The following is a 72,089-nucleotide window of genomic DNA, read 5'->3' on the forward strand; positions in this document are numbered from 1 at the left end:
AGCAATAACACCAACATAAACGCTTCTTTCCCGGGCATGCATGCAAAGGTACGTGAGCCACCAAATTCCATCAATTGATGAAACCGGAGATCTTGGATCTGTGGGCCACTCTAGAGCCATCAAGAGGTGGTCTGGATGCCCTCATCCCTGGGAGGGTTGTTGTTGTTGTTGTTGTTGTTATTGTTGTTGTCCTCGGATGATGGCCGGTTATCCGAATCAGTCTTATACAAGGTTATATGATGCAAGACATGAATGCTATCAGCCATACCAAGGCCATGCGATGCGAGGCCTATGTAGCCAAATGTTATATGCGAGATGCAAAACAAGCATGCCAGTCCTCATCAAGTACACATATCAGTACAGTTCCTCTCTAGATATCACCAGGGTCTAACACACTCCACACAGACTGCCTCCTCCCTAGCTGCACAGCCGATCAAGTGGAATAGACCTCACTATCCGCCTGACCAGTAATCTGCCAATACCTACCCGGCTCGTCGATAGCGGACTCATTTCTGAGCTGGTCAAACTCAGCCTAGCTTATAGCCCCTTCACTTGGGCGGATACAGTGGGAGACGCGGCCTACTGGTATTCGGCACTCGGACGCTAATGTATCCACTCGGTCTAGACGTTGGAGCATTTCCTGGTACCAAAAAAGTATTAAAATTTTCACCCAAGGACATCCTAAGTGCCCACAATCCTAGATCCAATATTTCCAATATCCGATATGACCATCCACGATGTACCTGTGGAGGCCACGACCCTGATGTCGCTAGGGCGTGCAGTGATCACGACACACAATGCGAAATGCATGAGTCACACCATTAGTCATGCAGCAATCCTGCGCATACCGCGCGATCATGTGGGGCACTCCGTCTTATAAGGAGTCCCGTAAATGCCACAGCCCAATGGCTTATGCTATGATCAAACATTCCTTATATCAAGCATACATATGATGCGTATGGGCATGTATCATGGAGCTATACTAAGCATGTTATAAAGTGATGAATTATTCTTACAATGCAGATGGGCCTAGAAGGCCTACACACCATAAGTACAGCCTATCAATGGGCCCCAGGGAGAGTCGTAATGCGGACATTTAACCAACATTATACTTGCAATGTGGACGTCAAACCAACATTGCTCCCAAGGCATAGCCTGCCACAAACCATGGAGAAATCACGCATTGCAATGGACCCTAAGGACAACCCGTTGGGCCCCGACCCATGGGCCTTAGGTACATCAAATGGGCCGTATCACATGGGCCTTACATTCATCAAATGGACCACATTAATGGGCCTCACCAACGGGCCTTATGTACATTACAATGGGCCAAAACCCATGGGCCTTAGAATACATCAAAATGAGCCTAGTCACATGGCTTTACGTATCTCAAATGGACTACACTAATTGGGCCCGATATGTACATCAAATGGGCCTCATAACACGGGCCTTATAAATGCCAAGGTGGGCCTTAAAAATGGCCACAAATACATACATACATATATATATATATATAAATCATGTCAAAGGATCAACCGATCCTCACTTCAAACAATAGTGGTAGGACCCACTTGAACCACATATCTGACTCATTCTTTAGCTCATGCCTTAAAATGAGCTTGCAAAATGGATCGACGGTTGGGGTGCAACACAAGCATCATGGCGGGGTCCACTGTCCAGACAGCGGATAGTGTGGAGAAACACATAAATCATGGTGCGCCCCACCGTCTGTTGGACGGTGGAAATGAGACACGTACGTCACTTTGGGCTCCATCGTCCACTGGACGGTGGGAGTAAACACATAATCACTGTGGGTCCCACGTGGGGCCCACCATAACATTTATTTTCCATCCAGACCGTTGATAAGGTCGCGTGGACCCGGATGAAGGGTAAAAACAAATTTCAGATTGATCCAAAACTTTTGTGGCCCAGAAAAAGTTTTCAAAGGCAGACGTTCAATCCCATTGTTTCCCATGATGTGGGCCACCTGAGTCTTGGATGAGGCTGAAATTTGGAGGGTGGCCCGCTGCCCTAAGGGCCCACCATATGAACGGCTTGGATGACAGATAAACATCAAGGTGGGGCCCACAGCTGGAGCCATGGGACCCTGCTGTCCGCTCGCCCGCCTGGCGTGTCAGCGCCTGACACCGACAGCAGCAGCAATGCTGTTGTTGGTATTTTTTTTTTTTGAAAACCTTAAATTTTGTGGTTTTTCAGAGGTAGGGCCCACATCTGCTGAATCCGAGTCCGCCAATAGATTCTACCATGCATAACAAATCCATCAAGCCCAATATTGGGCATTTTTCGGCGTGTAGAAAAACTAAGGTGAGTTTCAACGGTAAAAATCACTATTTTCAAAGGTGTGGCCCGCCAGTAAGTTAGATCAGTCCCATTTTTCGGTCCAACGCCTAAAATAATCTAGAAAATGAGATGGACGGCTTAGATTTGAAGTATACATCAAGGTGGGGCCTATATGAGTTGGCCACCAAGAAGCTTGTGAACGAAGCTTATAATTGTGTTTTCCATGCACGTCCAGCGTCCAGGGATGCTGGATGGTCTGGGCCTATCACACGCACAAGGTGGGCCCTGTTTAGGTGGGCCACCAAATGGTGAGTGTTGTGGATACAATACACATAAGGTGGGTCCCACCTATAGATGGTTTGGGATAAAATACAAGCCTTATGGTGGGGTCTATTCGGGTGGACCACACAATCACACCAACATCACATGAAAAGAAGAATAAAAAGAAAGAGAGGGAGAGAGAGAGAGAGAGAAAGAGAGAGAGAGAGAGAGATATATATATATATATATATACATGTGTGATGGAGGGACCCCGGCACTATGGGCCCTCCGTTTCAAGCATCCAATCATACATCAAGTGGGTCCCAATACAAGTGGGCCCACTAAAATAAAAATCAATGGTGGAGATCCTTTCTCCACCAAATGTAAGGTCTAGATGACCTCTTTTTATGTAAGGAAAATAAACATCATGATGGGGTCCATGGAGAATGGCCCCATCATGGAATGATCATGAGCATCAAGGTGGGCCATCGGCCACACCTAGGGTCCAAAATGAGATCCATACCATCAATCGGTAGGCCTCACTTGGCCCTTCATCAAAAAAAAGAAATCTAGGCCTAATAGAGCACCCACCGATCGATCTTCTCGGTCCGTTGGAATGCCGATCTCCTTGTGCTTCACTTTAATGGTGGAAGATGGAAAATGAATGGCTAGGATGAGGGATTTTGGGATGGGAAAGTGGGCCACCAAAATCACATTTCTCTCACATGAAGAAGCTTGGACGTGAGCTCTCTCTTTGGTTGCTTGGAAAGTGTGAAGAGAAAGAGAGGGAGAGATGGGATGTAAGGAGAGGAGTGATGGATGTAAGTGATGGGTGAGGTGATGGTGTACTTGACTAGCATGGGTGTGTAAGAGAGAGGGTGAGAAAGGGTTGACTTTGGAGAGAGAAAGCATGGGTTGCTTTGTACTTGACATGAGGTGATGGATGGGATTGATTTGACATATTGTAGAGATTCTCTTGGGATTACAAACGCGCGGCGTTTTCTTAAAAATAAACGCCAGCTCACATCTTCCTGACAGGGTATCGGATCGGTGCACGGTGCGATCGTAATGGTACAAGTCTCAAATTAAGCCGACTCAAATCTACAACATACGACTTAGGGTCGATCGCAAATATTGATTACCGATCGCAGGTTGCCGGAATTTGACGGGAAAGATTACGGGATTTGATGGAACAGTACGGACTAAGATCCGGGTCTTACATGATAGAATTCACTTATATAAGTGTGGAGGTGGAGACCGCTTCCTATGAGAATCTAGGCGAATGCTCTAGAGCACTCATGAAATCCAGGTAATGGTGCGTGGCCGAAAAGTACCGAACCGCATAATCACTTGCAGAGAAAGAGTTGTGTGAGTGGCATGTATTTGCAATTTATATTAAAAGGATTCAGGTTCAAAACTATGGTGTCACCTGATTCCTGTAGACCTGTCTTACTTACTCTAATGTCGGTTCAAGTCAATGGTGACATCGACATCATTACACAACTATTATGCTTTAACCCGAAAGACTTTTATTTTGAAACATATGGGGGATTGTTGTATTTTATTTCAAAATTAATATTAAAATCAGAATTTCATTTCCCTCCACATTTGAAAATTTTTGTTGATTTTGAGTTATGGATTTTGTCCCACATTGGATTTAACAAAGAAAAATATCTTATATATAAGATAAGCTTTTTACATTGGGGCTTGAACCCATTCAGGAGGCATGTGAATTTGGTCCTGGGGGGGGGGGGGGGGGGGGGTGACTATGTCAATAGCTCTAATATATGATATTGACCACACACGCGGGCGCGCGCCTATCAGAGTCCGAGTCTGAGTCCGTGTGCGCGACGCAACGGGCTGGGCGCAAGCATGGGAGCGAGTGTACTCGTGTAGGTGTGTGTGTGTGTGTGTGTGTGTGTGTGTGTGTGGGTACTCGCAGGACTTTATTTGCGAGAATGTACTTGCACTTCCGCTTTTTCATTTTAAACTAGAGAGATGTATTCATTCGGTTACTAGCACCTGTTGGGTTTAAACCCAACGGACCTAACCTTTTCAAAAGAGTGCTTAATGTACCACTTCAGAATCTATATAAGGACTTCCGTTCTAGTTTTTAAAGTACGAAAATCTTTTCTTATATTATAAAACTCTCTCTGTGTATTCTGGTTAATGAATTTTGATTGTTGACTTCCCCATTGAGTCAACTCAGCACTTTTAAGTTAAACTGCAAGTGGTTCGAGCCCGCACACCGTGAGTGCACTGCTGGGACCAGGTCATAGTCATTATATCCTGAAAATCGATTGCTCTAGAAACCTATTGCACATGGGACAGTGTCCAAGGGGAGCAAATTCAATTTAGAGCCGAGTGACACACGTCACGCATCAACTCAAATATATAAGTTTTCTAATTTTCTTTTCTTTTTCTGGTTCTCAATTTTTTAATAGTCTATTTAATTCAACCAAATATTCAACAAAATCTTCGGTGTTGGCCTCTTTTGTTGGGCCTATTAAAGAACTCGGTTTAGGTCGCCCAAAGCCAAGCCTGTTGACAGCAGTGAACGAATCATTCTCCAAAGATCTCCGTCTGCTCAATTGTAACGGCTAAGAAAGAATACAACAATCAGCGTTCAACTGAAAGAAAGCAAAAGATTAGATGGATAGGATATTTGTAAGTACCATCGTACCTCAGTTTGTTCTAGTGGACCCCAATTCAGTGTCCCAGACTGTTAATCAGATGGGCTATACAGTAGATACACAGTTGATAGCCATCCAATATTCTCTAGGGACCATTGATTCCGTCTCTGGAGGCTGTCATTAGTTCAGATAGATTTGATGGTTGAGTGGGCTATTCTGCTTTCCGGGACAGGGCATCTACACTTCCTAGATCTTGCACTTGCATTTCTCGAATGCATTTGCATCCATTTTGATCATTGATAATCAAATGCCTACATTTAATAACACCCTAAGAACACAATCTAATCAATCAATCAATCACATCCACCTAAGCTTGGAAAAAAAAAAAAAGCCAACGTTTAAAATCAAGCAATAACACCCACATAAACGCTTCTTTCCCGGGCATGCATGCAAAGGTACGTGAGCCACCAAATTCCATCAATTGATGAAACCGGAGATCTTGGATCTGTGGGCCACTCTAGAGCCATCAAGAGGTGGTCTGGATGCCCTCATCCCTGGGAGGGTTGTTGTTGTTGTTGTTGTTATTGTTGTTGTCCTCGGATGATGGCCGGTTATCCGAATCAGTCTGCCGGATGTCTTCCATCATCCTCACTACCTCACCCATTTTCGGCCGTAGGTCCGGCACCTTGGCCACACACGCCATCGCAATCTGCAGCATCTGCACCATCTCCTCCTCGATGTTCTGGTACTGCATCAGCTCTACGTCAAACACCTCAGCTGTCCACTCCTCCCGGACGACCGACTGGACCCACCTGGGAAGGTCAGCAATGTCATCCCGTCCTGGGGACTGCAAAGGGGCCTTGCCTGTTAGCATCTCGAGCAGGAGGACACCAAAGCTGTAGACGTCGGACTTCTGGGTGGGCTTCCGGGTCTCAATCACTTCTGGGGCGCGGTAGCCTGTGGTCCGAGAGGGCACAGCGGGGAAGTTAATGAGAGGTGTGAGGCCAAAGTCTGAGACACAGCCGTCCAGGTCAGGGCTGAGGAGGATGTTGGAGGATTTGATGTTGCCATGGGCCAATTTTCCCCCGCCTTCAGAGTGGATGTGGGCAACACCCCTCACAGCCCCGAGCATGATCTTCACTCTAGAATCCCAATCTAATGGAGTTCTCCCACTGCCTCGGTTCCCTGTTTATTATTGAATTTCAACAAGAAGAAAAATGGAAGATGGAGGAATCACTATTTTGAGATAGAAGATAGCTAAATATTCATGTTTTACCATTTTACTGGGAAACTGTATAGAGGCACTAGTTTGAGATAGAAAATAGCTAAATAATCATATGTTTTACCATTTTTAATGGCTTTCAGCAGGTTGGCTTCAGGTGAGATCCTGGTGTCCAAACCTAAGGGCCTGCTTCGACACACCATCAAAAGGGGCATTTGACACCTAAACACCTTTTTAGAGCCAAACCCGAATTTATGTTATGCGCTTGGATGCAGCTCTGCAAACCATTGACTGATCCCCACTCATTGAAATAGGCCAATAGGATTGGTTTTCTGTGAGTCAACCAACAAAGTTGCTGGAAAACCTCTTTTTTGTAGGAAATCCCCTTTTGCGGGGGCTGCGTCCAAACAGGCTCCAAGAGAAGTGGATAAGGATCGGTCTGGATAAATGCAGGTAACATACAGGGTCCTGTATCCCAATAGAATCGATTTCTAGTGTCCTATTGGGCTCACACTGATCAAAATAACGTACGGAGAGAGAGCAGCAAGGGAAATGTTTGCATTTCACTTGGTTTCAATCCTTGAAGAATAGAAATGGCAAAATTTTGGAGAAAGAAAGGTATGGGTTTAACACATTTTGAGCTGAGCTACATAAGCATGTATAAATGAGATTAGAATATAAAACTTCAATTAAACCGCTACAAGTTTTATGTGCATTAATAATTGTATAGATAGATAAATAGTGGCCTACTCAAACCCTTCCTTTCCTAGTAATCTCTATATAAATTGGTCCTTCAAAAAAATCCCACCTTTTACTATATTCCATCAACAAAGACAAGAACCAATCTCTGTCTTTAACTCATAATCAATTTATTTATTTTATTTATTTATTTATTTTGTGATAAAGGAAAATGAGTTTATATGGCTTGCCCCAAAAGATGAGTGTTTTTTTTTATCTTCTGAAATAAACGAGTTCTAAATGTTAGAGTGATTATGCACCAAGAAAAAAAAAATCCATCAAAAAATACAGAGTTTAAAATGGAGTTTTGCTAACTACAATTCATATTGAGGTTGGGATCCACATTCGTATCCAGATTTAAACATGAACACAAACTAGAAAAATGAATTTTGTAAGGTTTTAAAATCTTAATTAATTAAATAAAGATAAATCTAAAGAGATCATATATTTGGACACCTGACCATCCTAATCTCTAATCAGATCCAAATTGTTGGACTTGAATTTGAATTAATCGGCCTGATATCTAGACCTGAATCCAATCAAATTGGAATGGATACAATATCGAATGGATACAATGGATATCCTCAGAACCAGGTACACACTACCTGGCTAGAACTGGCAAAAGCAGCCATTGCATTCAGTCCAGCATTCTGTACAGGTGGAGCTCACCTTTTTTTTTTTTTTTTTTTAACACATTCCCCCCCCCCCCCCCCCCCCCCCCCCCCACACACTCACGCCATAGTGGGATTTCACCACCTATAGGTACTCAAATCCTTGACCAGGTGTTGAAACTCCTAAGAGTCTACCACCGGAGCAAGAGTCTGTGCAGGTGGAGCTCACTTTTTACTGATTCAGGTCCTTCCTCTGGTGGCAACACCATATATATTCTATGGACTAAATTCTCTGAAACAAGCAATCCCAGCCATCCAATCTGGGAACTTTTCCCCCTTGCATATAGGCAGTGGGCTATATTATATTTTCAACCTTTTCTTTTCAGGCCAACAATCAGATGGCTAGGATTGTCCAACATTGGTGTTTCTTGAATCAAGCCCGGTCACAAGGAGGCCAGCTAAATTAACAGTCTCAGTCACTTCAAGGTGGCCTCCATGTTTACAGAATGCTGGCTTGTAATAAATGGCTAGCTTGGCCAATCATTGTATCTTTCCTCATTTTATACCAAAAAGAACAAGGTTAATGTAATTACCGTTTACCTAAGCAGTGCATTATATCAACTTGTAAAATACAAGAAAACAAGGATCAAATGGAGAAAGAAAATACTCTTTGAGTGAAGTCACTAAACAGAAGGGATTCTTTATACTATGAATCTGTAGTGCTTATGCAGATGGGTATATCTTCCATGTGTATGCCATTGAGGTCTGCGAGTGTTCTTTCATTCTATGATTTTTCCATACATATGAATAGGATTTTAGTCATATTGTCTGGCCAAATGCTGGGTTCATCTGTTGGTTCAGGTCCCGGCCCACTATGGGTCTGGCTCAAGAGTGTAATTTCAGCCCTGAGCAGAGTTCAGTTGTGTTTTGATAGACCTAGGTTTTGCAAAATTGTCTACTAATGCCAGGACTGAGTATGTTTGAATTTGCAGTCACCTCCATCCTCGATCATTAGTTTAAACTGTATTTGTTTGTACGAGAAATTTGGGTGTTGGTAGGACTCTCAGCAGTTCATGTTGGGTTAATTTTTGGGCCGAGATTTAGGACAGGTTTGGCTGGGCCCATTCAAAATTTTGATTTTCTTCTATCCTTGCCCATTGACACCCTTGGTGGTAGCATGTTGAGGCCCAAACAGCAATTCTGCATGTCCATGAGCATGCTGACACAGGGACACGGAGGCATATAAAGAAATTCAGATTGAATGGATTCATTCAAATTTAAATAAATTACATGATCATTGACCTAAGGAAATGTACAGTTTCTTCGAAATTTCAGTTCGACAATTGGGCCCCATGGTTCAGCAATTGAGATTGGATCTTAGGGGCCCAAACAGTGGTCAGGACATGCCCCAAAAGTCTCCTCAACAGAAGAATCCTTACCATTTGATTTGTGGTCTAGAAAAGAAACAGTAAAGATAAAATGAAGCCATGGTCCAAACTCAACAGATAAAAGGCTCGAGACTTGAGCCTTTTACGATGAGGCCCATTCACTGAAGGCCTAAGCATATTAGGCATATCATTGGGTCAGGGATTGTATAATTCCACTCTAGTAGAAGGGTTAATTCGATTTAAACCTACATAAACTTGAGCAAGAACTCAACAGCCCAATGTTCCATGTTATTTAAAAATAAAAAAATAAAAAATAATAATAAAAAAATTATGCAGGAAGTAGCTCGCAAACAAGGTGTATTTGGTTTCTAAAGGGGGAAAAAAAAATGCAAGTGCAACACATGCTGTTAGAGCTTAGTACATTGGTTCTCACAGATTGGCGCCTTATATTTATTTAAATATTTCATTTCAAAAGAAAATATGCATATTTTTATGGACATCTATTCACACAACCAAAAAATGATTCTGGCAGTCTCATTGAAAATTCTTAAGAGTCATGCATGTTAGAGTAGCTTTCCCTTCTTCATCAGTAACTGTGGGAAGGTGTATTTGGATGTCTTCTAGTGCTTGGGAATTAAATCAGACGTGTTTTTTTAGGATTTTCAATTTCACTGGAAGTGCTTGATGCATGTCCCCTTTTTTCAAGCTCAGTAGCTCAGTTTCTTCTGTCCATGCACATTATAATGCAAAAGACATCTTTCAGTACGTACAGGAAAGGGCATCTCAGAAATGTAACCTTAATAAGACTTTAGTGATGGAAATGTTCTGATTTCTAATTTCTAGTTCCTTTAGAAGGGTCTATAATGCCTTATTTATCTTATTTGATTGTGGATTTCTAATTCTAACAATTTATTAGTAATGAGCTGCAGCAATTACACCTATCAAAACAACTAAAAGCTGCAGTAATTACACCTATCAAAACAACTAAAAGAACTATAGAAATAAGTTCAAATGGAAGATAAAATTCTGTTGATAAATGATTTCCAATTTGTTGAACGTAACTTGTTAGATCCTGCTCTATGGTCTGGTTTGATTTTGTAGTCCAAATAATCCTGTACCATGACATTTCAGAGATAGTTGTACTTGGTGAGAAAATGCTTGTTAGACTTTTCCATGTTATCTTGAAATGTTCGACATGGGTGCGACACCAATGTTCCAGTCCAACGTGCTCAACCTGTATGAAGCAAGACACATGCTTCATTGTTCCAGACTTTAGATCTGACGGGTCCCACTGTGGATGGAATATGCTAAAAAAACCTACCATGTTGGAAGGTCACTTCCATCACTGGCCTAAAAAGATATGGTAAGTTAACGAATAAAATGACAACCCCCCAAAAAAAAAGCCAAAAGATTGGATGGCTATCCTCCAATATGGAAGATTAATGTGGCAGCTCCATCCACGACAGGTCCCATCAAACCATGATCTAGATCACAGAACCATGGGCCTCGCTTGGACAGACTATGCCCGACAGGACTCTGTTACTCACCTGTGTTAACTGAGCATACATTATTAAAATTCATCATCATCTATAGATATTCCATGTGGAAGTAAAATCAGATTTGAAACTAGCCAAACAGAACAAAAAGGATCAGGTAAGGCATACCATGCAAGAGAGTTGACAAGCTGCCCGCCGCAACATGGTCATAAACCAGGAGCTTCTCATCCTTGGAGTAGTAATAAGCACGGAGAGGCACAACATTGGGAAGCTGCCCAACCCGCCCCACAATCTCCATCTGCTGCTCAAACTCCCTCTTCCCCACCACCACCTCCTTCAACCTCTTCACCACCACAGTTGTCCCGTCCTCCAGTACAGCCTTATACGCTGTCCCACAACTCCCCTTGCCCAGAACTTCAGCCGAAGCCCTTAATAGATCCTCCAAATCAAAGTTATAAGAACAACCTTCGAAGAAAACCAGCTTGTTCTTCTCGGCCTCCTGTGCCCCACTCCCAAAGTCCTTGGGCTTCTCACTAGCGGCCTTTCCTTTGGAAACACCACTGCTTTCTCTATCCCTTTTTGTCAAACAGCAGAGCAATAGGACCAGTGCTAATAGAAACAGCAATGCGGATCCCCCAACTGCAATGGCAATGATAGCTGCAGTGCTGAGCTTCCTTTTAGAGCTCTTAATCTGAGTTGGTGGGGGTGGAGGTGGGATGATTGGAGAACATAGGATTAGTGGGGGCCCACATAAGAGAGGGTTTCCTAAGAAAGATGACTTGGGGAATTTTTGGAGGGAAATTGGGATTGAACCGTTGAAGTGGTTATAGCTCAAATTCAAACGCTTCAATCTTGGGAGGATGAGGTCAGGGATGGGACCAGAGAGGGAATTGTTTTGGAGGTTGAGTGCGGTGAGATGTGTCAGATTCTGAATGGAAGGAGGGATTCCGCCTCTGAAAGAGTTGAAGGAGAGATCAAGGAAGTTGAGGTCGGGGGAGAGAGATGCAGGGACATTGCCGGAGAGGTTGTTGTGTTGGAGGTAGAGGTAGTGGAGGGATGGAAGGGAAGAGATGTCTATGGGTAGGTTCCCACTGAGGCGGTTGGATCGGAGGCTAAGGACACGGAGGGAATCGAGTCTCCCTAGAGTGTTGGGCGGGAATGGGCCAGAGAGACCGACGGCAGGTAGTCGGAGAGCGATAACATGGGTCTTGTTAACATCGCACCTGATGCCAACCCAAGCGGAGCAGATAGGGGCAGATTCATTCCAGTTGAGCTTACGGCCATGGGGAACTGCGGAAGAGAAGCGGAGGAGGGCTTGCTTGTCAGAATTCAGGTCGCAGGTAGCTGGACGAAGGAGAAAAATTAGGAGGGAAAGGAAGGAGAGTGGAGTAAAAGAGAGAAATCTTAGATTTGGGTGTTTCATGGATGGTTGTGGAAGTTGTCAGTAGTTGTTTAAAAAGACATATTTGAATTCGAATGCAAGAATATGATATCAATTCTCATTAAGTAGTTACAGTTCTTCTCCTGATTCAACAACAACCAAAAAAAGGTATGGAATGGTATTTGCATTAGCTGATCAATGAGCAGAAATAAGCAAGATGATCTATTCAAGAGAAAAGAATAAAAATAAGAAGAAAAGAAACGAGAAGAGCATTGCAATGCCTATCTGCAAAGCATTTGTGGCAGAATGGCCCCGGCCCATTCACGTGGGGTCCATGTTGATCTTATGGCCCAACCGTGGATGGGGGATTCCGAAAGAACTTCCAATATCGGAAAATCCTACCCATACAATGTCCAACTTTACTTCTTGGCCATGGTACACTTTCTTTTCCTAGAAGAACGAACAAAGTGTTCAGGCCGGAAGCGGATTGACTGGTGTACCACACACCACCGATGTGGCTGATGTGTTGACGTCACCAAGTTCTGTGGGTCCCATCATGAGTTATGAGTTATACCCAAACCGTCCGTCTACTTGGTGAGCTCCTCCTAAGGCTTGAGCCGAAAAACAAGGCAGATCCAAAAATCAAGTGGACCGCAATGTAAAAGGTAATGAATAATTGAACGGCTGCCATTGAAAACCTTTTGGAGGTCACAGAAATTTTGGATCAATATTATATTTGTTTTTTCTCTTCATTAAGGTCTGTGTGACCTTATGAACAAATTGGATGGAAAGTAAACGTTACAGTGGGCCCTATGAATATTTTAACTATGAAAATCATTGTCCCACAGCTATTTGTGCTATTTGTGGTGTGGTCCGCTTGAGCCTTGTAAATTACTCATTTTTTAGATCATGATCTAAAATGATATCACAAAATGGATGAACGGTGTAGATATGATAAAGAGATATTGTTGGGACATGTAACTTTGATCTACTTTAAACCGTCGGTAGAACTTGGAGCTCGAGGGTTTAGGCCAGTCTCAAGAGATGCTTGGGACATCCCCATCATCAATGTTGGGCCCACAAGACCAACAATTTCGACCATTGAACCATGGACCCAACTGTAAGGATTGTTATTCTCTCTGCAATATGGAGGGAAATTGCCAACAGAACTTAAAAGGCAACAAGCCCACTTACAAAAAAAGGTAAGAATCTACAAAAGAAAATTAAAAGAGAAATAGGCCTTTTGTCCCCCAATAAGAGCATGAAATACATTTTGCATCCGTCGCGACTTAGAATCTTGCGTGTTTCACACGCCCCTGGGCCCAGATAATCCGATGGTTTGAATCGTCGGACTGTCATAAATAACCTATTAACAGATGGCCATGATTCAATGATGATTCTAACCTTCACTTTTTAGAATTGAATTAGGATACTTTGAAAATTCTTTTCACTGTTACAAATGCATCGACAGATAAGAGAGGGTCGCAATCATCGGTTCTGCGTAGGCGTAATTGCATTAGTATGACATGTATTGGATAGAGTTCCAAGGTATGAAAGGTTCATGTAATCCCAATGGGACGCAGCAGACGCTGGTTCCTGTGTCGCGACCCACATGGTAGAACACGTGCCTTCCATTCAGGTGGCAGAGATTAGAGCCGATCATCAAGCAGGCCTACGTCGAACTTGTCATGTACCAAAAATCAGGATATTGCACTCGTAAAGCTAAACGCACAAAAATGCTGAGTTTGGACCGTTGGAGTCTTTTCTCTAGCTGCCCAGTTTGACTAGCCTGATAAATAGACCAAGGTTACTTTTGGCCCACAGAATTATCAGAGTATGGCATACACGATGAATGGCCCGGATCTTTGACACGGGTCTGTCCTGTTCCCTTATATAACGGTCCTGGATCTTTGACACGTGTGATATCGGGCCGTTGCGAAATGTTAAAAATATAGACCAATTGACAAAAGATACTTCGATCGGCACTCTTAGACGTTGGGTCTGGACGTTTTCAAATGACACAACCGTTTATTTGATATGGCTCCATTTGGAAAGGGATGCTTTAAAAAAACAACGGCGAATATTTCAACCCATTGATAATACAAAATTATGGTGGCCGTTCATTTTCAAAGCAAAGGAGCTATAAATCATCCAAAAGTTGAAAAGGTCGAAGTGAAAGCTTTTATTTGTTGACTACCCACCATACAAATTACTACTCTTCGTACAAACGGTTCGGATGGTTCGAAAATGAAGGCTACAGTCTCGATGTAGGAAGTGGATCGCGTACCCTTGGAGGACGGACTCGGTCCTGGCATGGGCTCTGTGGGGCCCACCGTGATGTATGTGTTTTATCACTACCGTCCATACATTTTAACATATCATTTTAAGGCGTGAGACAGAAACGGAAGCTTATTAAAGGTTCAAGTGGGCCATACCACATTAACAAGTAGTATTGATGACACCACCGTTGGAACCTTCCTAGGGCCCACCATGATGTTTATTTGCCATCCAACCTGTTCATAAAGTCAAATAGACCTCAATGTAGCTTGATCAAAAACTTTTGTGACCCTAGGAAGTTTTCAATGGTAGGTGTTCAATCCCCACTTTTTCCTATGGTGTGGTTGAGCTTTGGATCTGCCTTAGTTTTAGGCTCATACCTTAAAAAATATGGTAAAAATGAATGGACGCTATGGATAAAACACACACATTACAGTGGGTCCCATAGACTTCCTACAAAGAACGATCCCTGCGAATGTATTGAATTCCAATGCGTCGCAACATGTGTGTGTGGTCTCCTGCGAACTATACTATAAGGAATTTATGTATGAGCCTTCACGTAAGCTGTAAGATGAAGAGAGTGGCTGAGATTCAGCTACACTGAGAGAATGAGTCTTAAAAAAATAATAAATTTTTTTTAAAAAAAAAAAAAGACTCCTACACTTATGAAAAGACTCTTGAAAAAAAAAAAAAAAAGGAAGAAAGACTCTCCTACACTTATGAAAAGACTCTTGGAAAAAAAAAAAAGAGGAAGAAAGACTCTCCTACACTTATGAAGAGATTCTTGAAATTGCAATCGGATTTCACGTGAAAGCCTTTCATTGGAAGATCTTGTGCAAGGATTATGTGTGGGGCCCACTATGATGTTTGTGATAAATCCAACCCGTCCATCCGTTTTTCGAAATCATTTTAGGACGTGACCAAAAATGAGGAGGATCCAAAATTTAAATGGGCCACATGAGAGGAAACAGTGGGGATTTAATGACCACCATTGAAACATTCATATGGCTACAAAAGTTTTGTATCGGTTTAAGTTCCCGATGTTTTTATTTCATCTCAGTGAGAATGACCTTATAAAAACGAATGAATTGGTTGGATTTCACACAAACATCATGGTGAGCCCTTGCAGTATGGTTCACAAGAGACCATTACTCTATATATATATATATATATATATATATATATATATATATATATATATATAGAGAGAGAGAGAGAGAGAGAGAGAGAGAGAGAGAGTTGGGGCATGTCTGACCCGATCCGGTAGATCCGACCTGATCTAACCCGAACAGACAGCATAGATCGGTGCGGATCGAGTAAGGCCATTCAGATCCGACGGTTTTTTGGATTGAGTTTCAATCATGGTAAATCCGATCCGATCCGACTCGGTCGCGTCCTATATGAGAAATAAAGGGATGGGGTTAAACCATTGCCCAAAAAAAAAAGGTGACGTGAGGGTAGTGGGTGACGCATTGATGAGGCCTGGGTTGGGCAGGCAGGCAGCCAGCTGTGGTTGGGTAAACTCCACTTCTCTCTCCTCTAAAATCGAACTGTGTACTGAGTCACTCAGTATGCTTTTATTATACCAAGCAAACTCTGTTGGCCCACCTTGAATTCATGTGGCTTATCCATGCCACCCATCCATTTTTTTATATCTCATTTTAGTCGTTAGGCCAAAAATTGAAACATATCCAAAGGTCAAGTGGGCCATACCACAGAAAAGTGGGAATAATTATTTCCACCGTTGAAACCTTCTTAGGGTCCACGGTAACGTTAATTTATCATCCTACCTGTTCATAAGATCATAAGAACAAGGATGAAGGGAAAAAACAAATATCAGCTTGATACAAAAAAGTCTGTCCACCTAAAGAATTTTAAAATGGTAGATGTTCAATTCATACTGTTCCCTGTGGTGTGGTCCACTTGAGCTTTGGATATTCTTTATTTTCGGTCCCATTTATTAAAATTAAATTATAAAACGTATGGATGGAGTGGATAAAATAAACACATCATGTTGAGCCCCACATAGTTTACTCAAGACGCACACAATCCGCTTCCCTCCCCTATGCCCAAATCTCCCTGCTGCCTATAGTCCCTACCAAGTAGGTTGGAAACAAATCGACTACTCCCTCTGCCACCAGCCAATGGTGAATGTTCGGTGCTCTGTGTAACCCGGACTCAGTCTTGGATTGGATCGAGTTCAAATCAATTATTGAAAAATTCGAATCGAGTCGAGCTGGACCAATCTAGTCCCACCTATATATATATATATATATATATATATATAAGAAAAAGTCGTCAATTTCTATTAATCAGAGTAGGTTAAGACATCAAATCCCGAAAACATTTTTTTTTTTTTAAAAATCTTAACCTCTTTTTTACCCGATCAGAAATTGCTAAAATCAAATGGTTAATATGCTGATGTGCCCATTTCGTACAAGTGAGATCCATGTTCGATTATGAAGACCATTGATTTTATGTGAACCAATGTAGATGCATAAACTGAACGGAGAAGATAAGCGAACCACTGGTTCCATTTGTACAATGCATCAGGACACCATTCACGTTATCAATGCTCTACAATGCTTTCTTTGATTACCTGATTGGTAACTTTTCGTTCACACGCAAAATAATATACAGGTAACAAGAAAAATAGTAGGAAATATTCAGACTGCACCCACGTACTTCTATTTCAATAATGGGTCCGATGAAACCATGGCCGGATAATCAGAACCATTCATCTTCGGGGGAATATCTTAGATGGACAAGGTCATACAGACGGTTGCTTTTGACCACCAATAGCTGGCCCTTTGAAGTATTGACCGTGTAGTTTTCATCTCTAGGTCTAAATGCTACTGATCAATAGTTGGAATCATCTAGACCGAGTTACATTTTTGGAACGCAGCCAATCTGGAATCATCTAGATCTCTATAAGTAGGCCCAATTCAGAGGTTAAAAAAACGAAGTCCGTGCGGCGATGGGCTTGAAAAGCTGAACTATTTTTGAAAGCACAAAACTTGTTGGAGCTAGAGGTGGGCATCAAGTCGAGTTGGACCCGATTGGTCCAACTCGGCTCAATCCGAATTTTTCAATAATTGATTCGAACTTGATCCGGGACCGAGTCCGGGGTAAGCTAACTCGATCCGATCCGACGCATTACTGGCCTAACCCAAACCGAGTCCGACTTGGTTAGAGAAACCGAGTCGGATTGGGTTGGGTACGGTTCAGATCGGGTCTTCTGTTTTTTTTTTTTTTTTTTTTTAATTGAAATTATTATTATTTTTTTTAAGAAATATGAAACACATACATCATGGTCCACAGAGCACCGACCATTCGCCATTAGCTGGTGGCAAGGGGAGTAACCAATTCGTGTCCAACCTACTTCGTAGGGACCCTTGGCAGCGGCCAGATTTGGGCAGATGAGAGGGAAGCGGATTGCATGCGTACTTAGTAAACTATGTGAGGCCCAACATGATGTGTTTATTTTATCCACTCTGTCCATACATTTTATAATTTAATTTTAATAAATGGGACCAAAAATAAAGAATATCCAAAGCTCAAGTAGACCACACCACAGGGAACAGTATGAATTGAACATCTACCGTTTTAAAATTCTTTAGGTGGACAGACTTTTTGTATCAAGCCGATATTTGTTTTTCCCCTTCATCCTAATTCTTGTGATCTTATGAACATGTAGGATGACAAATGAATGTTAATGTGGACCCTAGGAAGGTTTCAACAGTGGAAATAATTATTCCCACTGTTTTCTGTGGTATGGCCCACTTGACCTTTGGATATGTTTCAATTTTTGGCCCAACGGCTAAAATAAGATTTAAAAAAATAAAAATAAAAATGGATGGGCGGTGTGGATAAACCACATGAATTCAAGGTAGGCCAACAGAGTTTACTCGGTATTAGGGCTGTTCACGAGTCAAGCTAGCTCGAAAAGCTCGCTCGACTCGGCTCGAGTCAGCTCGGATTGACTCGGCTTGAATGGCCGATTCGAGCCAAGCCAAGCTAATTATTTGAAGCTCGAGTTGAGTTCAAGCCAAGTTCGACCATGGGGCATTTCAACTCGACTCGACTTGAACTCGACTCAACTCGAAGCTCGAACTTGAGCTCGACTCGGCTTGATTAATAAATATATTAAATATTATATATATATATATATATATATATATATATATATATATATATATATATATATATATATAATATTAATATAAGTTTTAAGTTTAAACTTAAAAATAAAAAAATAAAAAACAAACCCTAGAGTCTCTCGACCACACGCACCCCCTTCCCTTTCCCTTTCTTCTCTTTCCCTGCACACTCCCAGCCGCACGCCCGCCCCGACCACCACCACCAGTTTTCATTTCAACTCTACAATAGTATGATTTCAATCTCTTGAGATCTACTTCTTAGGCGAGAAACCCAAGAAATTCGAGATAGGTTCTTCTCAGATTTGTTAGAGCTTCAAGGAAATCCAATGATCTGATTGGCTAGAGCTCTTTACTTGGATTTCTGATCTATGTTCTGCTTTGTTTTTTTTCTAGTACTTGGATTTCTGCTGGTGGAAGAAGATCAAGAACAGATCAATTCTTACGGGTTTCCTCATCCGATTCGAAGCCTTGTTTGGTTTTTTCATCGGGTTTTGCTTTGATTCTCTTAAGATTTTTGAATTTTTTATCAATGGAGGAGGATCAAGAACAGAATCCATTACTCTCTCATCCAACAAGCTCGAGCTCGACTCAAACCACTAGCTCGACTCGAACTCGACTCGACAGCTTTGGCAAATAAGCCAAGCTTCAATGTTGAGCTCGAGGCCAAGCTCGAGCTCGAGCTCGAACTCGAGGACATCATGGACAAGCCAAGCCAAGCTTGGCCCACCTCGACTCGACTCGGCTTGATGCCCACCTCTACTCGGTATAATAAAAGCATACTAAGTAACTCAGTACACAGTCCGATATTAGAGGAGAGAGAAGTGGAGTTTACCCAACCACAGCTGGCTGCCTGCTCGCCCAACCCAGGCCTCATCAATGCATCACCCACTGCCATCACGTCACCTTTTTTTAGGAAACGGTTTAACCCCATCCCTTTATTTCTCATATAGGACCCGACCGAGTCGGATCAAATCGGATTGGATCCCGGATCGGATCGGTCCGAATTGACCACGATCCAAACTCGATCCGAAAAACTGTCGGATCTTAATAGCCCTACTCGATCCACACTGATCCAAGCCGTCGGTTTGATTTGGTTCGGATCGAGTCAGACATGCCCAACTCCAGATCGAGCCATGCTAAGCCAAAGCCCAACCTGTGGGCCAAGCTAACAAGTCCAAACTTGGTCTAGAGTTGGGTCAGGCTCGTCACGAATGGTCAGTAAGGTTGTCATGGATCGGGACCTATATTACACATACCTGGGCTTATTACTTTCGGATCTTCCCGAGTCAGGGTCCAATCAGGTTAAGGTAACCACCAACTCTTTGGATCTAGGATTAAAGTTGGTTTCAAGATAAATAATATATATACAATGTGATTATTAAAACTAAGTGGACCCGATCTGATTTAACCAAGTAAATTATATATATATATATCTATATATATATATATATATATATATATATATATATATATATATATATATATATATATAAACCTGTTACAATCAGGTCGGGTCCACGAGAAAGGTGGGGCACTGTTGTTTGTACGGAATGGAATCCAACCAGTCACCAAAGGTTGACTAATCTGTGGATCTGGGAGATAAGAAAAGTTATACAGAATCCCCATTGATGTAGAGCGGGTCATGGACACTTTTATGGCCAAGATGGATCAGAAAAGGTCCGATTTGATATGGAGATGATCTGGACCATCAGAACTTAAAATGGATATATCTCGCAAACCGGAATGAGCTATCAGACGTACCATATATGATTTTCGGATACGAAGAGCTACTTTAGCCACCTAACCCGCTATGCCGGGTTGCTCATACCAAATATGTGACATAACGGTGGAATTCCTATTTTAATTTCATTTTTACCATTTATAGTAAGAGCTTAGAAGACGAGCCCGTCCTCACGCTACCTGACTGTGGCACACCGTGATTAAAGTTGGGTAGAAACTGACAGATCCAACCCGATCTGATCCGAATCGATTCGAACTGAAGGTTAGAATCGGGTTGAATCGAGTTGGTCCAGTCAAATCCGACAGTAAAATCGGATCGAGTTCGGATCAATAGTCAATCCGAACCGATTCGATTCAATTTGCACAATGTTTATTATAATGTTGTCCACTTGAGATTGGGATATACCTCATTTTTTGTTTAATACCATAAAATGATCTAAAAAATTAGATGGACGACATGGATGAAATAAATACATTATGGTGGGGTCCACAAAGCACCGACTACCCACCATTGGCTGGTGGCAGGGGGAGTAGCTAATCTGTCTTCTCACCCCTGGGTATAAGAGGGCAGGCACCAAATGGCAAAGCGACGTTGGCTATACCTCTTTTTCGAATCGAATCTACTGCAACACTGATTTCACGCGGAGCGTAAAACATCCAAGCTACGTGGGGCCATCCATGTTCTAAATGTAAAATCTACTCCATCAAAAAGGTTAGAAATAATATATTAACTGTACATAATGAATATTATTTTTAATAAATTCTCCATAAGGACATACCAAAGAGAACAATGTAAAATTACATCAAGAACACTTAAGTTCATATATTGTGCTTTCAGAGTTTTTTATCAGTCTGATTTTTACATATTTTATTCATCCTAGATATTTAAACCTGATTAACGGTTTTGATGATATATAAACCCCAAGTTAGCTCCACAAATAAACCTGTAGTTGGAATCTCTTTCTCAATCCTTCCTCTGCTATAGCTCACTTGAGGTTTATATAATTCTAAATTTTTACTAAATAATCTAATAAATAGAATAACACTTGATGGACGCATTGGATTTTAAATTTAAGATATGGTGGGCCGCAAATATCTTTGGTGTTCTACGCAGTGGGTTTAAACAGGTGCTGCGGACGACACCCATCCAACTTTTTCTCCTCTTTTTGGAAAAACCGCCTTCTTTCTCTATGTTGCCAGATTGCGTCTGACCGACAGCTGATCTTTCTCCCAAGAATGGTAGTCCACGTGACTACGAATGATCTTTTACCCACAATGCTACATCCTCGTAGCCAGAACCGTTCATACCAAGGGCCTCACTAGAATGGGCCATGATCAAGGAAATTGGAAACGTCGTAGCCATCCGATCAGTGGATCTCAGGTTGCCAAGTGGAATAGGTGGTATTATTACCATAACCTTTGCTTCTCTTGGAAACGGCGTAGCCATCCGATCAATGGATGCAATGTTAACATCGTAGTGCATCCTTTGTGGGGCCCATTGGATGAACGGCTCTAATATCTAAGAGTTGTTTGGGAACATTTGAAGGGTGTATGACCTGCATGCTATCATAACACGACTACTTCTCTCTCACCTACTTTATCCGCTACTTTTCTTTTTCTCGTATTCCTACACGCCAGCTAACTTCTACTCGCAGTCGTAGGATGCGGGTTTCAAGTGAAAGCCTTTCACACGAAGATTTTAAATGGGATGTTAAGTGGGTCCCACCGTGATGTTTGTGATAAATCCAGACCGTCCATCCGTTTTGGGAGCTCATTTTAGGACATGCGGCCAAAAATGAATTGTATCCAAAACTCAAGTGGCCCTTGCAAGAGGAAACAATGTAGATTCATTGAAGATTCGATTTGAACTGTACCTAACCTGATTCGACTCGATTTTTCTGACCGAGTCAAACTCGGTTCGGGTCAGGTCAGCAGTGCAACAGATTGGGTCGAGTCAGAGGACTCAGACTCGGTCCCGGATTGGATCGAGTTTACGTCGGGTGTTGAAAATTTCAGACCGAGTCGAGTTGGGCCCAACCCAGTCCGACTCGACTCGATGCCCACCTCTAATCGTGATCAATCTGCCTTACTGACGCAGGGGATGACGTGAGGTCGAGCACCGTCTTCCTCAAGAGGATAACTATTCCGAATCCACGGAACTTCTCTGGACTCCTCACAGAGACTTCTCGAATCCACGAGGAAAGAAAACAGAAAATAAAAATAAATTCTAATAAATTTGAAATCAATTAATGAATGAATAAAAACGAGTTCACAACCCTTTAAATAGGGGTACCAAGCAATGGGAAAGAAATCAGAATCAAACTACAACTAAAACTCCTAGAATTCGCGACTTACTATAAATAGTAAACTTACTATTTATAGACGGTCGTGATGTCTACTAGTGCGCAAGGTTTTCGGCCAAAAATAGTAAGTGTCCTATTTGGCTTCACCAAACCGTTCTCCTAATTATTCTAAGCTCTTTTCATGTTGGGCGCAACTCGTTAAGCCCGACGGATGAAGAGTTATAATCAAACTAAAACTTACTATTTATAGTAAAAATGAAATTAAAACAGGGAAACGACCGTCGATCAAGGGGTTTTTTTGCAATTCCGGGCTGCATAACCCAGCATAGCTAGGTTGGTTGGCTAAAGTAGCTTGTTCTACTCCAAAATCATATATTTTACGTCAGATAACTCATTTCGGATTGCGAGATACGCCCGATCTAAGGTCCGATGGTCCGGATCACTTCTGTCGTCGACTGGGCCTTTTCTGATCCATCTTGGCCATGAAACTGTCCGCGACCCGCTCTACATCAGTCCCCTCCACTTCAAAAGAACTCGTCCTCGAGTTATTATCCTGCGCTGGTTCATGATACCCCTGCGCTGGTTCATGATACTCGGTCAGGTCTGCGACATTGAAAGTCCGTGAGATTGCCATGTCATCTGAAAGATCAACAACATAAGCGTTGTTATTGATCTTTCGGATGATTGGTACCGGTCCAATCTTTTTATTCTTCAACTTGTTGTATGTTCCAGTCGAAAATCGTTCTTTGCGCAGATGAATCATTACTTGGTCGCCCACCTCGAACACTTTTTGTCGCCGATGCTTGTCCGCTTGCTCCTTGTACTTTTCGTTCAAGGCATGTAGCTTGGTTTGTACCTCCGCATGAATGCCCATGATCTTGTCAGTCATATGTTCTGTTGTAATGCTCATGCCTGGAACCTTGGGCAGAGGGACCAAGTCTAGTGTGTGGCGAGGTACTCATCCATAAATAACCTGAAACGGGGATTTTCTTGTCGAGCGGTTCACCATGTTGTTGAATGTAAACTCCGCTTGAGGCAAGGCTAAATCTCACTGCTTCCGTTTTTCTCCTGAAATACATCGAAGGAGGTTTTCCAACGTGCGATTCACAACCTCAGTTTGACCGTCAGTCTGTGGGTGGTAGGCGCTGCTGAACTGAAGTCGTGTATCGAATCGAGTCCACAAAGTCCACCAAAAGTGGCTTATGAACTTCATGTCACGGTCAGAAGTAATAGTCTTGGGAACCCTATGTAGCCGCACAATTTCTCTAAAGAATAGATTCGTCACATGTGTTGCATCAAGAGTCTTCTTGCATGGAATAAAGTGTGCCATCTTGGAGAAACGATCTACTACCACGAATACCGAATCCATGCCGCGTTGTGTTCGTGGGAGACCAAGCACGAAGTCCATAGATAAATCCTCTCAAGGGTCGCCAGGCACGGGTAACGGGGTGTAGAGGCCCGTATTATGAGATTGCCCCTTAGAGGTCTGACAAATATAACAACGTTGGACTACTTTTCCCACATCACGTACCAATTGCGGCCAGTAATACCGTTCTTCACAAGAGCTCGCGTGTTGTCTCGCTCAAGGTGTCCATTGAGGTCACCTTCATGTAGCTCTTAAATTATCTGTTCTCTTACCAAACTATTTAGGATGCACAGTCGATTTTCCTTGAAAAGGAACCCGTCTTGCATATGTAAGTCGCCGGGGTGACCTTCTTGGCATCTAACCCATGCGTCCTTGAAGTCGTCGTCATCGACATATGTCTTTGAGGCGCTCGAACCCGACAACCTCATTGTTCATAGTGACTAACAAAGTTGCACGGCGACTCAGTGCATTAGCTACTTTGTTTTGTTGCCTTGACTTATGTTGTAGTACGAACGTGAATTCCTGCAAAAACGAGATCCATCTAGCATGCACACGGTTAATGTTAGCTTGACTATTAATGAATTTGAGAGCTTGATGGTCTGTGTAAAGTATGAATTCCCTTTGAATCAAATAATGTCGCCAGTGCCGTAGTGCCTGGACCACCGCGTATAACTCGATCTCATATGTAGACCACTTCTTGCGTGCATCGCTAACTTTCTCGCTGTAGAAGGCTACCGGTCTACCTTCTTGAGACAAAACTCCCCCAATTCTGACATATGATGCATCACATTCGACTTCAAACAGTTTGTCAAAGTTGGGAAATACAAGAACCGGGGTCGTGGATAATCTGTGCTTGATTTCGACAAAGCTCCTGTCGGCTTCGTCAGTCCACTAAAACTGTCATTTCTTCATGCAATCTGTGATTGGTGGCACAATGGTATTGAAATTTTTTACGAACCGATGATAAAATGTCATCAGTCCATGAAAACTTCGCACTTCGTGAATATTTGTAGGAATCGGCCATTCTCTGATTGCCTTCACTTTTTCCTCATCCACCTGAATGCCTGTGGATGTTACGACAAAACGCAGGAACAATAGGCTATTAGTCATGAAGCTGCACTTTTTTAAAATTGAGATACAGTTTATTTTTAGTGAGCACTTGAAGGACCTTCTTGAGGTGTTCCATATGGGTGGTTTCGTCTTGACTGTATATCAAAATATCATCGAAGTAAACCATAACGAACCACCTAATGAAAGGTTTCAGAACTTGGTTCATTAATCTCATAAATGTGCTAAGCGCATTCGAAAGACCGAAGGGCATGACCATCCATTTGTATAATCCTTCTTTCGTCTTAAAAGTCGTTTTCCACTTATCACTGACCGTATTCGAATCTGATGGTAGTCGCTCCTTAGGTCCAATTTAGAGAATATTTTTGCACCCTTTAGCATGTCCAGCATATCGTCCAACCGTAGTATAGGAAACCTGTATTTTATGGTGATTTCGTTGATAGCTCGGCTGTTGACACACATGCGCCAACTCCCATTTTTCTCTGGAGTTAATAGATATGGTACAACACATGGACTCATGCTCTTTCGAATAAGACCCTTACGGATCAACTCTACTTTTTCCTACAGAATCTCGCACTCATTCGGACTCATTCAATAATAAGGACGATTAGGTAAACTGGACCCAGGGACAAAGTCGATATGATATTAGATATCCCGCATGGGGAGGAACCCATCGGGAAGATCATTGGGCCAGATTTCTTTGAATTCATATAGCAGGGGTCTTAGTCTTTCAGGGATGATGGTAGGCTTGAGTTCTTCCCCTTTTACAATTAATGCATAAGTCTGTCCTGTTTCTTTGGATTCTTCCACGAAGTCCCGTATGGTTAAGAAAAAATGGCCCTCCACTTTAGAAGTTTCAGGTGGTCCTTTTGGATCCATATGGGCCAATATGGTCTTCCGGCCGTCCTTGACGAAGATATATATGTTATCTCTCCCTTTATGAGTGACGTTACGGTCAGATTGCCAAGGTCGACCGAGTAGTATGTGACATGCTTCCATGTCAACCACATCGCTTACTACTTCATCCTTATAATGTTTGCCAATTGAAAAGGATATGGTGCACTGTTTAGTTACCTTTGTTTCGTTGACCTTCTTGATCCAACCGATTATATATGGAGAGGGATGGCGCTCCATTTTCAAATGTAATTTTTCCACCATGACCTTGGAGACGATGTTCTCGCTGCTCCCGCTGTCAATGATCACGTCACAAACCTTTCGATTCACCGTACACCTAGTGCGGAAGATGTTATGTCACTGTGGATGCACTTCTTTTCTTGGCGCATATAATAGTCGCCTCATGACGAGCTACTCGCCGTGATCTTCCTAAACGCAACCTGAATCATCTGCCTCATCCTCGGTGGTATGCTCCTGTTCTTCAATATCTAAATCTTCATAAGCGTTATCAACACTACCATCATTGATGGCAAGATTCGCCACTTTTCGCTGGAGACAAGTATTTGATAGGTGTCCCGGTTGGCCACAACAATAGCAGTTGTCGGGCCTTCGCCTAGCATAGGGGTTCGAGATTCTACTTGGACCAGCAGCAGTCGGTATGCCCCTTTAGGGTCTAGCTTGCCCGCTTCCCTAATCTCGGTTCTCCTACATAGGAGGTTGAGTGCGTACTCCTACGGGCTCCTTCCCCTTGGGCTGTGGAGTTCTCTGGGGCGGAACTGCCACAGGGACCCTTGCAATAGGATAGGTCCGTATGTTAGGACGTTCAAGTTGCGCTTCTGCCCAAGTAGCCAACTTGATTGCATTATTCATTGTCCAAACAGACTGCATCTGGACCCGATCCTAGATAGTCATACGCAATCCACTGTTGAATCGGGCAACTTGCTGCGATTCAGTCTCAACCAAATCGTTATGCGCCGCCAAGCGGTAAATTTCTTCTGCGTATTCTCTCACCGATCGACTAACCTGTCAACAATTTTGGTATTATTGGAATAATACCTGATCGTAATCGCTAGGGAGGAATCGAGCACGTGGTAGCTACTACATCCACTGCCAGGTGCGGATTGGTGCTTTCATCTGCCTAGTTCGCGTGAGTTGCAGTTATTCTCACCAAGCTGAAGCTCCTCCTTTTAACTTGTAGGCAACAAGCTTGACCTTCTTTGATTTAGGGATGTCCATATAGTCGAAAAATCGCTCAACTTCAGAAAGTCAATCGAGGAAATCCTCAACGTGTATTTGGCCTTTGAAGCTAGGAATATCAACTCGCATCTTGAATTCTCGATCCGTTCGATCTACTCGATCGCCGCCTTGTCTGGGGTGTTGGAAAATTATGTCGTCGATTTTCTCATCACTGGAGCCCCCTTCCTCAGGAATGACCCTTGGATGCACTGCCGATACTATCTTGCGATCAGGACGATTACGAGTTTCAGCAATTGGCGGTGGAGGATTACCACCAGGAACACGGAGTTGCCTTAGGTTTTTCGCCAAGAGATCCGCTATGCAGTCGATGGAAGCCTACAGCCCTTGCATGGCTTGCCGATTCTCTCGTTGCGCTACTTCGAAAGCTGCCGCCGTTAAAGGTAAATTCCCTGGAGCACTGTCCATGAGATTGTTGTCCGTCCTGTCGTTAGAAGCCATCAATCCGAGGAGAAACCTCACTTTGATACCAAACTGACGCAGGGGAGGACGTGAGGTCGAGCACCGTTTTCCTCAAGAGGATAACTATTCCGAATCCACGAAACTTCTCTGAACTCCTCACAGAGACTTCTCGAATCCACGAGGAAGAAAGCAGAAAATAAAAATAAATTCTAATAAATTCAAAATTGATTAATGAATGAATAAAAACGAGTTCACAACCCTTTAAATAGGAGTACTAAGCAATGGGAAAGAAATCAGAATCAAACTACAATTAAAACTCCTAGAATTCGTGACTTATTATAAATAGTAAACTTACTATTTGTAGACGGTTGTGATGTCTACTAGTGCGCAAGGTTTTCGGTCAAAAATAGTAAGTGTCCTATTTGGCTTCACCAAACCGTTCTCCTAATTATTCTAAGCTCTTTTCACGTTGGGCGCAACTCCTAAAGCCCGACGGATGAAGAGTTATAATCAAACTAAAACTTACTATTTATAGTAAAAACGAAATTAAAACAGGGAAACGACCGTCGATCAAGGGGTTTTTCACAATTTCGGGCTGCGTAACCCGGCATAACTGGGTTGGTTAGCTAAAGTAGCTCATTCTACCCCAAAATCATATATTTTACATCAAATAACTCATTCCGGATTGCGAGATACGCCCGATCTAAGGTTCGATGGTCCGGATCACTTCTGTCGTCGACTGGGCCTTTTCTGATCCGTCTAGGCCATGAAACTGTCCGCGACCCGCTCTACATCACTTATACACCTTCCATCCTCTTTAATAGTTCATTGATCCTAAAAATGAAACAGATCTAAATCTTAGGTGGACCACACCATAGGAAATAATGGTGATTGATTAAAAACTTCTCTTGGGTCATAAAAGTTTTGGATCAAGTTAATATTGGTGGTCCCTTCAAGTCTTTGTGACCATATCAACAAGTTGAATGGCAAATAAACATTTCGTTAGCCACGGAGAAGTTTTTAATGGTGGGTATTCAATCACTATTGTTTTTTGGGGTGTGGTCCACTTAAGATTTGGATCTACTTCATTTTCGTATCATGCCCTAAACTGAGCTGTCAAAACCAATGGATGGTAGGATCCACCGAAAATGTTGGGCATGGCTTCGGTGGAGCCAGTATCCACCATGATGGGTGGGTTCCTGATATAGAGCGGGTTGCGGACACTTTCATGGCAAAGATGGACCAGAGAAGGTCTAGTTGGAGACAAAAAAGATCTAGACCATCAAAACCTTAAAATAATCATATCTCACAAACCAAAACAAGTTTTACTTCATATCATATATAAATTTGGGTTAGGAGAAGCTATTTCACCCAACCAACCCAGCTTCACTGGGTTGTCCACGCCGGATTTGCGAGATTACATCATATCGATAGTTAAAAGTTCATCCCTTGAGTTGTAGGGGCTATGCCCAACATGAAAATGGCTTTAAAAACATTTGGAAAATAATGTGATTAGGCCAAATTGGCCAAAATCGACACTTAGTACTTTTGGCCCAGGAAGATAGTGATCGACCTCATCACATCCCTCCCTGCTTCCCTAACCATGGGGCCCACCTGGATGCATGTTCCTTGTATCCACGCCATCCATCCATTTTGAAAACTCATTTTAGGACAGTATCCTAAAGTTAAGCAGATCCAAATCTCAAGTGAACCATGATATAGGAAACAGTGGTAATGGACCCTTAAAAACTTCCGTGGGTTACAAAAGTTTTGGATCAAACTGACATTTGTGCGGTCTCTTCGTCCAGGTCTTTGTGGGAAACGGATTGGCTACTCCCCCCGACACCAGCCCCAGAGCAGCTGGTGGTCGGTGCTCTGTGGGCCCATCATGATGTATGTGTTTCATCCATTCCATCTATCTATTTTTCTAGGTCAATTTATGGTAATACACAAAAAATGAGGTATATCCCAATCTCAAGTGGACCACATTACAGGAAACAGTGTTGAATGAACTTTGACCGTTAAAAAGTTTTTGGGGGCCATAAAAGTATTGGATCAAGTTGATCTTTGTTTTCTCCCTTCATCTGGGTCTTTATGACTTAATAAACGGATTGGATTTCAAATAAACAGTACATTAGGCCTTAGGAGGATTTAAATGATGGATATCCAATCACTAATTTTTTCCTGTGGTGTGATCCATTTGAGATTTATATCCCTCTCATTTTTGGGATAAAGACATAAAATGATATTTTAAAATAGATGAACGGAATGGATGAAACACATACATCATGGTGGGGCCCACAGAGCACCGACCATCAGCTCCGGGGCTGGTGTCAGGGGGAGTAGCCAATCCGTTTCCGTCTTTGTGACCTGGTCAAAAGGTTGGACGGTAAATAAACATTGTGGAACCCATGAGGTTTTTTATTGTTGGAATTCAATCAAAACTATTTCCTATGGTATGGTCCACCTAAGATTTGGATCTGCTTCATTTTTTGGATCATGCCACAAAAGGAGCTATCAAAATGGATTCACAGTTTGGATGTAACGCACATAGATCACAGTAGACTCCAAAGTTAGGGATCCACCCAAACCGCGCCCCCAAGCCGATCGCAAGCGAGAGCGGATTAGGCGAGACCCTGGCCTGGTCCTTACCTTGGGCTGACCTTGATGTATGTAATATGTATCCAAGCCGTCCATCCATTTTTCCAGATCATTGTAGGACATCATCCCAAAAATGAAGTAGATCCAATTATCAGGTGAACCATACAATAAGAAACAGTGGTGATTGACAGTCTTACCATTAATAAATTCCTAGGACATACCTTAATGTTTCCCTTGTGTTTATTTACCATCCAATCTATTGATAAGGTCACATAAGCCTGGATGAAGGGGGAAAACAAATATCAGCTTGATCCAAAACTTTGGTGGCACGTTAATGGTCAATCAACACTGTTTCTTGTGGTATCGTCCATCTGATAATTGGATCTGCTTCATTTTTGGGATAATGCCCTAAAATGATCTGAGAAATGGACGGCGTGGATATATAATACATACATCAAGGTGGACCCCACGGTAAGGGCGGCACGTCTTGGGTAAGGCCGGGGCGTCACCTAATCCGCTCTCAGCCCAAGGACTGTCTCGTAGGAATGCTGATCCAGCCGGAAGCGGACTGCGTTGGGTGCTACACCCACCCACCTCCGTGGTGTGTTGACGTGGTAAAGTTATGTAAGTTTTACAGTGATGTGTGTTGTATCCAGACCGTCAATCCATTTTAGGTAATGAGCCAAAAATATGGCAGATACAAAGCTCAAGTGTACCACATCACAGAAATTAGTACTTATGAAACGCCTACAATTGAAAACTACTTGGGGCCACAAAAGTTTGGAACCAAGCTGATATTTGTGTTTTCCGGTTTGTGTAATCTTATGAATGGGTTGGATGGTAAATAATCATCATGGTGGACCTCAAGAATGTTTTAACCGTGAGCGTCATTGTCCCTACGGCTTTCTGTGGTGTGGTACACTTGAGCTTTGGATCTTACTTATTTTTAAGCTTACCCTAAAATAGTCTTGAAAAATGGATGGACGGTGTGGATATAACATATACATTACAGTAGGCCCACAGAACTTTGCCACGTCAACACCACAGGTGTCGGTGGTTCATGGCACGCCACGCAATCGGCTTCCGATCCAGCCATCACATGGCCGTGAATTCGTAAGGTCATAGGTGGATGTCCTCTCTATGGTTTGGCCCGCGTGATGATTGTATAGACATAGCTATCGGGGCATTCCCTCATTACCGTGGGAACCATTTCATGCACGGGTATGATGGTACGCACTACAAGTAAATGAACCTCCCATTAATACGAGGTCATGGGTTTGAGTACCCACTTGGGTGAAATCCCAGTGTGTCGGGTGTTGGATAACTCTTACGCCCATGTAAATAAGCTTTACACGCAGCGGATCAAAAGTAAGAGAACACGGAAGTGGATATCCACGCCGCTCTAGTAGACCACACAGATGCGATTGAAGTCCCACCATTAAGGGCCTGTTTGGCCGGGCAGATTGGATGGGATTGGAAGATAGATCCCGGAATTGGCCAAGCATGCCAAACAGACACGGGATCCCGGGGGATAGCAATCCCATGTATCTCAAGACAATCCACTGACACCATCATTACCTTTAAATCCCATCCCATCCACCCTAGTCCCTTCAAAATTGCCTGGGACGTGTTTGGTTCGAGGGATTGAAAGGGATTGGAAGGTTTAATCCTGGGATTGGCCGGGCGTGCCAAACAGACCCGATATAGCAATCCCATAGATCTTGCACCAAACCACTGACGCAGCTATCATTACCTTGAAATCCATGCAATCCACTCTAATACCATCCAATCCCATCAGATTGGACGGTATTAGAGTGGATTGCACGGATTTCAAGGTAATGATAGTTGCGTCAGTGGATTGGTGCAAGATCTATGGGATTGCTATATACGGTCTATTTGGCACGCCCGGCTAATCCCGGGATTAAACCTTCCAATCCCTTTCAATCCCTCGAACCAAATACGTCCCAGGCAATTTTGAAGGGATTAGGGTGGATTGGATGTGATTTAAAGGTAATGATGGTGATGTCAATAGATTGTCTTAAGATCCATGGGATTGCTATATCCCGGGATCAGGATCCCGTGTTTGTTTGGCACGACTGGCCAATCCCGAGATCTATCTTCCAATCCCTTCCAAGTTGCTCGGCCAAACAAGCCCTAAAACCTGTGGGCAGTAGAGGATTTGGATCAATCTGATATTTACGATTTTCCTTCATCGATGTCCATATGACCTTGTGAATTGGTTCGATAGCAAATAAACAGCACACACTCATTTTCAATGCCTTGATCAACTAATGAAAATTCAATCTCCTTTCGACATTATGCATTATGTTATTAATGCGAATGCACATACCTATATGCATGCTTTTAGAGGAGCAAATCGAAGGATGCCACGTGGTCATGATTAACATAGTAATTAATGAGGCGGTGTGTCGGCGTCTATAAAAGATCCACCAAAAGAATGTATTATATCACAGATATGGTTATGATACACTTGACAAGGTCGTTCCTCACAGTCATTCCAAGATAAGAGATCTTCCCAGAGACATTCAAAAAGTTTGTGACGTTCAAGAAGGTTTTGAATATCTGAGGATTTGACCTTCATACAAGCAAATCTAGTTATGGTTCGAACCCAAATCGAGAGAGAATGGATATCAGCCAAGTTAAGTCCCAAGCCGTACATTAATCGGAATTAGGAGAATGGGAGTCCTCAATGAAAAATCTGATTTGTTCGATAACAAATTAGTATCTGGTGGATCCTGTCCATCTATTCCCTCCATCACTCCAAACAATCAAAGAACAGGACCCAAGGTTAAATGCAGGAAAATGTTTGATTGGGTCATGCAGATGCATGATGATGATCGATTTGAGGTCTGAGATCAACCCTAAAGGTTCCTCTGATTGATCTTAAATCCAATTAGTGAGTCACAAAGATCTCTATGAGGGGATCAGCTATGAAAAGAAGATCTAAGAAGTCAGCAGTTCTAGATTTATCTAGAGTCCTTCCTATTCAGAATGCATGTTGTAAACATAAAGGATCCAAGATTATAAAGGAAACCCCGACAAGGGTTTGCCGCCTTGACAAGTTATAAATGGAGCACGCGAAGATGAGCTTGAGGCCCCATGTCAAACACATCTAGTTTTCCATTTATCTTTCATTTATTATCTTTTATCTTAGCATAGTCAAGCCTAGTTTAAGCATAGATCGCTACTATCCAACATACACTACTACAGTACCGTAGGATTAGATTAAATGTACACGACCCTAAATTGTTGGATTCCAATCAACTAGTTCTTACTTAGGCAATCACACATATTCGGTCATATCCCACTGACCATTTGCCTTGATCATCTATTCTAACAGACAGGTTAGGTATTTATCTTTCGATTGCTTATTTTTCTAGGATGCTTTCAATACTTTGTTGATTATAATCAGTCACATATTCAATTAATGAAATTGATATTGTTCAGCATTCTTATTTATTTATTCATCTTCATTCTTTTAAAAATGTGCTGCGATTGTACTGGTGCAGGAATAAATCCTTAGATACAAGGCAAAAAGAATCCATTCAAAAAGACTAACCCTACCCTTTCACAAGTTGCTTGATAGCCAATCACAACTAGTGATTGAGAGGACAGTTGGATCCTGCATTTAGTCTCTAATTAATTTGACTTAACACATGAGCACCAACATTCAATCAAACATTGAGTTGAGTAGAATCCAGCATACCCGCGCATCGTAGTCACACACAAAATCCAAATACAGGCCCTCAATCACATGTGTGGCCCTATGTTTGATTGAATTGTCATCAACAGATGAAACCGATATATCATGGTGGGCCCCATAGAGCCTTTGCTTAAACGCATTAAGCATTTAATGTGTTCGTCTGGCCCCTGCCTAATCGAGATTGATCCAAAACTTCGGAAGCGAATTGCGTCCTACCCCCACCCATCTCTAGCAGGGGACAGGGCAATTCTCTGTTGGGCCTCACTGTGATGTATTTGTTTATCCACATCATCCATCCCTTTTCTCATATCATTTTAATGTATGAGCCCAAAAATGAGGCAGATCCAATGCTCAAGTGGATCACACCACAAATGACTCTTGCATTTAATGCAAGCTAGATTACTTACATTTAATGCTTTGTGCATTTAATGCAACACAAGCTTACTATTTGGTATGACTGAAGTTAAAGCATCCAAATTCGAAGTAACATAAAGAAAAACAACGACTAAAGTGAGAGAGTCATAGTCAAAAAGAGGATTCCTCACTTCTTTCTCTCATTCAAAACTATGCATGAGAGTTTCATCTCGTGCTACTCCTAATTGATAAAAGAAAGAACTCATCTTCTTTCTTTTTTTATTACCTTCCTCGCATATGTATAAGACTAAATCCATTTGATTTCATAAAAGGATTACTAATCGTTAACTTTCAAGGAATCCTTCATCAGTGGTTGTGAATGACCATTTTTTAAAATCTTTTCGACCTCGGTTCCATAGGAGCAAGTCAGAAAGACTGAAAAATATAACCATCTGATTTGATTAGTTCTCAATAGCCATGAGATGATCATCTTAGGGTGATCTTTTTATCGACTGGCACTCCTATTACAGTCGTAGTCTTTGAAGGATGAGAACGAACTATGTAGCAACAATATCAATAATTCAAGTATTGTATACATCATTAGTCCGATCCTTTGTAAGAACTACCATAATCACGAACTTGCAAAATGGATATGTTTATCATAAAGAGATTTGTTGTTCCCAACCCTACTTCACCTTAATTATTATTTGAACAAAAAGATCACAACCCACTTTTGGTAAAAGTATTGTCTTGGTCCAAGTGGGGATAACATTTCTCTTCTACATTTTTTAATGATGCATATCTCTTCTGCATGTCTATGGAGTTTTGAAAAATCCAAACATCTTATAGATAGATACAGACGTAGGAATTTGTTGAACAAACCACACTCCTTTGTATACATTAGGAGTCCATTGATGAGAAGGGGTTGGGGAAAGCTCGAACCCAATTCCTACGATGATGAATATAAGAACAATTGAAATTCCCAACTAGTTATACATTTGTGTCTTAATAAGATTATTCACTATTTTCTTGAAGCTCGATCTCTACCCCGAATGAACCATATAGCCAAGAGAAGCCACGAACCAGAATAGAAGAGCTTGCCCCACCCAAGAGTAAATATTTCATGGTACCCTCACTAGACCATACATCTCTCCTGGTATATCTAGATAGGAGCATGAACTGAAACATTCTAAAGGTAAGACGGTTGTTGAATTGCTAACACCACATAAAAACAGTTCTCTTAGAGTAGCTGTCAATTCGAATAACAGAAACTGTTATAGCCATTTCTGTACATTCAATGTACTAAACGAATACAGGAATACATAAAGTTGAACATAGTAAATTAAGAAATTGAAAGATTTCGTTGAAATTGTTCGTTTGGAAATTTTCTGAAAAGCTAATCATAGGTTCTCTCAATTTGGAACAATAGGACCGTTATGCTCATTACTGAACTTGTCGAAGAGATGAAATATAACCAATGTATATATTTTTTATATTAAAGGTTGAATCGATCATTAGAAAAAGAATTAGGCTAAAAATTAGAATACATCATGAGAAAATGAAACTTCCATAGAAGAGAAGCAAATGAAATGCCTTTAAAAAAATTCTCATAGAATTGAGAATGTAGTTTTCACTTTGTACATACTAAATCATAAATTAGTAACTGCATCCAATCTCTGGAAAAGTCTCAATTGTTTCAAACTTTCGATTTTTGGAATGAGATATTTACAAAATCCTCATGAATACGATCAAACCTTATTCCATGGTATTTATATGAGATTCCTCTTTCTTATTCTTAAGCAAGCCCTCGAGAGGAAGGGCTTAGTTGATCCATGATTTAAAATGGATAAACCCACACCTCTGAGGGTGGGTTACCAGCTCTGTTTACCTTCGGGATATTACAAAGGTAATAGCTTTACATGCGTATGGGTGCATGCACGTATGGACACACGTGCAAGGCTACGACTTTAGTTGGACAGACAAAAATGTAGGAAAGCGGAGCATAGGGCTTCCCGATGAGGAGAAGTTTGAGGGCAACGCTTCGCAAGGCAAGCAAGTCAACTGACTCCAAGGTATAAAATAAAAGCCCTGAAGAAGTTGATTGAAACCAACCGTGCTAAGGATCCCTATTATTGGAGAGCACATTCTCAATTAGTTTCTATAACTTGGTCACTTCATTCCCTTTCAAGCAAGCAAGCCATAGTGGAATGAGTAAGAGTGAAGTGGAGCAAATGGGAGTGAAGCATAGCAAAGCGAAGCCTTCTTCATTGCCTTCAACTCTTACTAAGATGAGGATAACTCATATATATAAGGTATCATCCCAATAATTTAAATCCAAGTAATTTGACATCCAAATAGTAAGCTTGGGTTACATTAAATGCACAAAGCATTAAATGCAAGTCATCTTGCATTACATTAAATGCAAGAGTCATATGTGGTGTGATCCACTTAAGAATTAGATCTGCCTCATTTTTGAACTCATACCTTAAAATGATACGAGAAAAGGAATGAACAATGTGAATAAGTAAATACATCACAATGAGCCTCCACATAGGTCTGCCAGCTAGAGATGAGGGGTGTTAGGACACAATGTGCTTCCCAAAACTTCCGCCACTTGCAAGAAGTTTTTAATGGGGAGAGTTCAATCTCCGCTGTGTAGTCCACTTACGCTTTGGAACTGCACCATTTCATGTGGAAAAAATGGATGAATCACAGAGGCCCCAGAGAGCCCTACCTGGACGGATGACCATCCAGACGGAGGCAGGACGCATTCCTCTTCCGGAGAAAACAGTGTGGATCAAAATTCAAGAGTGAGAGTATGATAACACCGACTCCCAATACGAAGGCGCGTAGAGACCGAGGCGTTGTTAAGCAACACAATGGCGCAATTTAGCACGGCCGTGGAGAAGATAACATTTTATACGGCATGCGTCTGACAAGAGACAAGCCTAGAACATGTGTAAAAGTAAAACATCCGACCCGCAGCTTAATATGCTGCGCCCAAAAATCAGGCCGTTCATCTCATCCATTGAATCCCATATGTCCGTTAAACGTGGTCAATCGAGGCCTATCTGACGACTGGACCTATGTTCTATGAATGATCTTCTCCATCCATGTTTTGCATATCATTTATTGATCGATTTGGATCATCCATCCCATCAGTATGATTTTCTTCAAGAAGGCCCACCTGACGAGTGTCTTCATGGCATGTATTAAACACCATGGACCCTCGCTCCACCTGAAAGTCTCAAAGATGGACGTCCCTTTGATGTGGCCCACCTGAGCTGTCGATCCCTAACTTGTGTGGGCACATCCAAATCCAACAGATGGGTTGGATAGCACTCATGCATCACGGTGGGCCCCACACAACTCGAAACCCTACACTGAAGCGCATGGGATTATTTCCCCAGTTTTGAGAGGCACATTCCATGCGTGGACACAACTGAAAAATGGTGCGGATTACCGTTGCTTGCTCGTAACAGATGTCATCCAAATCGAACCCCACTAGTTGCTGGATTTATGTCATCCGATGATATCTGCTGTTTTGCGAGTCGACGTCAAATGGATGGTTGAAAAATTAAAAAGGTCTTCTTGGAATTGACAGGTTGGTCGCCCCTAGTAATGTTACTCTTTCAACGGTCTGGGAGTACAGCCCAGCCTGTGGGCTCCGTAGTTGTTGGGGTGGACCGGAATCCTCTACAACACTTCTTTTGCGCGGCCTATAGACATCTCAGGTGGACCACACAATGTAATCTCGCCGACATCACGTGCGCTTGTCAATACTAGGCCCTCAGGCCAAAAACCATCTATAGATAGATCTCAAGTGGGTCACACCACAGGAAACAATGGGATGGAACACCAAGAACGTTTTTTTTTTTTAATAGGTGGGGGCATCCGTCTTCTCTTTCATCAAACACATTCGGCAATTGTGGCTCGCAAAATTGAATGATAGACACAAAAATCAACCTGATTCAGAATTAAGGAGGGCCACAACCTGTTGTAATTGAGGTTTTAGCCATAGTTTTACATCATTTATGTTGGTGTGGCCCATCTGATCTTTTATATTTATTTATTTATCAAAGCTAATCTTGGAACATAGGGTGTAGATTAAGGGTTTTCCACCGACGAACAGAGTAGATTTTCACGTACGCACTGCGTAAAACAGGTGTGGCCGACGATCGTGGTCTGCTCTGGGTCTTACCCAAAAATAACACTGCATTTCCTTGGGGTCAGTTGACATGAACGGCCGGTTAATTCCTACGTAGTCATAGTGAACGGCTCATACTCTCATTGATGAAATGGTTTACACGTAGTTTACCTGAGTTTATGTGCAACGAGAGCGGATTGGGTGAGACCTAGATCCACCGATGTGGGTGGGACCCCTGACTATGGGGCTCACAATGATGCATGCGCCTTATATCCACACCGTCCAATCATTTTGAAACCTCATTTTATGGCATGATCCCAAAAATGAAGCTGACTCAAATCTTAGGTTGACCACAATACGGTAAACAGTCGAGATTGAATCCAAACCACTAAAAACTTCGTGTATTCCACTGGAATGTATATTTTTGCCATCCAACCTGTTGATGAGGCCACAAAGATCTAGATGAAGAGACAACACAAATATTTTCTTGGCCCATAAGAAATTTCTAGTTGACAATGGTCAATTACCACTGTTTCTTGTACTATGGTCAATCTGCGATTAGGATGTGCTTCATTACTTGGATCATGCACTAGAACGAGCGACAGCGTGGATGTAGTCAGATACATCACGATAGGCCACACAGTCAGAGGTCCCACCCACCTCACTGGATCCGGAGTCTCACCTAATCCGCTTCCCTGTGCAACTTACCTAACGTCTTACACGTGGCAGTAGGGTTATGAATGGTACCATTCAGAGAGCCTGTCACTTAACATGGATGGCTGAAATACAAATAAATTTGACAATCCTGGCCGTCTGATCAGTGCCATTAAATTCTGACACTTTAATAATCAATGGATTTATGCGTTGAGAAGCAGATTCTCAATGGCACACATTCACCTCTAGATATCGAAGGCCAGGATCGTCCTAAAGTGAGATCCGGGTTGATTGCTTATTGACGGTAGTACCAGAATCATGGACGGTTCCCTAAGGCCCTAATCAGACTAGCTCAGCGTGCGGGCACCATATGCTAAGATGGTTCTATGATCCGAACCGTCCATTGTTTGGCCAATATTCTCTACCTTATAATCACGGTGCAAGATGTACGTCGAAAATGCAAAAGAAAATCATTTGACAAGGAAAAAGTGTGGAATGGTGATTTCTAGCAAAACCAAATTCGCGTGGGTTTTGGACGAGCGGCCACTCATACCCGTTCATCTACCATCCGCTTGTCAAATGTCCGGTGGAAAATCGGTCGGGTCGGTGGAGAATCTGGAAACGGTCCAATTCAGCCTTCCTGGACCTAATTTTCTACTACGATCGTACTAGTAAAAGAAAAAGGTCCACAGGGCTCACAACAACGACCGGGTGATTCGTACTCCTTCCATTCATTGTGACAGCTCATTTTATTACAGATTTACACCGTTGAAACCTTCCTTGCCCACAGTGAAAATGACGGGACATTTAATGCATTTATGAGTTGAGTTGAGCGGGGTAGGAAAAACACAAGTATCAGTACGATATAAAGAAACTTTGGCCAGCCGCAATCACAGAGAATTAACGGCGTAGATGTTACACAGTCCTGGTGCGGGTCTTATTTTTTCCCCGGCTTCGGTAACAGATGCTACTGGAAATTCGCAGCCCGCACCCACATTTCCCAAAGTCTATCAACCGGACGATCAGGATGCAATGACATTGAATTTTGGAATATAGTTTCGGGAGATGATAGGATAGATGCTCCAGAACGGGGACATGGCAGAGTCATCTCTCTACAGTGAGAGAGTCATGCATCAATGTGGGACCATCAAGTTACGCCTATCAATCAAATCCTACCCATCAATATCCCTTAGTTTTCCATGCCTAATGTCCATTATGGCTACTTTTGCTTATTTTCTACCATCTTGGATCATACGATCTGTGGTTTTTTTTTTTTTTTTCTAGGCATTTTCCATCCAAATTAGAGGCCTAGCGATGGACAGTGCAAATCATAAGCCAATTTATCATATTATCTGTATCCCATGATTTGGACGGTTCGGATAGAGCTACATTCGTGCCAGCTATACGAGTGGATAAGTGCATGCGTATGATGTTACATGCTCTCGCACCGTATGCCACATTCCTTAGAAGGAGAGAGCAGAGGGAGAAGATGATGCAGCAAAATGAGAGAGAGAGCAGAGGGAGAAAATGATGCAGCAAAATGAGAGAGGAGAAAATGCTGCAAAATGAGAGAAGTGTGTGTGGGCGCTGCAAAATGAGAGATGGGAGAAAATGCTGCAAAATGAGAGAGAGAGAGAGAGAGAGAGCTCTGCAAAATGAGAGTGTGTGTGCGCGCTGCAAAATGAGAGAGTAGGAGAAAATGCTGCAAAATGAGAGAGAGAGAGAGAGAGAGAGAGAGAGAGAGAGAGAGAGAACATACTTTAAAAGCGGCGGTTGGAGATTTCTCATCAAACAGCTGCTTGAATCTCTAAAACCGCCATGAAGCTTGCTTTGAAGAAATCAGAGCTCCCAAAGCAAACATGCAAATTTCTAGACCTCTTAAAAATCCGGAGCATTTCTCACAGAATCGCATGCTCAAAGCCGCTCTGTTTTCTCCATTAAAGCTGAAATCGCAGCTCCATCTAACTGACACCGAAGCTTCAAGAACCAGCGGAGCTTCCAAAACTTGAGATTCCTCCACAAATCTCCCAGCATTCTTCCAAGAACCCGCTCTTCGAAACTTCAGATGCACTTCAAATCATGGGATGTATCTCAAGATCCAAAGCTATTCCTTCAAGAATCATTTCTTCTAGGCTTCAGATCTGCCACTAAAGCTTCATTCGGAAGAAATCAGAGCTTCTGCAACGAGGTCGCTTCAAATCACGAGATCTCTCTCATAATCAGAAGCCCTGCCTCCGAAAACCCGCCCCTTGAAGCTTCAGATCCACCATTAAAGCTGTTTTCGGCTGTAAATGACGAGATTCCTCTCAAAGTCCAAAGCCATCTCTACAAGAATCCGCTCTTCTCGTCGTCAGATCCACCACTGGAGCTCTGGTCGGCTAACATCATACCTCCAGAAGGAATACGTACAGATCCCAAATTCAAAACCTGGAATATCCAAAAAGATTACTCAAATCAAGAGATTTCTCTTGAAATCAGTCGGATTTCTCTCGAGATCGGCTGCTTAGAGCTCTGAATCCGCCATCAGAGCTCGAAAAGCAGCTGCATTTTGATGAAATCGATGCGAGAGAGGGAGAGTTTCTTGAGAGTTCGGCAAATGAGAGAAAAGGCTTTGAGAGAGAGAGAGAGAGAGAGAGAGAGAGAGAGAGTTTCAGGCTTTCGGTAAATGAGAGAGAAGATGGCTTTTTTAGAGAGAGAGAGAGAGAGTTTCAGGCGTTCGGTAAATGAGAGAGAAGATGGCTTTTTTAGAGAGAGAGAGAGAGAGAGAGAGAGAGAGAGTTTCAGGCGTTCGGTAAATGAGAGAGAAGATGGCTTTTTTAGAGAGAGTTTCTGGCGTTTGGTAAATGAGAGAGAAGATGGCTTTTTTAGAGAGAGAGGAGGAGAGAGAGAGGTGGATTAGTAGCCGGGGTCGGTTGCTGCCCTAAGACGTTGACTCGGTAGGAACCCTGTCGTTGGAGGAAATTATGAATATGCCCATAGCGTCTGATCCTGAGGTTGAAGGGTTGAATTGTACATTTGGGCACATTTTCCGGAACCGTTCATATTACGGAAGCGGATTGCGTCCCGGCGCGCCTGAACGGGCGCGACTTTGCTGCAACCCCGGGACCAGCGCTGTGGGTGAGACCCTGGCCATAGGGCCCATACTGTCTATCTGTTTTGCAATAGTCCAAAAAATTGAAGCACGTACAAATTACAAGCGGACCAAGCCATATGAAAAAATGCCCCTTAAATGCTCACCATTAAAAACTTCTCGAGTCCACGGTAATGTTTTTTGACCATCTAACCTTTTGATTATATCGGACTTAGATGAAAGGAAAAGACAAATGTCAGCTTGATTGAAAACTTTGTGGCCCATAAAATACTTTTAATGGTAGATAACCACTTTTTCCTGTGATATGGTCTGTTTAATTTTTGGGTCAATGACCTAATATAAGATTTAAAAACACATAAATGATATGGATATACAAATTCATACATAGAGGTGGGCCCTATGATCAGGGTCGCCCACATTGCTGGTTTTTTTATGGCCGTGAAGTTGTGTTTCACCAGGATGCATTAAATGCTTACGCCTTGCTTTGTGGGGCCACCATGATGCATGGGTTTTATCCACCCATCCATCTTTTTTTTCTTTTTTTTTTTAAATATCATTTTAGGGTACAAGGTTAAGAATTAGGTAAGTCCGATGCTCAACTGACCAAAACTTATCATTGAAATCTTCCAAGGGGTAACATGATGTTTATTTGCAATTCAATATACTCGTAAAGTTATATAGACATGGATGAAGGAAAAACATAAATACCTAATTGATCCATAACTTCTACTACTCATAAGAAGACCATTTGAACCACTTGAGCTGGGATATGCCTCAATTTTGGATTCATGTCTTAAAATAATCTGAAAAAATGAATGCACAGCATATATAAAACCCATACATCATGATTAGCCCCACAGAGCCCTGCCTGGACTAATGGTCTGACGCAATCATATTCTTCATATTATTACCAGCTTGACTTCAATGTCCTGTGAACTAAATATCCAAGATGGAAAACTGTTTGCATATGAGATTCAGCCACTCAAATATTCAGGATGGAAAATTGTTTACATTTGAGATCTAGCAACTAAAACATCGAAGATAAAAGTTACTTTTAGCTGAGATCTCGTAACTCAGGTAATGCTATGCAGTAGTGAGAAGTAAATATGAGAAAGAGAAGAAAAGTCCTCTCTCTCTCTCTCTCTCTCTCTCTCTCTCTCTCTCTCTCTCTCTCTCTCTCTCTCTCTCTATATATATATATATATATATATATATATATATATATTTTGAGGACTTTAACCTACAAATACAACATAACAACAATACCAAGGTTTCATGACAGCCCTTTATAACCAACCCATCTATGCCATTATGCTAGACTGGCTTTAACCTACGAATGGTATAATACAGTCTCTTTACACTACTATATTGGACCAATTTAGCTTATGAGTTGTATAATTCTATTCATCTACGTCCAAATCATTGGACCAAGGAAGACATTTTCATTTATTTTAGTAGTGTAATTCCCTTTGTAGCCTAAGTCGTTGGACTAATGAAGACTTTAGTTATAGGAATCACCATTTGCGTTGCAGACGTTAGATCACTAAGGATTATCTTTTGTAAGTTTATATTTTCTTTATATTAATACATATCATTTCCTTTTACTCTTACATTGCGTAAATCATTTCATCCCTACTATTATGAGAAAAAGTCATTTCAATTGAAAGGCAAAAAGAATTCATTAGAAGAATGAAACTTCCCCTTCGCAAATCGTTTGATTTCTTATACATGTAGTTGAATAACGGTCAAACTGCCTAATTCTCAGTCATAAACGACCGCTCATGGACTTTCTGTATATCTCGACACTTAGGGTTTATACATTTGGTTTGAATTAAGCCATATTAGACTCTAGCATGTCCAACATCATATGCACGTACCAATGACCAAATTTCAAGCCAAATAAAAATTCATAAACTTTAAAGACCGTTCATAAAAGAAAATATAGTAACTGTTCATATTCAACAAAAGAAAAAGGCCAAATAAATATGCAATACAATCTTCTTGGAGTGAATGGGTCGAACTTGTTGAGACAAGACATGTAGTGGTTTGGATCACTAAACTGATGTAGAGCGGGTTGTGGACACTTTCATGACAAAGATGGACCAAAGAAGGCTCGATCGGAAGTGGAAATGATCTGGACCGTCAGAACCTTTAAACAGTTGTATCTCACAAATCGGTATGAGATTTTCGAGTCTTATGCAATTCATTAGATACATTAAGTGACCAATGATATAAGAATATTCAAGTTATGAGTCATTATTTTTTTTTTTTCATTTTTAGTTAATTTTACGTGAGGATCAAAAGGAGTACCAGCAAGTGAACAATCAAGAAGATTATATTTACTTACAATTTTCTCTATATAGTGTGACTGTAATAAAGTTATTCCATTATAATATTTGATTATTTTAATTTCAATAATCATTTATGCTTCTTCCAACTTCTTTAGTCAAATTGAGATGACAAGAAGGATTTGGTCTCATTTTCTACATCACTATTGGTACTTAAAATCAACATATTATCTAAATATAAGCAGATGATGATGTAAGCATTTTCAAACAATTTACTATACACACATTTGTATGATTTATTGATTTGAAAACCATTTAATAACAACACTTGATCAATTTTTTTATGCCATTGTTTTGGTGCTTGTTTAAGAGCATAAAATGGTTTAACTAATTTACATGCTTTCTTTTCTTAACCAGTTATCATAAATTCATTGGATTGGTCCATGTAAATCTCTTATTCCAGTTCTCCATATAAAAAGATAGTTTTCACATCCATTTGATATATCAGAAGAATGTAGATAGAAGCAATCATAATCAACATACATATAATAGTGATTTTGGTAACATGTGAATATGTATCAAAGACTTTAATACCTTCATTTTTCTTATAACCCTTAGCCATAAGCCTTGCCTCAAAATTTTCAATAGATCCAGCAAGTCTAAGATTCTTCCCAACTCTCCATTTACATTCTAAGGGTTTGCTACCTGATGGCAAGTCTATAAGCTTCAATATGTGGTTATGCAAAATAAAATTCATTTCATCATTGACAACTTTATTTTGAGAGGCCATATTTGAAGAGCTCATTGCCTCCCATAGATAGTGGGATCATATTTTACTAAGAGGTTTAGAAATATGGTCTAAAGCTAGTCTCTACTCTAGCTCTTTTATTCCTTTTAAGTTTTATAGACTCATTTACAATATATATATATATATATATATATATATATATATATATATATATATATATATATATATATATATATATATATATATATGAGAGAGAGAGAGAGAGAGAGAGAGAGAGAGAGAGAGAGAGAGAGTCTTATAGCTTGATTTTTATTTTCTGCGATGGTAGTAGATTTAGATGATTAAAAAAAATAAAAAAAAATTGACATCTAGAACTATAGTTTACTGTTATATGGTTGCGAGACTTTAACATTAAGAATTTATATGTTTGACTATTTTAGGCATATCTTAAGAAAGCATAGTTAAGGATTTCATCTCCTAGTTTTGTCTTCTTGGGCAAAGGCAATCCTACTTTGGGTAAGTACTCCCACATTATGAGGTATACCAGAGTTGCGATTATATTCTTTCATAACTCATAAGGGGTCTTGTCAGAGTGCTTGTAAGGTACACAGTTAAAGATATGACATATGGTTAAAAGAGCTTCTCCACATAAGTTAAAAGGCAATTGTAAACTAGATAAAATTGCATTCACCATATCTTTAAGAGTTCTAGTTTTTTCTTTCTGTTATGCCATTTTGTTGGGGCGAGTAGGGAGCAGTTAGCTCATGTATAATCCTTTTTAATTCATATAATAATGCAAAGTCATGTGAGAGGTATTCTTCATCCTTATTGGACCTTAGAATTTTCACATTTCTATTTAACTGATTTTACACTTTATTAACATAGGCTATAAATTTGTCCTTAGCTTTATCTTTACACCTAAAGTATATCTTAGTATATTGTAGACACCCCACCTCAGGTTGATAAGTTGATAGAGTTTGAATGGACGGATGGACAACCACACCTCGATCTTGAACCCTAACCCTACAAGCCTAAATCCTAGGAAACTCGGTCCTAAATCCTAAACTCATCCTTTCCAGCTCAGTTAACCCAGTCAGCCTAATCCTAAACCCTAGAAACCAAAAAACCTAGAGCCTTGAGTCAACTTGGTGAGTCAATATTCACTCCCCAAGTATAGGGTTGTGATGTAGTAATAAACTCGGTGAGACCGAGGTCGAATCCCAAGGGACTGATACTTGTACGTTACCTGAAACTAGGTAGAAATAGAACTAGCCTAAGATGAAATCTAAATCCAATATAAAGTGATGAATAATGGTGAGAGATTAATCTAAAACTTAAGAGAAATCAAAGATAAGAAACTAGGGATTCAGAGGATCCACTTGTAGAGATCAGGGAGATCTTATGCCTGCTTCAAAAATCATAAAAATTAAACTGAACTTCCTCTGATATAATTTTAAAGAGATGAAAGGCATATGAATTAGCATGGATTCCATCACCAAACCATGCCCAGGAGACAAAGTCAACAAAAGAATTAAACTAATTACCAACCAATTAGATGATTATGAAGGTTAGGAAGGGTACCGACATTCAACCATGCCCAGGAGACGATGGCGAACAACAAGGCTTCTTGACGTCATAATCAAAATTAGGAAAAAGAAATACTTAAAGCCATTGCAAACCCATTGTAATTTCAGTCACAACAGGCCATTAAAAACTAAAAATATTCCCATAATAAAATTAAATCAAAAAACCCCTTCAATCTAAACAAAAGGCACAAGCAACAAGTTCTCCCATCACGCTACAAGCTTCACCTCTTAGCCCTAGCTAAGAGGTTTAGCCTACCATGATTAGGCTATCCTCAAATTAAAAAGATTAAAATAAAAAAACAGAAAATACAACTAAGAAAAGGGAAAAACTCTCTGTCTTAACTTCTTCAAAGCAACTCTCCCCCCTTCGCCCTCTCTCTCTTTCTTCTTATAGGCAACAGAAAACGGTGCATCTTGTGTGCATAGCCTTTATGCACAGAAGAAAACGGTGCGTGCGTAACAGAGCTTACGCTGGACGTTAGTGGGCCCCACTTCTTGGTGCACCGTCCGTCTTCCGTTTGGATAAGAAATTCACACGATCGCTTGTATGGGACCAGAAAGAAATCATATCTAGGGTCTTGGCCATCCTCCAGAGCAAATGGACGGTTCAGATCATCTAATGGAATGATGGGTGGGGCCCATTGTCAAAACCCAGTGGGAGCACGTCCGTCACTGGACGTGCGAAACGTCTCTGTTTGGACGTTTTGCGCAAAAAATAGTTGGGGTCCACTGTGATACCTATCCTAGAAATCTACTCCCTCCATCAGCTCCTGTATATAGTGTTGGCCCATGGCCTCTAGTTTAAAGTAGATCCGACTTCAGGGTGGGCCACACGCTTAACCGATGTATGGACAACATTCACTGTTAAAAATACAATTGGCTTCACATATGCCATGCATGGCACATCTATTTACAGATTTACCCTTCTCTTTTGTTATATCTTCTGCCGTCAGTATCTCCTGATTGCACCATGCAAATGACACAAAATTTCACTAGGATTTGTTATTTTTCATGCTCTTTCTAATGCCTAAGTTTGAACCTTAATCGCTTATGGATTGCCAAGATGCTCTTTAATGGCTAGTGCCCTTTGATCTCTCTGTTGGGCCACTTCCACTAGGATGTAATGGCTGAAATTTGACGTGTACGGTTAATTTATGGTCCTCAGGCCATGTATGAAGTTTCGAGCCGAGTGGATGGTGGAAACCCTGTGATCTTGCATTCTGACTAACTTTCAGGCCACTTGAGCTTCAGTTTCTCAATTTTCTCGGATCTCTGGCGTGTATATCCATCGATCTTGGTCCCCTGGAGTCCATTCCTTGCTCTGGTGACTTCAGAGCGTTAAATCCATACTTTTAATACTCTTTTTCAATCAAAGCTCCTTATTACATCCTGCAACAAAAACACGATTAAATTATAATATTAGGCATTATCGTATACATAAAATCAGGCAGTAATCGGGGTCTGATATGCAATATTCGACCCTCAACAGTCAACTCACCTGGTCAACATATCTAAGTCCATAACCCAGTCAATTCACCTAGTTAAGCCCAAACCTAAGCCTAATTCGAAGCCCAATCGAAGGAATGGTCGAAACTTCAAACCACCAACCCCCACATTAGATCCTCCACACACTTGGAGGATGCTGCCTGACAAAGTAGGGGGTCCGAGTGGGGACTAGCAACAGCCAGGTTTGTCTCCGTCCACGTGGCATTCTGATTAGAGTGGGTTGTGGATAGTTTCATGACCAAGATGGAACAGAAAAGGCCCAGTTGACGACAGAAGTGATCTGGACTGTTAGACCTTAGATTGGGTGTATCTCGCAATTCGGAATGAGTTATCAAACGTAAAATATATGATTTTGGGGTAGAATAAGCTACTTTAGCCACCCAACCCCACTATGTCGGGTTGCACAAGCTGGATTTGTGAAATACCACCAGATCGATAGTCGTTTCGCTATTTTAATTTTGTTCTTACTATAAATAGTAAGTTTTAGTTTGATTATAATTCTTCATCCGTTGGGCTTTAGGAATTGTGCCCAACGCGAAAAGTGCTTAGAATAATTAGGAGAACAATGTGGTGAATCTGTTGAGGTATAAAAATAAAGATTCAAGAAAAAATATCAAGAGAAAGTGTCCTCAAGAAATGAAAGAAATATGAAGAAGAAAGGAGGAATCCATAAGTATTGTGCTGACTTGCGTAATCAACATTGATTGCGTGGGTCCGTGCAAATGGTATTATAGGTTGCGCACATATGCACAACACCTGTTTGGATAAATCAGGTTGGATGGTTGAGATTTGATGAAGAGTGGGCCCCATGACACAAAGATCGAGGGTTTGCACATGTGGAGGCCTATAAATACCCCACTCTCCCTCTCATTTGAACACAACGAAGAGAATTAGAGCTTCGGAGAAAAAGAAGACTTTGAAGGTATTCAGAAGAAGAAGGGAAGAAGCAGAAAGGATATCATGTTGACCCGCGCAACCACTATGGTGTTGCGTGGACTCGCGCAAACACAATGTGTTATGCGGGTAGCTATATCAAAAGCGTCATGATGCTGTCGAAATTAGTTAAAATGACTCATCTGCAAGCTAATTTCCCTTCAATTCCAGTTCATCTTCAATTTAGAATTGTGATTCCGAGTCCAAGGAGAATATACAGGATGATGATATTCCTCTTAATGAGATGAACAAATCAAATAGTCAAAATGCTGCCGGATTTGATATTTGGATTTGATATTCAAGCTTGTTCAACACTTGTACTTTGGATATTTTATCTTAGAATCAAGGGAAATCAAAGGATGTAAATGAATTCAGAATGAATAAAATTGATGATTGCTCTCTATAATTTTTTCTCTGTTATGATTAAGTAAGATAATTCAATCAAATACATTTGTTTCTTGTCAAAACAAAATGGCGACTCCACTGGGGATCTATTATCTTATTTAATATTAACATAGAAAAAGTTTAGAGAATTTCATCATGGTTTGGCATCATACCGACGCCAAAATGGCGACTCTCAACGGAAATATTCTTCCCTTCATCCCTAAGATAGAATACTTTATTATTCAAATACTAATTGAGATTTCATATTGTTAATATTAAAGGATACAAGATAGAACTCTAAACAATCAATGGCAACCGTTACCAACAAGACGAATTTCTACTTCACAACGACTGGGTTCGTAATAGAATATGCTACCAACTGATCTGTGAATCGTGAAGATCGATCTACTGCAAGCAAAAACAAGTCCCGAGTTATGACTGGAGTCATAACTGTCTCACCATTGGCACAGGATAATAATAATGACTGGATTATTATATCATCCTGAAGGACAAGAGCTCGAAAAGCTGCAACTGCTAGAATACATTCATCTCCAAGGAAAGTTCTGTTGACCAATTACACGAAATGTGGCTAGAAAGAATACTGAACTCGCTCCTTCAGCATTATATCTGAGAAGATTTTTCCTTGTTCTGACATCACAAGACTTTCCAGCCCTATCTGTGGCGAACATTTGATGGACAAGAAAGGAGAAGGGAAAATCACCTATAAGAAATTTATCAGTTTCCATATCACCTCAAAGGACACCTTCAGAAGCTCCATCTCATCAGTTGAATTCTATGGAAGTACAGAAGAGTCGAACGAAACTCCTCTCTCGTTAAGCCCGATTATGCTAAGGTGCTCCCCTTCTATTCCGATAATGACTTCATCAAAGAGCAGAGAAGCCACTGTACATATGGCAGGAGTTAGTCAAGGCTCTCCACCAAGTGTCGATGAACGAATGGCCGAAATGGCAGAAGCTTAAAGAACTTTGATGGAAGAGTGTCAAAGCCTCCGAGAAGCTTTGACTACTCTTGCTCATAACGTGGCTCAAGTGACGGCTCTGTCGGTAATGACTGCTACAAATGAACCTGAACAACAACACGAAGGTTCGTTACCACATAGAGTAGGGTCACATGGATCTGCTCCAACGACAAGAATCATAACACAAGAAGAAATGCGACATATGGTTGCAGAAGTCATCGATGAATGTGGACATACTGGGAGATTCCGCTACAGAACGCCGTATCCTAAGGAACTGGAAGATGTACCATTCCTGGCCAATTTTAAGCATCTAGATTTCCAAAATTTTAATGGAGATGGATCTCCAGAAGAACATCTAGTACATTTCATCACAATAATGGGTAACTTCTCCATTGTTTTGCAATACTGCTTGTGACTATTTGGTTCTTCCTTAACGGCTAAAGCATTCCGATGGTATTCTAATCTAGCACTGGAATCGATAAGAACTTAGGAACAAATGCAAGATGCATTTATATCTAATTTTTTCTCATCAGACAACGACGTTAGTATTGCGAAATTGGCTTCTATAAGACAGAGAAAATGAACTCGTAGAAAAGTTTATCGACAAGTGGAAAACTTTGAGAGCTTCGTGTAGACAGTTACCCGAAGAAAAAGAACAAGTAAATATGTGTCTAAATTTTATGGAACCAGGAATTGCCTTTGGGCTCACAAGTGCCAACATAAGGACCTTTCGAGATCTCATAACAAAGGCACATGCATTAGAGCTGATGGCCAGGAAAATACCAGTATTTCAAATCATAACAGAGAGAAGGGGATCAAATAGATCAATGGTAAATACTATTGATTAGGAAAAGAGAAGAGATACCTTTTACAATAAGTGAGAAACAAGGAAAAGAGAAGATTCAGATCATTATAAGGAATGTGTGAATGATAAATGACCTCAATCGTATGATTATCACAAAGAATACAATTTTGAAAAATAAGATGTTAAACCAATGATGGAATAGTTACTAGCTACCGGAACCATCCAACTACCTCAGCCCAGGCGTCCAGAAGAAGTTGAGATGACTAAAGAAAGGAAGTATTGCCGTTATCATCATTATTTGGGTCATCCAATAGAAAATTGCTTTACACTAAAAGATATATTACAAAAGATGATAGAACAAGGTGAAATAATGATAAAAAAGGATGAAAAATGGGAGAGAAAAGTAACTTCAAACATGGTTTTTGCAAGGGATCCGTCAAAGATGTGGAAAGATAAAGGAAAGGCTGTTATGACAAGAAAACTGTCATTCGCTACATCTCCTACAACAAGCCCCATTAGAAATGTTCATGATTATCGTTCATAGCTTTCTGGGTCATCCATTGGAGGACTTAGTCTAGAAGACTTAGCCTCCATATGCCAAAGAGAAAATGAGTCAGTCAAAGAATTCATCAAACGATGGAAGATACTGGGGGCATCATGTCCACAATTGGCAAAAGAAGAAAGACAAGTCAAGTTATGTATGGAATGCATATGGCCAGACATCACAATGGGTCTCGATGGCTCAGAAAAACAGACATTTCAAGATTTGATCGTAAAAGCCAGTAATTTAGAGAAGCTCAACAGGAAAATGTTAGATTTCTATATGAACCAGATGTTTTGGGATTCTAAAAAGACTTCGGCTAGTATTATCCGAGAAGAAAGGAAAATGAAGAGTTATCGATATGAACAAACAAATTTTGATGAAAGAAGTATGAGCAGTTCTACAGTCAGAAAAGCAAAGAAAAGATTTAAATAGTTCAATAGTTTTGGAAAGTATACATTTGAAGAAAATGATATACTTCCTATGATGAACCAGTGATTGGCTACAGAGAAAATCCAGCTGCCACAGCCAAAATGCCCAAAAGAAATGAAGATGATGAAAGAAAGTGATTATTGTTATTATCACCGTCTTCTTGGGCACCGAACTGAGAATTGCTTCATCTTGAAGAAAATTTTACAAGAGATGATGGATAATGGTGAAATTGTCATAAGGAAAATGTACAATGCAAGAGAAAAGATAGTAACACACAATCCTGATTGAAGTCAGTCATGATTATCACATTCTACTACGAACGTAACTCTCGATATCTTTCTGATTAAGAATGTGAGAATACAAGTATTCATGGCAATGCCCAATTCATCATAATATATTACCTCTAAAGGTTGTCGCAATTTTGATTATGAAGATTATCAACATAATACTTCTTAATCAAAAGGGGGCAAGGAAAGTCAAAGGATGGAAGAGTTTTCCTCTCAAAAGGCAATGCCATGTATTAGTCTTCTACCTATATGAATGAATAAAAGACAGATTCTCAAGCATATCAAGTGTATTAAATTTATCGTTGCTGATGATCATTGCCAAACTATCACTGATTATCGCCAAGCACTGATGATTGTTATCAAACTGATACAATCGCCATCACTATTTGCTGCTGGTCACTATTACAAAAGCCATCATCGTTGAATTGATATTATTGCCAAGTCGATACACTATTTTAAATAAAAAAATTCAAGAATATTATTATCAACACTGGCGATATATCATTTATCAACTCATCATCCAGGGCAGTGGTAATGGCAATCTATCATTTATGGTAGTAAAATGCTATGCAGAAAGACCTACCACAATCGGCGATATATTAAATATTATGTGGCAGCTCTGAGAAGTTAGTAGCCCTAAAAAGCCCACAAAGGCTATCACATGCTTAGACCCATGCGGGCAATGGTGTGTGCTTGTACGGCTAACGACTCATGAGACCAATGTCGTTTGTACAGTTTTCGACAACGTCACGAGGAAAGGTGAGAGAAAATGCCCTCTCGTGAATGGGTTCAACCTAACAGGCGAAGAAAAAATGGGCTATAGTGTGTGCTCTTTGTTTTGTCAATAGATATGCCAGCCATGCATAAGACCCCCCAGATTCCTGGTTTGATTCTAATAGAAACTCTTGAGGATGGATTTTTAGCCTCCTCATTGATGGATTATCGACCTTGGATTTGGTACCCTAAGGTAGCCTTGTATGCCCCCTGAACTCTAGAGAGTTACTGCGGCCAACCCTGTGCGTAAAACCCACTGAGTTCACTGCCCCAGTAGCTTCACTGGGCCCCTCTGATGGATCGCGGTTTGTAAACTCCCCAACCGCAATAAGTCTAGTGAACTCATGAGAGTTACAGAGACCATTTGCATAAGACCCGACTCCAATATGAGTCTAAAAACTGTGTCAGCTCCACTACTCATGAGCTTAAACTGTGTGTGAAAGTGTCAAGTCAAGTCAAGTCCAGTCAAGTCAAATCCAGTCAAGTTAAGTCAAGTCCAATCAAGTTAAGTCAAATCTAATCAAGTCAAGGCTAGTTGAGTCATGTCCAATCAAAGTTCTGTTTAGTTAAAATATAGTAGCTCCACTAATCAAGAGTTTAAACTACATGTAGCATCAAAATGTTGTAGATACATTGATATTGTGGATACAAATGCTCGCCTATTTTATTTAAGATATGCTTAAATATGCAATTGCCTGATGTGATGAAATAAATCATGAAAATCTCAGATTTTGATTAAACAACATATAGAAATGTATTTATCTTGAAACAAGTGCAAATTACGATGACAAACACTTTTAAAACGTTTATAATACTTTACTCAAAAGTGAATCTTCAGGATCAACTATTAGTCTTCAATTACAATATATTTTTCCTTCTGACGAGAGCTATGGGATTTTGCTGTCTCTTCTTTCCTTGATGATGAAGGTAAATTATCCTGTAAAATTCTCAAAGGCGACAGAGAATGAAATCGCAAAGAATCATCATTTTCTTCTGGGAAATTTGATGACTCAAATATATACTCCGAATTTCTCAAAGGGACACCAAAAGCTATTCATCCTTCAAAGGTATTGTTGAGGGTCAAATATTGCATATTATCCCCCATTTTTATCTTGGTTTTATGAACATGATAATGCTTAATGATCTATTTTACTTATGTTTGTGTTGCAAGGTGAATTTAAGAGCTTGGATTGAAAAGGGTGCTAAAAGCATGGATTTGATGCTCAAGAATCACCAAGGCAAGGGATGGATCTTAGGAGACCAATATTGAAGAATTCACATGCCAACAATCCAATAAAATCAAGTGAGGAATGAAGAAAATTAAAGATTTAAAGTGAAGAAAAGGAATCCTAAAATCATCTTGAAAAAGCATATTCTAAAACTCTGGGTCATTTTGTGAAATTGTGCAAAGTTAAGTCTATTTTGAAAAACTATGTAAAGTCTATTTTAGCAAACTGTGTAAATTTAAGGCGGTTTCTGAATTTTTCAAATCAGTTTGAATGAGGGAGTTCCCCACTTATAAATAGGGCTTCTCAGAGCATTCTTAAAGATCATTTAAAGCATTCAAGAGCAAGATTTAGAGTTTTTAGAGAGTTTTTAATTTTATTTAAGTTTTATAAATTATTTTTTTCTTTTAGATCTTTTCTATTTACATTTATTTCTTTCTTTTTACTTTTTTATTTTGCAATTTAGTTATGTTTTTGTAGTTCCCTCTAGCCCAAGCTAGAAGGGAAGCCCATTGGTTTAATGATTTTATAAATTATGATGATTGATTGTTTTTAATGATGAGATGAATCGTGTATGCATGTTATCAATTATCAACATTTAGGTTTTTAATCCTCATGTGTGATCCATTTGTTTCCATCATATAAGATCCATATTGATGGATAAGCTTAACCTGAATTAGTTAGATTTCCTATATGGGAGATGTTCTCAACCTACTACATTTCTTTGATTCATTATCTCATGGATAATGAATGGTTAAAATCATTGGCACTTGAGAATATATATATCAATGATGCTAATCCATGATTCTCTAATCGTTTATATCATTTATTAAAATATTTAAAATGTTTTATTTTTCGATTAGGCTGACCATAGTGCTCAGATCCTAGTTGTGTTATCAAAATCATCATGACTTATGGAACATTAACTTATGTGTGAAACTTTGAACGTTGGGTGTTGTTTTCAAATTAATTGAATTCTATACATTCAAAACCTTCAAAATCATTTTATTTGTTTAGTTTCCATTACTCAGTTAAATTTGCATTTGATTTTCTCATTCTCATAAATCATCTCCCAGTGGGATCGACCCTATATTCACAGGATATTACTTATGAACCTCTGCACTTGGAGGCAAACAATGAGGTATCAACAGGTTTTACTTCATAAGCAATATCTTCTGAAGAAATCTTTACATAAACTGACTGGGACAAGGGGCATGATTTGTCTCTTCAGAATAACCTATGCCTTGGTCTTTTTGATAACTCCTTAGCTGTGGCGGAAGAATGTGTATGGCATGATCTACTGGATAATAACTACATACCAGATAGTATTGATGAGCCCACTAGCGCATCTAGGAATAAGAAGTATGGACTGGATAATTATAGCCGGGAATGAAGAAGCGAGATCTAGTATTGACATTTAGGAGTTGCCTCCATATCAGAGCCCAATTATATGGTCTGATACCACAACTCCTCATGGGTCTCGTAACAATGTCGCAAGTCTTTGGCATAGTCTGATCGAATCCAAACTGATGAACAAATTTGCTTGGGTAATATGGTTTACGCCAGAATGTGCTACCTTCTCTCAGTGGAAGAGTACTATATCTGATAGAAACAAGGAATGAATGTTCGCCAAAAGAGATAAAATCATCATCAACAACTTTTATACCTTCCGGATGGCTGGTGAATGAAAATTGATAAAAGTCAATAGGGTCACAATTCTCTATCTTTCGGGTGACCCAACCCTTTGACTTCTCAGTCATCCTCCTTAGTTGGTAATTTTGAAGAGGGAGCCGATGAGGGTTTGAATATACTCTTTCAGAGTCAGCAAAAGTCCAAGGAAAATACACTCCTAGCTAACCTATGAAGAAATGCCAGGGAGTACAAACTAGAAAAGATTTGGTCGTTGAATCTCTAAAGCCAGAAATAATGTCCCTAAAAGCGTGATAAAGGGAGCACGGAACCAAAGGAGCTAGTGAATATCTTTGACCCTCTGCCATTGCACCCGTAACTACAAAGAGAGATGGTCTGATGATATCTATTTGATTGGAATTGGGAATTATTACCAAGCTTAGCTAGTAAGCTAGAAAAGTGGCTAATTCGCAAGAAGAACTATATTCGGTGGTACTCTTTACACTCTCGCAAATGATCCTGAGTTCTTGATGATTATGGCTTGCGAAGCTGTCAAGATAAAGATGCGGTTAAATGATATGAATATACGTAAGACAAAGGCTTTAGAAAGAAAAAGTATAAAAAAAAGAAATATACCGTAGTCTTCGGGAAAAATGAACCAACCATTCAAGAGAATTAATATGATCAGGTTGAGGGAAATTAGCCAGTTCTTTGAAGAGCTCAAGAGTGGTCTTTGAAATTTCAGAGCTATTATCTCTGACGGAAGTAAGAACAAATTCTTCGTTTAAAGGAATATATGCATTGAAGATATTGCTCATGATAGGAAGACCTGCTATGTAAATAAGATCCCATAGGGTAATACACATTTTGCCCAAGGAAAGGTGGAATGAATTGTGATTGGAGACTAATGGTTAGGAAGCCTCTAAAGATAGTTGCATCTTCGCAAAAATGTTCTGATGTAGCTATGATCGTGTCAGATAGACTAATTTGCTTTAGAATAGTGGTATGTTTTTGGGCGACGGCTTGAGCCCAAGCACTATAGAAATCTCGAGGAGATAGAAGACCTTTGGTTAGAAATTGGTCTGTATTCCAGGATAAATGACCATTAAAGAAATGTTGTTGAGCGGTTTCAAAGAAATGAGTGGGGAATGGCTGATGAGGATTATAACAAGGACATAGGAATTGCATTTTATAGATCATGCCGACCTTTTGATGAGATTCGTTCCCCTCCAAACGTCCTTCTAGAATTCTTGGTTCTCTCATAATCCAGTTATCTATAGAAACAAGATTTGTTAAGATCATTTGGTCAACTGGTTTGCTGTGTAAAATTGACCAATGACGCTGCAAGTTGATTGGGATGACAGTTGTTTCATTCTTAGAAGGATTGTGGAGTTTCAAGACTTCTTCATTAATTTTGATGCAGTCCCAAGTATTTTGGAGAATCTGCTTAGACTCTGAAGAAGATGAATGATTCTTCTTTCTTGAAGATGAAGCCTTTAAATGTTGCATATTTATCAGGACAAGTATAAAGATTTGAGGAATGAATATTCAAGATTTGAAAGGCTTTGAAACTTCTAAAGGCTTTTGCGCAGGGTGAAGATGATTGCGCGAAGGCGCGCAATAAACACGTTTTGCGTGGGGGCGCACAAAAGGAATCTTATTGTATGGAGAGGATATGTGTTGCGCAGGGATGCACAAAAATAAGGCTTTGCGTGGGCAAGCGGCAGAGAGACAAGGCTTTCACAAGAAATTGGAGAAATGAAAATGAAGAGTTGGCTTTGGTATTTATAGAGAATTGGACCGTTGCATGGGTGCATGCAACGGCGTTTGCAAAAAAGATGAAAGAGAGATTAATCCTATTTCTTTATCCTAGAAAGGATAAACAAAGGATCAAGGGGGCATCTATTGAGGTTTAAAAATAAAGATTCAAGAATAAATCAAAAGAAAAAAATCATTAAGAGAAAGTGTTTTGAAGAAATGAAAGAAATATGAAGAAGAAAGGAGGAATTCATAAGTATTGCGCTGACTTACGCAATCAACATTAATTGCGCGGGTCCGCGCAAATGGTATTATAGGTTGCGCGCACATGTGCAACACATGTTTGGATAAATCAGGTTGGATGGTTGAGATCTAATGAAGAGTGGGTCCTATGGCACAAAGATCGATGGTTGCACGTGTGGAGGCCTACAAATATCCCACTCCCCCTCTCATTTGAACACAACGAAGATTACGAAGAGGATAAGAGCTTCGGAGAAAAGAAAATTTTGAAGGTATTCAGATGAAGAAGAAGAGAAAAAGCAGAAAGGATATCACGTTGACCCGTGCAACCACTGTGGTGTTGCACGGACCTGCGCAAACACAGTGTGTTACACGGGTAGCTATATCAAAAGCATCATGATGATGTCAAAATTAGTCAAAATGACTCATCCGCAAGCCAATTTCCCTTCAATTTCAGTTCTTCTTCAATTCAGAATAGTGATTTCAAATCTAAGGAGAAGATATAGGATGATCATATTTGTCTTAATGAGATGAACGAATTAAAGAGTAGAAATGTTGCTGGATTTGATATTCAACCTTGTTCAACACTTGTATTTTAGATATTCTATCTTAGAATCAAGGAAAATCAAAGGATGTAAATGAATTCGGAATGAATAAAATTAATGATTACTCTCTATATATTTTCTTTGTTATGATTAAGTAAGATAATTCCTTAAATCAAATACATTTGTTTCTTGTCGAAATAAAATGGCAACTTCATTGGGGATCCATTATCTTATTTAAGATTAACATAGAGAAAGTTTAGAGAATTTCATCATGGTTTGGTGTCATACCGATGCAAAAATGGCGACTCTCAAAGGGAACATTCTTCCCTTCATCCCTAAGATAGAATACTTTATCATTCAAATACTAATTGAGATTTCACATTATTAATTAAAGGATACAAGATAGAACTCCAAATAACCAATGACAACCGTTATCAACAAGACGAATTTCTACTTCACAACGACTGGGTTCATAATAGAATATGCTACAAACCGATATGCGAATCATGAAGATCAATATACTGTAAGCAAAAACAACAAGTCCCGAGTTATGACAGGAGTCATAACTGTCTCACCACTGCATAGGATAATAATAACGACTGGATTGTTGTATCATCCTGAAGGACAAGAGCCCGAAACGCTGCAATTGGTATTAGAGCGAGGACTCCCCTCGGGTCGATGGCAAACAATGAAGGTATGAACTAAAATCCTATGAATAGTGATCCAAGGATTCGTTATCTTTCGAAAAGAATGAAAGCTTTTCACCGAGAGAGTTGGTTGACCATGTAAGGGCTATAGGCAACCTCGACCATCTTATGGATGTGCTACTTTCACCCCGAGCCCTAGACAATGCTCCACTGCCTGTGATTGCTGTACGAAACAGCCCCAATTTCCATAGAGCACTACCAATGGTAAATCATAGAGCTATGAAAGATGATTCAAGTTCTAGTGATGATAAAGCCTTTGCTCGACGACCAATCCATGAGGGAGATCATTTAGATCTTGCCAAAAGAGACTATCGAGGTAAGGCTAAACTTCCTAGTTTTAATGGTCTATTACACATAGAAGATTTCCTCGATTGGCTAGCCGAAGTATAGTGATATTTTGATTACATGGATGTGCTAGAGCATAAAAAGGTGAAATTAGTAGCGTTTAAATTAAAATCTGATGCTTCTGCATGGTGGGAGTAATTACAACTCTCACATGCTTGACAGAATAAGGCACCCATCTCATCATGGTCACGGATGAGGCACCTTCTTCATTCACAATTCATTCATAGTGATTATGTGTAAGTACTATTCCAGAATACCAAAACTGCTGACAGGGGAATTGAACTATCACCCACTACACCGAAGAATTTCAGTGGTTGGCAACGCAAAATGACCCGTCAGAAACTAAATCTCAGAAGGTAGCATGATTTATAAGTGGGTTATGTCCGACGATTTAGGACTGAGTTCAGATGCACCCAGTCAGGATCGTGGATGAAGCAGTTCAATTAGCAGGTAAGGCAGAAACGCAACTTGTAAGAGTTACTGCTCTGCCCTATCCTTCAACTCAACCCCTCTGATGGGTCCTATGCTAGATCCAATGCTCGCATGAGGAAAAGAACTAGTAGGAGAACTTCCTCAACCTCCTTCAACCGCAAACTGTGATAAGGGGAGCAGCTCATCTAGGCCTTAATGTGTAGCACCCACAACAACGGGCCCGATTAGGACTCCAAATCCTTATGTTCGGTCAAGGTCGAACAATTGTTACTATTGTGGCCAATCGAGCCACTTATTAAATACCCATCCTCAACATCCTGTAACACACTTGATCATAAATGAAGGAGGCATTGAAGGTGAGGTCATAAAAGAAGACCATGGCTTTGATGAACATGAACAAGCCACCGAGGAAGGAGCATATGACAATAAATGGGCAGGTGATGATCATGGCGAATATCTAGATGTGAGGCAATTACTATTCACCACACGGAAGGAATTACATCCACATCAACATAATATATTCTGAACGCGGTGCACCGTCAACGACAAAGTCTATGATGTAATCATAGACAATGGTAGTAGCAAGAACATCGTCTCAAGAGTGATGATGGACAAGTTACATCTACCAATGACAAAACATCATTTTTCGTAATTAATTGGCTAGATAAAAAAGGTGAACGAGACTAATATAATTGAATAATGCACTGTCTTATTTTCAATTGGAAAAAAATTATAAAGATCAAATACTTTATGAGGTGGTCGACATGGAAGCATGCCATATGTTACTTGGTCGACCATGACAATCAGACCGTGATGCGACCCACAGGGGATGAGATAATGTTTACATCTTCGTCAAGGATAGTCAAAAAATAATCCTTGCCCCTATGGCACCAGAGAACCACCTTGAAGCCTTTAAAGTGGAGGAGAGTCCCCTCTTGACCATTTGGGATTTCGTGAAGGAATCTAAGGAAACATGCGAGGTATACACCATAGTGGTGAAGGATGAGGAATTGGACCCCTCAAACATTCCTTGAAATTTAAGACTATTGCTAAATGAATTCAAAGAATTTTGGCCTGAAGATTTACCTGATGGATTGCCCCCCACGAGGGACATCCAACATCACATAGACCTCATTCTTGGGGCTAGCTTACCCAACTATCCTCATTATCGGATGAGTCTGAAGGAGTGTGAGATACTTCAGGGGCAAGAGGAGGAATTGATCCGTAAGGGACTTTTGATATAAAGCATGAGCCCATGTGTCGTACCAGCGTTATTAACGCAAAAAAAGATGGGAGCTGGCGCATGTGTGTCGATAGCCGAGCAATCAACAAAATTACCATCAAATATTAGTTCCCAATACCGCGGTTACATGACATGCTCGATATGCTAGAAGGGGCTAAGGTGGTCTCTAAGCTAGATCTGAGGAGTGGGTACCATTAGATTCGTATCTGACTCGATGATGAGTGGAAGATGACATTCAACACTAAGGAAGGGTTGTATGAGTGGCTGCTTTTACCGTTCGGTCATCAAACACATCAAGCACTTTTATGTGTTCGATGAATTAAGTGCTAAAACCGTTCACTGGTCGATTTGTGGTAGTATATTTTAATAACATCCTGATATATAGCCAAGATGAGACAGAGTATAGGAAACATCTTAGGCAGGTGCTGCTGGTCCTACAAGTTAACAAATTATACCTTAACTTGAAAAGTGTAGTTTTTTAACGGACATCCTGTTGTTCCTAAGATTTGTTATAACGTCCACGGGCATCTGTGTAGACGATGAAAAGGTTCGATCCATTAGGGAATGGCCAATCCCGACAAACATTCATGAAGTAAGGAGTTTCCATGGGTTGGCGACCTTCTATTGTTGATTCGTGCAAAATTTTAGCACGATAGTTGCACCTATTACAGATTGCATGAAAAAGGACCGTTTTAGTGGATTGATGAAGCTGATAAGAGCTTTCATGAAATCAAGCATTGGTTGTCTACAACATCAGTCGTGGTTCTTCCTAATTTCGAGAAGTTGTTTGAGGCGTGACGCTTCATATGTTGGAATTGGAGGAGAATTATCACTGGAAGGCAGGCCGTAGCCTTTTATAGCGAGAAGCTCAGCGAAGCTCGAAAGAAGTGGTCAACATATTAGCTTGAGTTGTATGCAGTAGTTCAGGTACTGTGACATTGGCGGCATTGTCTGATTCAAAGAGAGTTTGTTCTATACACTGACTATCAAGCATTAAAGTTTATTAATAGTCAGACTAACGTGAATCGTGTTCATGCTAGATGGGTTGCGTTTTTGCAGGAATTCACGTTTGTTCTAAAGCACAAGTCAGGGAAACGGAACAAGGTGGCCGATACACTTAACCGTCATGTATCACTACTTATTACAATGAGCAATGAGGTAGTCAGCTTTGACTGTCTCATGGAGATGTATACCGAGGACAAGAACTTCAAAGATTCTTCGATGAAGTACCAAAAAAGTTATCCCAATGACCTACATATACAGGATGGTTTCCTCTTGAAAAGGAATTAATTGTGCATCCCCCAAAGTTTTCTGAGGGAGTAGATTATTTAGGAGCTACATGGAGGTGGCCTTAGTAGACACCTTGGTGAGACAAGACATGAGCTCTTGTGGAAGAGCGATATTACTGGCCACAATTGGTATGTGATGTGGGAAAAGCAGTTCAATGTTGTTATATTTGTCATACCTCCAAGGGACAATCTCAGAATACAGGACTCTACACCCTGTTACCTGTGCCTAACAGCCCTTGGGAGGATTTATCTATGGACTTCGTGCTTGGTCTCCCACGAACACAATGCATGGTGGTAAATTATTTCTCCAAGATGGCGCACTTTATCCCATGTAAGAAGACTCTTGATGCAACACACATGACAAATCTATTCTTTAGAGAGATTATGTGGCTATACGAGGTTCCTAAGACTATTACTTTTAACCCTGACACAAAGTTCATTAGCCACTTTTGGCGAACTTTGTGGACTCGATTCGATATACGACTTCAATTCAGCAGTGTTTACCACCCACAAACTGATGGGCAAACCGAGGTTGTGAATCACACATTAGGAAACCTCCTTCGATGAATTTCAGGAGAAAAACCCAAGCAATGGGATCTGGCTTTATCTCAAGTGGATTTTGCATTTAACAACATGGCGAACCGCTCGACAGGAAAATTCCCATTCCAGATTATTTACGGATGAATGACTCGCCACACACTTAACTTGGTCCCTCTGCCCAAACTCCCAGGCATGAGCATTGTAGTAGAACATGTGGTAGACAAGATCATAGGCATTCATGCGGAAGTACAGACCAAGCTACATTCCTTGAACGGGAAGTACAAGGAGCCAGCGGACAAGCATTGGTGACAAAAAGTGTTCAAGGTGGGCGACCACATTATGGTCCATCTACGCAAAGAAAGATTTTCGATTGGGACGTACAACAAGTTAAAGAATAGGAAGATTGGATCGGTACCAATCATCCGAAAGATCAATGACAACGCTTACATTGTTAATCTTCCAAATGACATGGCGATCTCATGGACTTTCAACGTCACAGACCTGACCAAGTATCATTAATTATGAACCAAAGCAGGACGAGAACTCGAGGATGAGTTATTTTGAAGTGGAGGGGACTGATGTAGAGCAGGTCGCTGACAGTTTCATGGCTAAGATGGATTAGAAAAGGCGTAGTCGACGACAAAAGTGATTCGGACTGTCAAACCTTAAATTGGGCGTATTTTGTAATCCGAAATGAGTTATCAGACGTAAAATATATGATTTTGGGGTAGAATGAGTTGCTTTAGCCACCAAACCCTACTATACTGGGTTACACAAGCCGAATTTGCAAAATACCACCAGATCGACGGTCATTTCCCTATTTTAATTATGTTTTTACCATAAATAGTAAATTTTAGTTTGATTATAACTCTTCATCCGTTGGGTTTTAGGAGTTACGTCCAACATGAAAAATGCTTAGAATAATTAGGAGAACAACTTGGTTAAGTTAAATAGGACACTTACAATTTTTGGCCGAAAAGCTTGCATACTAGTAGACATCAGGACTGTCTATAAATAATAAGTTTACTATTTATAGTACGTTGTAAATTCTAGGAGTTTTAGTTGTAGTATAGTTCTAAAATTTCTCTCATTGCTTGGTATCCTTATTTAAAGGGTTGTGAACTTATTTATTTCATCATCAATCAAATTACAAATTCTATAGAATTTATTTCTATTTTTCTTGCTTTCTTTCCTCGTGGATTCGAGAGGACTCTGTGAGGAGAGTAGAGGTTTATAATACTTGAAATTGTAAGTACTATGTTGTATATCAAGCACCCTGTATTGTCAAATTTTGTACTGACAAACTGCTTTGGAATGATGGACTTGTTCATGATGGAAAGTTCATCTTCAAGTGACCTTCAAGTGATGGAAAGTTCACCTTCATACGAAGATGTGTTACAAGCCTTGAAGACTGTTCTGTCTACATCAACTTCATGTCCAACATCAACTTCAAGTGCTACATTGACTTCAAGTTCAAGACTATGTTCAAGTACATGTTCAAATTCTAGACCAAGTTCAAGTGCTACTTTAAATGTAAGATCAAGTTTCAAGTATACAAGTTCAAGCTTCAAGTACTTCAAGAAGAAGATCTACCGGATCTACCAAGGCTACAAGTTCAATGTTCAACATTTCAGGTATAAATGACCCTAGAAAGACCTTAGGTTTAGGTCATACAAATTGCACATTTAGTATGGGTCATTGTGCTTATAATAGGCTTTCTTCGACTAGTCCTAGTCAATGTTCGACTAGTCTAAGATCTGGCTCGACCAGTCCAGGGTTTTTCTACACTAGTCCAGGTTTAAATTCAAAATTTCAGATTTTTTTGGTAGGTCGTGGAGACTGGTTCGACTCAAAGTCCAGCAACCATTTTAAGCCCCACTCGGCTAGTTGAGTGCTATGCTCAACCAGTCGAGCAGGCCACTCGACCAGTCAAGGGTCAGTTTTATCCAATCGCACCAGAATTTTTGAAATTTGGTTGCTCCCAGAACCAATCGAGGTTGACCTTAGACCAGTCGAGGGAACCGTTTTTCAGCCTATAAATAGAGAACTTTTCTCAGCTTTTTTTATTCATTCCAAGCCAATTCAAGCCACCATTCTGAGAGATAAGTCCCCGTGATGGTTAAGCTATTGTTCAGTAATTTAAGATTTTTGTTTATATCTTTTTTATTTCTAATTTCTTGATCTCTTGCTACTTCAATTTGATTTGATAAAAGGAAATTCTGATCTGCCCCTTTTGAGATCCAAGAAATTGAATTAAAGTAGTCCAATGTTGGATTAATTTAAAATTCATTTAGATCTAGAACCCTTCTATATGTGTGATTAAACATTAAACATCTTCATCTTCAAAGAAGTGGTTCTACTGGGCTACATCGAAGAAGAATCTTCAAATAAGTATTTTTATTTACAGCTTTTAGTTTGTGAGATTGCTAGAAAATCTCTATTGCGGTATTGACTGAGATAGCCAGAAAATCTCAGCATGGGGTTTTTAATTGTGGTAGCCCATTGAAAACGCAATTGTAAAGGTTTTAAGGTGAACCTTGGAAAACTTTCTTTCATAGTGAAAGCCAATATCACGTGGGTTGTGATTATTGGGGGTGGAGTAGGTGTGGCTGTTTTAGAGCAGTTTGTATACACACCGAACCACTATAATTCTTGGAGTTTGGTGGATGATGATGATGATGTATGTGATTTATGTGTGGTGAATGTGTGTATTTATTTCATGTACTTGTGGTGAATGTTGTAATAGCTAGATTTGTTTCAATTGCTTCTTGTATTAGTTTGATTTTTTGATCCTTACTGAGTTTAAGAAATCAGGTTGTCCTACCATAAACTCTGGTTTTTGGTGTAAGGTTGTCCTTCGAACAACATTTATATCAACCTCTCAATACTATTGCAATTGAGGTTATTATTTGTTTCAGCTATTTGCATTACATTCCACATTTATTTTTAATTTGGCATAATGCTATTCACCCCCCCCCCCCTCTAGGACTGAGAGCTTGCCCTTTTCAGAAATGACTGAACTTTGAAATGATTTATTAAATGGTACTCTATGAGGATAGTATAGGTTTATACAAATTTTTGGTCGAAATGATTTTCAAAACTCAAAACTCCTTCAAGTTCTTAAAATTAACTCTAATGTCATCAGCTATAGAAATTAAAGATATAATAAATCGCCTTTAGTTGAAAAATCATGGACTTACTCAAAGAGCTTCTAAAATACAACTCAGATGGAATTGAATTTAATAGAATGTGGAGAAATTCCAACTCCCAAAAATAGAGAAAATCCAATGGTACTCCTAAACCTAGAACCATAATGAAATGGGTTCCAAAGGTTACATGTCTTGTTGCTCACACAACTTTCAAAGCCATTAGTCACTCAAAATGGTACCTGGATAGTGAATGTTCTAGACATATGACAGGTGACAAAATGATATTCACCAACTTCAAAGAAGTAAACAACGGTTCAGTTACTTTCGGAGATGGAAGCAACTGCAAAATCATAGGCCAAGGTATTGTTTAGCTTCCTAACCTTCCTCTCTTTGAAAATGTAGTTTTTGTTAAAGGTTTAAAACATAACCTCTTAAGCATATCTCAAATCCACGATAACAAACATAGTTTAAAAATTTTCAAATCACAAATGTGAGATTACAAATGAGAAGGGTTGTGTGATATTAAATGGTCATAAGACCTTTGAAAATTACTACATTATTGATGACTTGTGTTCATCTAACTATTCATGTTACATGGTCCAAACAGATGAAACTGAACTATGACATAAACATCTTGGACATGTTAACTTTAGAGATCTTTATAGATTGAGCAAGAAAGATCACATTCGTGGCTTACCCAAATTAAAAAAGGTAGAAAAAATTTATGGCGCATGTTAGATTGGCTAGCAAATTAGGAGTAGTCACAAGAAATTGAACTCCTTAGCCATAGCCAAACCTCTAGAACTACTCTATAAGGACTTGGTGGGACCAACGAGAACGGAAAGTAGAGGTGGAAAGAAGTATTTTTTAGGCATTGTTGATGATTTCACCAGATATACTTGGGTAGCCTTCTTAAGAGAGAAATTAGATACTCTCGATGAAGTCAGAGAAATTCTAAAACAAATTCAGGCTGAAAAAGAGGTACCTATGATTAAAATTATAAGTGATCATGGTACTAAGTTTGAAAATAACAATTTTGAGAAGTGCCGTAATTACCATGGTATATCACATGAGTTCTCTCCTTCCAAAATACCTCAACAGAATGGAGTGTTTGAAAGAAAGAACAAAGTTTTACAGGAAATGACCAATGTAATGCTAAATAGCATGAACTTACTGAAAAACTTATAGGCAGAAGCTGTTAATACCGCTTGCTACATTATAAATCATGTGTATGTTAGAAAAGCTAAAGATAAAACATCCTATGAATTATGATTTAATAAAAAGCCGACCGTCAAATATTTTCAGATTTTCGAAAGTAAATGTTTCATTTTACACAACCGAATTTTTTTGAAAAAGTTTAAAGCCAAGAGTGATGAGGGAATATTCTTGGGTTATGTTCTAAATAGTCGAGCATACTGTGTTCTTAACAAAAGAACAATGGTGATTTAGGAATCTATTAATCTAGTGATTGACGATCACCTGATCACACCCACTCCAAGACAAGATGATGATGAAGTCGACATTATAGATAAGCCCGACTCTTCATCTAAATCAGTTAATACTTAATTAAGATTAGTTAAAGACCATCTGACTGATCAGATATTGGGTAACCCTCGTACTGGTGTTCAGATAAGAAGACAGTTAGAAAACATTTGTAATTACGACTGTTTCACTTCTCAAATTGAACCAGCAAATGTAAATGAAACGCTTGCCAATGAAAGTTAGATATTTGCTATGCAAGAAGAGTTAAATCAATTTGTCAGAAATGATGTTTGGTACTTGGTTCCTAGACCTTCTGATAAACATGTAATTAGAACCAAGTGAATCTTTAAGAACAAATCTGATGAAATGAGGAATATCATTAGAAACAACGTACGACTGGTTATACAAAGATACGCTCAGATAAAAGGTTATGATTATGATGAAACCTTTGCACCAATTACGCACCTTGAATCCATAAGATTATTTATTTCAATTGCATGTCATAAGTAATTCAAAATATATCAAATGGATGTCAAAAGTGTGTTTTTAAACGGTGATCTACATAAGGAAGTATATGTTAAACAACTTAAGGGTTTTAAGGACTCCAAAATTTCAAATCATGTGTACCGTCTTAAAAAGGCACTTTATGGTTTGAAACAAGCTCCCCAGGCATGGTACGAAAACCTGACTAAATTATTACTTAGTCACAACTTTATCATGGGAAGTGTTGATAAAACCTTATTTGTCAAGAAATATAATGATCATATATTGATAGTTTAGATCTATGTTGACGATATTATTTATGGATCTACATGCACTAACTTGTCTATTGAGCTTGCAGATCTAATGAAATATAAGTTTGAAATGGGTATGGTTGGAGAACTAAATTACTTTCTTGGATTACAAGTAAAATAATATGGAGATGGTATATTCATCTCACAAACCAAGTATGCCTTGAATCTTGTAAAGAGATTTGGGTTTGAGAATGGGAAAAAGTTTAATACTCCTATGAGTACAACTCCCAAACTCTTTAACGATGAATCAGGTAAAAGTATAGACTCCCATCTATATCAGAGTATGATTGGTAGTCTTCTATACTTAACTACTAGTAAACTTGATATTGATTTTAGTATTGGAATATGTGCTAGATATCAATATGATCCTAAGGAATCACATCTAATCATTGTTAAACGGATAATCAGAAATGTCGCAAGTACCACTAACTTAGGTCTATGGTATCCACATGATACAACTGTACAAATTGCCAGATATATTGGTGCAAACTGGGCAGAAAATATTAATGATAGAAAATCTACCAGTGGTGGATATTTTTACGTAGGGAGCTCTTTAGTTTCCTGGCTCAGAAAGAAACAGAACTCTGTATCTCTCTCAATAGCTGAAGCCGAATATATCGCAGCTGGTAATGCTAGCACCGAACTCATCTGGATGAAAAGAATGTTAGCTGATTATGGTATTGCGCAAGATACAATGACATTATACTGTGATAACTCAAGCGCAATTAATATTTCAAAAAATTCTATTTAACATTCTTATACAAATCATATCGATATTCGATAGCATTATATTCAAAAATTAGTTGAGGACAAGAGTATTGCATTAGAATATATTCAGACTGAGAAGCAGCTTGTAGACATAATGATAAAACCACTCAACAGGAATATATTTTCTAAATTAAAGTATGATATTGGTTTGTTTATTTTTAATTAATTAATCATGTTGTTTATGCATTTTTTAAAAATTATTATATGTTTATAATGTTTAAATGCATAACATGTAAATAAGATTTAAAATTTTAAATATTTTTTTTCAATTTGTGGTCTTCTCAACGAATCGAGTACCTCCTCGACCAATCGACCTTCGACAAGTCGAGGACATGCTCGAGGATCACGGGTTTGCACAATAAAGGGGGGAAAAATCTTTTTTTTTTTTTTTTTCATTTCACACATTCTTCTTTAAGTAGCTGGTGCTTCTCTTGCCGAACCCATCTCCTAATCTTGGTTGTAAGTGGTTATTTTTCAATTTCCTTTTAGATTTGGGTGGATCTTTGCTAGTCTTTCTTGTATTTGTGGTGTTTTTGTGATTTCCAACCCTTTGTCGTGGGTTTTTGGGTAAAATCTGATTTAAACTCAACCCATCTACTTTTTTTAATCTTCTCTTGTGCAATTATTAAATGGAGCATCGTACTAAATGTAAGGCTACACGAAAATCTCATGGTAGCTTATTAACTAGGCTGACTTCATCTAATGTGAGAACTCTAAGGGGCCCCGAAGAAGATTCAGAACAAATTAGGGATTTCTGCACTAGAGAGGTTATAATAGAAATGATTGTGAATGTTGATCACATTACACCATTTCAGCTTGTGTCTCTCCTTACCAATATTAGTTGGGAAAATATTCTTTGTTGGGGCGGAATGGCTTATTGTTCCATTGCATAAGCCATGTATGCATCTATAAGTGACATGTCCTTAAAAAATCTTTCTTTTATAATTAATTTTAGAGAAGGGCCAGTCACTATTGATTACCACTGGATTTCAGCTTTGACTAAAATAGCCATCGCTGATGATGACATTCCCATTACCAGTCTTACTGATAAAATGATTCATACTGAGCGACGGACAATCACTCATAGACTATGTCGCTTTGACGCTGAATGGAAATCTGGAAATGCTCTCCGTGTTAACCAGATGCTTCCTAAATATCACGTTCTGCATCGAATTTTATTTCCAACATTTATCCAAGATTTGGAATAAGTCTGAGCTTACCCCATTCATGACTCGTGTCCTTCATTCTGTAGTAACTGGTATTCCAATATGTCTTCCTTCTTTAATCTGCTATTTGATCATTCAATACCGTATTCATTCTGGTCATGGTTCGATTCCTTTCACTTATCTCATGACTTGCATTTCTCTTCATTGTAATGTCATCATACCTTTGACCGAGGCACCAGAGTTGGAATTACCTTTTAATAATACAAATTTGAACAAAATGCATCTGGATTTTCTTCCCAGCCAGTGAGATGAAGAAGAGGAGGAAGCACATGTTCCTAGAGGACATGTCGATGGACAATATATTTGCTGAGCTTGATAAGTTAGATGATCCAGCTGATACAGACTTTCAACCTTCTCAGATTGATGATCAGCTTAAATCCTTTGAGGAGAAGGTTATTGAGTTGAAGGTCTCTCAAGACAATCTGGCGCAAAATAAAAAATCTTTAATGAAATATATGCAAAAGTACTTTCATCGCATTGCCAGGAGTTTACACCAGATTGATCCTTCTGTGCCTACTCCTTCCTCTGGATCCGACTAAGTTTATTTAAGTTTTTAAGTTATTGTTCTGTAAAACTTATACTCTGTGTGTTTGCTTAATGACTTTTTCTTATACTCTCCTAATCTCCTTAAAAGCTTATTTCCCTTAACTTGACATTTTCATATGCTTATCTCCTAATATATTTATATCTTTATATCTTCTTTTACTTTCATTGATATGGTTATTTAAATATTTATTTTCTTGATAGTAAACTATTCTTTCCCTTGTCAAATTGTGACAAAAAGGGGAAGAGGGTTAGTTATTACTTGTAGAATGAAGAATGGTGATGCATGATATGAATGATACATGAATATATGCATATATGCTTAATATGAATGATACATGATTATATGCTTGGAGAATGCGTTGGAATAGAATATTGTATGTCATTATATAGGGGAAGCTCAAATTGAGGGAGAGTAGTAAATTTTTTGCTAGTTCATTAAAGTTGCAACAAACCTTTTAAAACATAGAATCAAGAATACAAGACTTCATTCTTTCTAATTGTTGTAATAGTAAGTGTTTTGTCACAAAATTGACAAAGGGGGAGATTGTAAGTGCTATAATGTGTAAAGTACACCTTGTTCGTCAAATTCCGTTTAAACAAAACAACTTATGAAGTGGCCTTTTAGTATGGGTTAAGATGGAAAGTTCAATCTCTACTAAAATACAAGTCAAGTAGAAGATCAAGATGGAAAGTTCAAGTTAAGTTCAAGTTCTACTAAAGTTCTAGTAGAAGTTCAAGCTCTATCTAGAAATTCAAGCTCTATTAAAGAATCTAATAGAAGAACAAGCTCCACAAAGTTCAAGCATCCAATCTACTTTAAAGTTCAGTCATTTCAGGTATT

At 40.0% G+C, this 72,089-nt stretch overlaps 1 protein-coding gene across 1 annotated transcript; it reads right to left on the minus strand.

The window, feature by feature from the left end:
- Window positions 1–5,323: 5,323 nt before the first annotated feature.
- LOC131223900 (probable inactive receptor kinase At5g58300) lies at window positions 5,324–41,603 on the minus strand. Its single transcript, XM_058219469.1, has 3 exons — window positions 40,731–41,603; window positions 10,819–12,171; window positions 5,324–6,380 (listed from the first exon to the last, which is right to left on the minus strand). The coding sequence occupies exons 2-3, from the start codon at window positions 12,071–12,073 to the stop codon at window positions 5,722–5,724; spliced, it is 1,914 nt and encodes a 637-aa protein (XP_058075452.1). The 5' UTR covers window positions 12,074–12,171; window positions 40,731–41,603; the 3' UTR covers window positions 5,324–5,721.
- Between the last annotated feature and the right edge of the window lie 30,486 nt (window positions 41,604–72,089).

This window comes from Magnolia sinica, chromosome 13 (genome assembly GCF_029962835.1).
Source record: "Magnolia sinica isolate HGM2019 chromosome 13, MsV1, whole genome shotgun sequence".
Lineage (NCBI taxonomy): Eukaryota > Viridiplantae > Streptophyta > Magnoliopsida > Magnoliales > Magnoliaceae > Magnolia > Magnolia sinica.

Excerpts from the sequence above, each read along its gene's own strand:
- LOC131223900 (XM_058219469.1), bottom strand. The coding sequence starts at position 12,073 with ATGAAACACCCAAATCTAAGATTTCTCTCTTTTACTCCACTCTCCTTC. Across the intron at positions 6,381-10,818 it reads CTTGTCAACTCTCTTGCATG|GGAACCGAGGCAGTGGGAGA; the intron begins GTATGCCTTACC and ends AATAATAAACAG.